This window comes from Petaurus breviceps, unplaced genomic scaffold (genome assembly GCF_028583685.1).
Source record: "Petaurus breviceps papuanus isolate PSGF00001 unplaced genomic scaffold, PetGlider_PUasm1.0 171, whole genome shotgun sequence".
In the NCBI taxonomy this organism is placed as follows: domain Eukaryota; kingdom Metazoa; phylum Chordata; class Mammalia; order Diprotodontia; family Petauridae; genus Petaurus; species Petaurus breviceps.
The window spans coordinates 11,568,899-11,640,987 of NW_027185754.1; the positions used below are offsets into that span (position 1 = coordinate 11,568,899).

Consider the following 72,089-nt stretch of genomic DNA (forward strand, 5'->3'; position numbering starts at 1 on the left):
AGCACATATCCTGAAATAATAGGCCTTGACGATTCAGCTCAAATCCTACTTTCTTCAGGAGGCCTTTTCTAGTGCTCTCCACTGCCATCAGCTAGTCCTTTCCCTGAGATAATCTACTCTCTGTATCTCTTAAATGTACGTAGTTGTTTGAATTTTGTGTCCTCCATAAGAGTGTGAGCCCCTTCAGGGCAGGCACCGTATTTTTTTGCCTTTCTTTATTCCTAGTGCTTGACACAGCACCTGGCAAACAGTTGGTACTTAATAAGAACCAACTTAAATAAGCATTTGCTTGTTAATTGACCTCAGTGATCTGGTTCCCTTGTAACAAAGGGGAAAAACTATAAAACTAAACCACACAGCAAATGCCTGGTTCCATAACCTTATTTCCAGTCCTCCCTCAGAAAGGAGAATGTGAACTCCTTGTCTTTCTTTGTATTCCTAGCACCTAGCCTGGTAAGAAGTACCCTTCTTGTTTGTTTTTTAAAAGGAAAGAAGTGCATTCCCTTTCTCTTCTCCAAAACTAATATTAGTCATTATTAGTGTGTGTTCTCTTTCTGTTCATTTACATTTTGTAGTCATTGTTTATGTTTTCCCATGGTCCTACTTCACTTTATATCACTTTACATGTATTCCAAGGTTTCTCTGTATTCTCCATATTCTTTGTTTCTTATATTTCTTTTTTTTGTGTTAAGTGTCTGAGGCTGCATTTGAACTCAGGTCCTCCTGACTCCAGGGCTAGTGCTCCATTCACTGCACCACCTAGCCGATGGGGTACCTGGGGTCTAGATCAATTTGTGAAATCAACTTGTAAAACCAGTCTGTGAAGTTGTAATTTATCCTTTCCCACCCTTGAGCTCTGCCCCTTCTCCCTATCCCACACTCCACCTAGGCAACACCCTTCGACCCCTTTTGTTCTTACTTAATCTCTTGATTTCTTCCCAGGCCTGGCCAACACCCTCCCTTATCCTTGCCTTTTGTTTCCTTAACTACCTGGCCCAAATCTTATCTAAACTATCTATTCACATGCTCCTCTTGGTCAGCTCTGACCTTTGTCTAAGCATTGAGGCCCCCCCCATCTGGTCAGCCCTGACAATGGCAGCCCTACCCTTTAAAGGTAAAAGCATGTACCCCTCTCTTGCCCGATTCTCAGGGAAGCTTAACAATAAACTTATACAACTCTCACTCCAATTAAGCCTGAGACCTTGAATTCTTTCCAGACAATATTGCAGGTTTTCTGGTCTTGGATAAGATCAGAATATCTGCTGAACCTATTGGGATCCCCTCCCCCATCATAGCCACCCCCTTTACTGAAACTCTTAATTGTCCCAATTAGTTTTTCTGAATCTTTTGAGTTTTCTATGTAACACGTGTTCTGCAAATAGAAATAATTTCATTTCTGCTCATGTTTATGCTTATTTCTTGCCCTATTGCTACCATTCCTAAAACTGTATCCTTGCATTTCTCCTATATTAAAAAAATTTCCAATGTTTCTCTATTATAAATAACAATTTTTACATCATACACTTTCATCATATTAAAAATGACACTTCTGTGCTTATGCTTTCTAAGACTTTTAATACAAGAATGCTATATTTTGCAAAAAAAAAAATTTATGAATCTAGTAATAGAATCATATGGTATAGGCTATTTTTGCTTTTAATATGACCTTTCCTAATCTTTTACCATTCTTATATCTCTGGTATATATCCAACTTGGTCATAGAAATTTTAAAACATATAATGCTCATCTTTTTTCTAGAGTTTTAAAAATATTGCTTGGTGCAATAGAATAGAAGCAAAGAATTTGAGAGTTGACAGGAACCTGAAATGCCAGTTAGTCATGCCCATACATGAAAGAAATCCCATTATAACATACCCAACAAGTGGTGGTCCAACCTTTGCTTAAAGACTTCCAATAAGAGGAAACTCACCATCTTTCAAGACATCCCATTCCTCTTTTACACAGTTATTAGGAAATTTTCCTGATATCAGCTTAATTTGAATTCTTTGAAATTTCAACCTCTTTGCTCCTGATTCTGTTCTGGGGCCAAAGAGAACTACTCTAACCCCTCCTCCATATGACAATCCTTCAAATACTTGAATACAGCTATCATATTTCTCCTCCTCTCCCTATCCCTTTCCCCAAGTTTTCTTCCCCTAAGTCTTCTCTACCCCAGGTTTAAAATGCCCAGTTCTTTCCACAGATCCTCATAACATGGACTCAGGAGTCCTATACAATACTATTTGCCCTTCTGTGGACACTCTCCAGTTTATCAATGTTCTTAAACTGTGGTTTATGAACTGACCACAATATTCCAGATGAGGTTTGACAAGAAAAATATACAGTTTAAATTTTTAATTTTGCTTTTTTCTGATAGCATTATTGCAGCTCTTGCTTTTTAAAAATCACCCAAGACATGGTAAATTTTGTTCCAGTCTCATTGTCTTTGCAAAAATAATTTTATCAACATTATTTTTACATTGTCTATCTAGATTTCTCCATGTATCCCTGTCCCTTTGCCCTTCCCTCTCCCAGGGAACCATCCCTTATAACAGAGCATTGTTGTTTTTTTAAAGAGAAAGAGAAAAAAATTTCAGAAAGACACATAGACAAAAAATCTGACATTACACGCAATGTTCCACACTCCCCGACCCCACACTCTACAAAGGAGGAGCAAGAGGTTGTAACAGTGCACCTGCCTTTTTATAACTCCTTCCACACTGTTCTCATCATTTGTCTTCTTTACCAGTTTCCAGCCTCTCATTTTCATTGTCTTTTAGATGTTTCTTTTATGAAGCAAATGGTTTCCTTATCCACTCTGTCATTCTCTTTTATGTTATCAGATTGCTTAATCTATACATATTTAAGATTAGACTTGCTCTCCTCTATTTCATGTTGATTTTTATCCTTTTCTGATTTCATCAGCATTTCGTCCTTGAAACTAGTTTTGCTTAGACTCATTTGATGCTATTCTTTTCTTATAAACTTCTTCACAGTTTACCTGCCTTATCCCAGTTTCCATGAATTCCCTTAAATAGTTCATTTATATTTCTATTTCTTATTTGTTTGCCTTCTTCTTTGGCCCTGCCTATTCCCCCAATCAAATAAATGTAAAGTTTAAAATAATCCCTTTCCCCTGCCCCTAACATTTTATCATAAGTAATATACTTTTGGAACATACTTTTCCAAGAAGTTTATGTTATCTTAAAAAAAATAAAAACTTTTCAGTTACACATTTTTCTCTCTCTCACCTCTTACCTCCAAATTAAAAAAATGAAGGGAAAAAAAATCTTATCATATGCATAGTCCAGCAAGACAAATTCCCACAATGGCCATGTCCAAAAACTTATGTTTTATTCTGCATCTTGAGTCCATCATTTCTCTGAAGCATACTTTTATCATTTTGGTCCATTAGAATTGTGGTTGATGGCTGCACTGATCCGAGTTCCCCCATCTTTTAAAGTTGTCTTTACAATGTTATTGTACAAAATGTTCTCATTGTTCTCACTTCACTCTGTACCAGTTCAAACAGGTATTCCAAGATGTCTCTGAAACTCATTATTTTGACATGGCAATAATATTCCATTATTTTTTACATTACCATATACTATGTTACCATATTACCAATTGATGCCCACCCACTTAGTTTTCAGTTCTCAGCCTCTACAAAAAGAGCTGCTATAAATATTTATTAATGTATGGGTCCTTTTCCTCTTTGATCTCTGAGATATATGCCTAAAAGTCGTATTACTGAAGACAAAAAGTATGCATAGAGTAGTGACTCTGGGGCATGGTCCTAAATTGTTTTCCAGAATGGCTAGACCAATTAATTCATAGCTCCACCAACAGTACATTTATGTGCCCATTTTCCCCCAACCCCTCCACCATTTGTCATTTCCCTTTTTTCTATTTTATTTTATTTTAAATTTATGGAATAAAACAAGCATTTCCATAATAAAAAGATGAATGCACATGAAACTCCAAATCAGTTGTGTACAATTTGCTGTTCCTTTTAAGTATATAATAAAGTTATTATGTAAATTTATTTTCCTTTTTTCTTCTCCCCCCCACCCTAGAGATGGCTACCATTAGAAACAAATAGATATATAAAAGTAAAATTATTCTATACATGCTTCTATTTATCAATTCTTTCTCTGCATGCAGATAGCATCTTTATATGTCCTTTGTAGTTAATTTGGGTATTTATAATAGTCAAAATAACTTATTTTCTAAAAGTCATTCTTAATATTGCTGTTAATGTATACAATGTTCTCTTAGTTCTATTCATTTCACTCATTACTTCATGCAAGTCTTTCCATGTTTTTCTAAGCTCATTGAGCTCATCGTTTCCTATAACCCCATGATATTCCATCACAATCATATGCCACAACTTGTTAGCTATTTCCCAATTGATGGGAATCCTTACAATTTCCAGTTCTTTGCCCCCACAAAGAGAGCTGCTATAAACGTCTTAGAACATATAGGTTATTTTTCTTTTTCTGTAATCATCTTTGGAAACAGACTTAGTAGTGGTATCACTGGGTCAAAGGGTGTAGGTAGTTTAATAACTCTTTGGACATAATTTCATATTGCTCTCCAAAATGGTTGGATCAGTTCAAAATTCCATCAATGAGTGTCCCAATTTTTCCACATCCCCTCTCTTCCACATTCCACATTTGTCAATTTCCCCTTCAATCGTTTTAGCCAGTCTTGTAGGTATAAATGTTATCTCAAGGGTGTTTTAATTCGCATTTCTCTAATCAATGATTTAGAGCATTTTTTCATGTGACTATAAATTGCGTTGATTTCTTCATTGGAAAACTGCCTATTCATATCTTTTACCATTTATCAATTGGGGAATGACTCATATTCTTAAAGAAACTCAAAGTTCTTTATATATTTTAGTTATGAGACCTCTCTCTGATAAACTGTCTATAAAAATTTCCCCCAATTTTCTGCTTTCCTTCTAATCTTGGCTACATTTATTTGTACAAAAAAATTTTTTAATATAAGTGAAATTATCCATTTTATACCTCTTTGCTCTCTATATTTTGTTTATTCAAAAACTGTTTGCCTATCCATACATTGGATAAATAATATGCTTCATGTTCTCATCATTCCCCTTTTTTTCCCTACAACTTTAGCAATCTTATGGATATCAAATCAAGCCAACAAACCAATAAGCATTTACTAAGCACCTACTATGTGCCAGGCATTGTATAAAGTACTAGAGGTTAAAAAAAGAAAGCCAAAAAAAAGGGTGTGTATGTAAAAAAAAAAAAAAGTCAGTCCCACCTCTCCAAGAGCTCACAGTCTAAAGAGATAAACAACAAACAAACAACTGTATACAAACAAAATGTAGACAAAATTGGAATTAATTTCAAGGGGAAGGGAGTTTGGTTTAGGGTTTAGGGAGATTGGTAGAGACTTCTTGTAGAAGGTAGGATCTTAGCTAGTACCTGAGGCTATAAGGTAGAGATGACTAGATAAAGAATTCCAGGCATGGAGAACAGCTAGTGAAAGTTCAAAAAGTCTGGAAACTTGGGGTTTTGTATACAAAACATCAAGAAAGCCACTAAATAATTGGGTATTTGGAGGGGAATAAAGTATAAAAAGACTGGAAAAGTATTAAAAGGGACAGGTTATGAAGGTCTGTAAAAGACAGGATTTCCTATTCTACCTTAGAGAGACATTAGTGTTTAGTGAATAGGGGAGTATCACGCAGTCAGACTTGTGCTTTTTTTTTTTTTGGTCTTTATTAATTTGTTCATTTACTTTTAGTTTACAAGATTCAGTTCCACAGTTCTTTGAGTTTCAAATTTTCTTCCCCTCCTTCCCCTCCTTCCCCTCCCCACCCCCATGGTGGCATTCAATCAGGTATAGAAACTGCAGATACTTTCAACATTAGACATTAGTCAATTTATAAAGAAGGACTGTATCAGATGGAATGAACAATGGTAAAGAGGAGACAAAACCAAACAAGAAAAAAAAAGAGAGCAGGTAATTTGCTTCAATCTGCATTTAAACTCTGTTCTTTCTAGTTATTTCTCTGAATGTAGACATCTCTCTCCATCATGAGTCTTTTGGAGTTGACTTATAGCCCTGCATTGATGAGAAGAGTCCAGTCTATCAAAGTTGGTAGTCACACATACATTGTGTCTGTAATTGTGTACAAATTTCTCCTGGTTCTGTTCTTCTCACTCAGCATCAATTCATATAGGCCCCTCCAGGTAAATATGAAGTCCATCTGCTTCTCGTTTCTTATGGCACAATAGTATTCCATTACATTCATATAGCATAACTTGTTTAGCCATTCCCCAATTGATGGGCATCCCCTTAATTTCCAATTCTTTGCCACCACAAAAAGAGCTGCTATAAATATTTTTGTACTTATGGGTCTTCTTCCTGCTTCTATGATCTCTTTGGGATATAACCCTAGAAGTGGTATTGCTGGGCCAAAGGATATGAAATTACTTATAGCCCAGATTATATATATTATATAGTTCCAGATTGCTCTCCAAAATGGTTGAATCGGTTCACAACTCTACCAGCAATGCATTAGTGTTCCAATTTTTCCACATCCTCTCCAGCATTTATTATTTTCCTGTTTTGTCATCTTAGCCAATCTGGCCAGTGAGATGTGGTACCTCAGAGTTGTTTTGATTTGCATTTCTCCAATCAATAGTGACTTAGAGCATTTTTTCATATGCTTATAGATATCTTTAATTTCTTCCTCTGAGAACTGCCTATTCTTATCCTTTGGCCATTTATCAATTGGGGACAGACTTGTGCTTTAGAAAGAACAATTTAACAGGGAAATGGAGGATGGTATGGTGTGGGGAGAGACAAGGCATGGAGACCAACCAAAAGGTCATTGCAACAGTCCAGGCATGAGTTCGATGAGGGCTTATAGCAGGGTGGTAGTAGTATCAGAGATTGAGATAAATCTAAGAGGTGTTACAATGGTAGAAATTATAGGATTTGGCAATTGATTGATTGTTGGCAGTGAGAATAAGAAGTCAAAGGTGACACCTAGGTTATAAGCCTGGGTAATTGGGAAGATGATAATGTCCTGCTGATACAGTGGATGAAAGACCAGGCCTGGAATCAGGACGATTCATCTTGCCAAGTTCAAATCTGGCCTCAGATATTTACTAAATGTATGACAATGGGCAAACTTAACTCTGCTTGCATAACTTCTTCATCTGTATAATGGCTGGAAATGGAAATGGCAAACCACTCTAATATCTTCACCAAGAAAACCCCATATGGGATCAGGAAGAGTCATACACAATTGAAAAATTTAAATGTCTTCAAGAGTAATAAGAAAGTTATGAAGAGGACAGGGTTTGGAGGAAAATACATTAAGGTCTGTTTAGGACATGTTAAGTTTGTGGTATCTACTAGATATCTAATTTGAGATGTTCAATAAGGTGGTTAGAGAAGTGAGAGTGGAAGTCAGGAGAGAAGTCTGAGGTAGAAGCTTAACTATTTTCATTTGTATTTCTCTCATTGTGATTTGAGGGGAAAAATTTCCTGTGCCTTGATAATTTGGATTTTTCTTTTAAAAGTTGTTGTCTTTTGAACATTTTTCATTTGGGAAATGGCTCTTATTCTCATAATTTGAATCTCAATCTTATATATCTTGGATATGAAATCTTTATCAGAGAAATTTGCTACAAAAATTTTTTAATCAATTAAATGTTTCCCTTCTAATCTTAATTTCATTGGTGTTGTTTATACAAAAACTCTTAATTTTATATTCTATAATCCTTCATCACTTTTTTGTTTATGATCCCCTCCCTAATTCATAGATCTGAAATATTTCTTTCTTGGTCTAATTTATGTGACCTTTATATCTAAGTTATGTGTCCATTTGGAACTTATCTTGACACATGGTATGAATTACTATTCTAAATCTAATATATGCCAGACTGCTATCCAGTTTTCCCAGCAATTTTGGTTGAAAGTTTATTCCTTACAGATCTGGAATCTTTTGCATTTCTCAAAAACAAGTCTACTAGGTTTGCTTCTATGTGTTATATACCTAAATTGTTCCACTCTTCAACCAATTTTTTAATCTGTACCAAACCATTTTAATGATTCCTGCTTCATAGCATAGTTTTAGATCTGGTATTGCTAGGCTCTCTTTCCACTTTTTATGATTTCCCTTGAGACTCTTGGCTTTTTATTCCTTCATATGAATGTCATTTTTTTTCTAGCTCTACAAATTTAATTCTTTGGTACTTTGATTGGCATGGCACTGAACAAGCAAATTAATTTGGATAGTAAGTATATTGGCTTGGCCTACCCATGAGTAAGGAATATTTCTCCAATTATATATTTCTATAAAGAATTTTATGGAATTTCTTGAAGCTGTATACATATAGTTTACAGATGTTTTGGATAGTAGACTCTGAAGTATTTGCTATATCTTATAACCATTCTATCTCTTCCTACTGGGATTTGTTAGTAATATTGATGACTTATATGGATTTATTCTGTAACTTACAACTTTGATGATGTTATTTCATTTTTAGGTGACTGTATAGGGTTCTCTAAGGAAACGTCTGCTTCAAAAATTGGTAATTGATTCTTATTTGCTTGTTTATTCTCTAATTTCCTTTTATTACTGTAGCATTTCTAAAACTGTATCAATTCTCTTCAATTCACTAAATATTAAATGCCTATTATGTGGCAGGCATTGTGCTAAGCTATGGGGATACAAATATGAAAAAGATAGTCCCTTGCCCTCAAGCAGCTTACAACCTAATAGGGGAAAACACACAAAAATAGGCCAAAAGGGGGATAGTAGTGGCACTAGGGGATACCCAAATCAGGAATATCTTGTTCTGTAGAGTTGAAACCAGCCATAGCTGCAGATCCAAAGTGGAGTGAGTTGAAAGTATAATTTCTGCCCTCAATAAAGGAAGGCTTTGGGAAGAATATAGCCTTGTAACAGCATCCTTGTAATACTATCCTTGTAACAGCAAGCACCCTAGCATCCCCAGGATGGTTGCCAACACAGGTTCTTAGATCTGCTTTTCTAAAGGAAAGCAACTCAAAATGGGTTAACAATCTTGCTTTAATCAATCAAACATATCATTTACCTAGTTCAGGGGGAAAAGTCAGCACCCCAAACTTCAGACAGGTTACAAGCAGAAGTTACAAGACAGAAAAACATTTCAGCAGACAGGCCTCCAACTGTCCAACCATTACATCTACATTTAGTCACAGTTATCAGAGAGGGAAGCATCTGGGTTTTTCAAAGCCGGGGGGCTCTCAACGGCTACCCAGAGTCTCATCTGGTCAAATCACACAACACTTCTCAAAGTGAGCCCCAAAACAAAGCCTTACAACAGGGTGTATATAGCCTTCTCCTGGCTCAGAGAATGTAACAACCCTCTTGACCCACTGCCCAATCACAAAGTATCTCCTGAAAAACAAGCTTTCAGGTGCACTTAAGCCTATCAAAGGGCCTAGGATAAGGGAACATCTTAAATTTACATTTCCTTTACATTCCCATTACAACCCTCCAATCAGAGGCAAGAAAACACTGGAGGAAGTGGTGTCCAGGCTTGAACTAGTTGCATTGTGATGAGATTAGAAGTAAGATTATTTTGGGAGGAGCCCCTTTGAGACAAATAATAGTTGTAATAATGAACATTCTTGCTTTATAATTGAGTTTATTGGAAAGACCTTTAGTTTATTCCATTATATTTTATATAGATGCTAATTACCATATTAAGGTGTCTAACAGAAATGGGCATCATATTTTCTCAAAAATTTTTATCTGTTAATATTTTTAAACTTTGACATTAGTTTTAATACTGTTCCTAACACTACATTCCTGGTATAGATCTAATATGGTCATAGTATATAATCTTGGTGTTATAGCTTCATTGCTAATATCTTTCAAAAATTTTGTGTTAATGTTCATTAGGAATATTAATCTACAGTTTTTTTATATTTTGACTCTTCTTGATTTAGGTATCAAGAACATATTTGTATCATACAAGGAATGTGGTAGAATCTCTTCTGTTCCTATTTTTGTAAACAGTTTATGTATAATTGGAATTAAATGTTCTTTGAATGTTTGATAAAATTAATTTGTAGATCCATCTGGTCCTGAATTTTTTTCAAATTTGGGAGTTCATTTATGACTTGTCCATTATCTTTTTCTGACATTAGGCTATTTAAATTTTCATTTTATTCACCTAAGCCTATGATATTTTTGTAAACAGCCATTTAAGTTGCTGGCTTTATTGGCATATAGTTAGGCAAAATATATTACTTTTCCCTTTTTTAATTAAATTTTATTTTTAGATTTGCATTCTGATTTCATTTCTTCCAGGAATTATAACTGACCTCATAGACAAGCTGCTTTTCCTCTGAGGCTTTGCTGATAGATATTTTCTTCTTCTGACTTTATATCTTTGGCATCCCTAGCTCCATAAAATTTCTTTAATGTGGATGTCTTGTTTGCTCATTCTTCCAGACATTTCTCAAATTGGGACTTTGTGTTAAGGCCTGTTTTTATTTATTTCTTAAGGGAACTCTGGGTCTTCATTTAACCTTCATTTCTAATACCCTGCTACTACTTTCTTCAGGTACTAAGTGCTATGTTCTTCAAAGATCTCTGAGGGGCTCAAGCTCCTGACCCTAGTTTGTGTCTTAAGTGATAAAACTTCAGATAACTCCTAGTTGGAGATGCAGTAGATTGATGCTTGCTTCAACTCCTTTCAGTTAGTGATAAGTACTGCAGGCTCACTCTTAGTCTGATCTCTTTGCCCTGGTTACTCGGTTATAGGCTACAGCTTGAGTCTGTGTGCTGAATCTGCAAACTCAATCCAATGCCAGAGACATGTTTGCATGCCAGAATCAGTTTCTGCTGTATCTTAGACATGTTCTTGCCTTGATATGCAGCTGTAAAACATTCTATGACCCAGCTCCAGGGGTCAGAGTGAAAGAGCTTCTAGATGGCATCTAATCTTGGTCCTTGCATAGTACACAGCCTCAAACTACCACACTGCTTTTCCTAGAACAGAGCCTTGTAGTCCTAATCCAAGTCCCTATACAGACAGACTCTGAGAGGCTCTTCCCAAGTGACTGCAGACTTTTTTTAATCTATGATGAGTTGGAATGGAAAAATTACTCACGTTTTTTTTTTTTTGAGAGGGGAAGGAAGGGCAATTGGGGTAAAGTGACTTGCCCAAGGTCACACAGCTAGTTTTGTGTAAAGTGTCTGAGGACAAATTTGAACTCAGGTCCTCCTGACTCCAGGGCCAGTGCTCTATTCACTGTACCACCTAGCTGCCTCCACATTTTTCCTTAGGTTTCCCAAACACTACTTGGTCTGATGCTCTTCCACAATCTTTGTTAGAATAGTTTTAGAAGATTGGGCTGTACTGTTTCCTTCTACTCTTTATTCTTTATCAATCTCCCTTTCTCCTTATTCTATCCTCTTCTAGTCTATTCTAAATTCTACTCTCCCATTCAGGGATTATATTCTTATATGTTTTTTCTTTATTATGTCCTTTGATTTCTGCCCCCCTCAACTATCTCACATCTATATTGGTGCATTTATAGGTCTCTCTTCATCTTCTGTTTCTCTTATGTATTATTTTTGTTTTGTTTGTTTTTGGTAGGACTTTCTAGTGTTTGCCACTCTATCTCAACTTTCCCATCATCACCATCCATTCCTAAGATGAAAATGACCTATTTCTAGATCTATGACCCCCACCATTACCTGAGCAGCTGGTGTTCTCAAGTATCTATACATTATGTCTCTTAGAGAAGGAAAATTAAGCAAAACCACCCAGAAAAAGGGAATTATGAAGATTTCTTAAAGATTGTGGTACAAAAAGAAGAATCTCCAGAATAGTTGAAAAAAATAAAACTTTTAAAAGTATTAAAATAACCTATCAGATTGGCTAACATCACAGAAAAAATAACCTATCAGATTGGCTAAAATTAATGGAAAAAGACAAATGTTAGAGGAGATGTGGAAAAAATGGGTATACTAAAGCACATTGGTGGAGTTGTGAACTGGTCCAATCAGTCTGGAAAACAATTTAAAACTATGCCCAGAGAGCTATAAAACTAAACATACCCTTTGACCCAGCAATATCACTACTAGGTTTATATCCCAAAGAGATCAAAGAAAAAGGGAAAGGAGATAGATAGATAGATAGATAGATAGATAGATAGATAGATAGATAGATAGATAGATAGATAGATAGAGGTATACACACACAGAGAAAGAGCAGCTTTGTTGTAATAAAAAACTGGAAATTGAAGGGATGCCCATCAACTGGGGAATGGATGAACAAATTATGGTATGTAACTGATACACTTATTGTACTATAAGAAATGTGTAGCAGAACAGTTTCAGAAAAACCTGGGAAGACATATATGACAAAGTGAAGAGAGAAGATCCAGGACAACACAGTAACAGTAATATTGTAACAATTAACTTTGATAGACTTAGCTACTCTGATCAATAAAATGATCCAAAACAACTTGAAAAGATTCATGATGAAAAATACTATCCACCTCTAGAAAACTGATGAACTCTGAGTGCAAATTAAAGAATATTATTTTTCACTTTATTTTTCTTGCTTTTTTTTTTTTGCAACATGGCTAGTATAGAAATGTGTTTTACATGATTTCACATGTATAATGTATATCATATTCCTTGCCTTTCCAATGGGTAGAGGAAGATTTGGAGGAAGGGAGAGAATTTGGGAACTCAAAATTGTTTAAATGTTTGAAACTTGTGCCTTCACTTTGCACAAAATAAACACTTTCATGCCATAGAGAGCAGAATTTTCTTGGAAAAAAAAAAGTAAAAAGCATTAAGATGGACATTTGGCTAAAACTCAAAGCAGAAATAATGAAGGCAAACAACAAAGTAGACAGTATAAAGTATACAATGAAGAGTGTTTCCAAGCTAGTAGAGTGTCTGAAAAAGAGAATGACAGATTTGGAACTCAAAATATAGAAATGTAAGCACAGGGGTAGAGCCAAAATGTTGGCATAGCAAAAATTAGCACTAAACTCCTTCAACTCCAAAAAGATCTAGAAAATGAACCAGACTGAGCCCTAGTCAGGAAATCAAAGGAAAAAATCACAGTGAGTCATTGGACTAGAGAAACAGAAGTCTGTGGACACTAAGGACAGGTTATGACTAGGGGTTTACTGCACAGATCATTCTAGTATACAAGAAATGAAAGATCAAATCTGTGTACTAAGAAAAGAAGAGGTCCCAGAACCATACAGAGGAACTCCAAACTTGTCCAGGACATAGGAACAGGTGCCAACTGGCAACTCTATCATTCCCTATTCTGTTCCAGGTCAGAGATCCAGGGCTGACTGAGGAGACCTGGGCCTGGAGATGGCATTCCAGGGTGAGGAGCAGTCATGGACCCTAGACTATATAATGAGCAAAGAAAAGTTCAGAAGCAAACAGGAGCTATGTAGCTCTAAAACCAGGAGCTGAGCAGAGGTCTCAGTTCCAGCTTCCTGTCAGTCTTAGACTGGTAGAGGAATAGCTAGAGTAGGAATCCCAGATCAAAGAAGAGCTTGTAATTCTATCACTCTGAATCAGCAGAGCTTTCTAGTTGGCTAAAAGTAGATAAGTCTAGCAATCAGGAGCAAGGCAACAGGATTGTTATGCAGACTAAAATCCAGGTCAGGAACTTGAAGAGTTCAGATAAAGAGGGCACTAATTAGACTTTGCCCTAAAACCACTTCGGGAGCACTGAAAGTTTATGGATTCCCAGTCTGAGTTATCTCTGAAATAGTAAAAATAACCCAACACTCAACAGCCCAAGAAAGTAGCAGAAGAACCTAAGTGAACAAATCCTCATCTCAGACATTCCCCCCAGATGTGTGCAGAGCCTAGTTCTAACATAAAGTATGAAGCTAGGAAGCTGGAAGAATGAACAAGGAAAAAAAAAGGATCCCAACATAATGCTATTATGATGATAGTAATGCTCAAGACACAAACCCGGAAGAAGAAAATGACTCCAAAACATCTATAAGCAAAGCCTCAAATTAAAACACAGCTTAGGTACAACTTCAAGTAGAATTACTGGGAGAGATGAAGCCAGAGGGTTTTTTGAGAGATAAAAATTATTTTAAAGGAGTTGTAGCTATGGAAGAAATATTTGGAAAGAGAATTAAGAGCTAGGAACAAGAAGTATAAAACCTGATCTAAGAAAAAAACTACATAAAATTAGAATTAACCAAATATGAGTTAATGACTCCACAAGATAACAAGAAATACTAAAGCAAATTCAAAATTCTGAAAAATAGAATAAAGTGTAAAGTATTTCATAGCAAAAACAACAGACCTGGAAAAATGATTTAGGACAGAAAATAAATGCCATGACACCCCACCCCCAAAAAACACCTTACATAATATTTAAAGAAATCATAAAAGAAAGATTCAACCAGTTGCCTCCTAAAAGAAAAAATAAAACTTCCAGGAATTCCCAGTTATAGACCAAACTCAAAGTTTCTGGGTCCAAGAAAAAAATATTGCAATATAAAAAAGAAAGAATGAAAGTACCGAGGGGCCAGTCAGGATCACACAGGATTTAGTGACTACCACCAAAAGAAGCAGAGAACTTATTTCGGAATACAAAATATTTCGGAAGACAAAAGTAGGCAAAAGATATAGGCTTATAACCAACAACTCACCCTTCAAAACTGTTTATAATCCTAGAAGGTTGGAGGTAGGTTTGGGAGTGAGGAAGAATAGACCCCTCAGGAAAAAGAGGAATTTTAAGCATTCCTGATGAACAGAGCTATGTAGAAACTTTGAAATACAAACACTGGAATCAAGAGAAACAAAAAGAGTGAACACTATCAAACAATTACAAGGGACTAAACAACAATAAACTGTTTACATTCCAATATAGGAAGATGACAATCAATGTATTCCCCTTATAACTTTATAATCATTAGGGGTCATAGAGGAAATATGATGAAAGAGAGGGCCTGGAACGTTTTGACCAGTTAAAAGAAGAATGAAGAGTGAGAAAAAGAGGAATACACTGGGGGAGGGAAGAAAGAAGAGGAAGGATAAGAAAAATTATCTCACATAATTGGGATGTGCTGGTAGAAGTCCCTAGAAACAAGGAGGAAGGGGGGGAAATGTGACACCTGAACCTCACTCTCAACTGAACTGGTCAGAGGAAGGAATGATTACATACACAAAATTGGGTTCAACAAGAAATAGTACACAAAGGTAAGAAGGGAAAGGGGAATAAGTGGCAAGGTAGATTAAGGGATTAGTCAGAAGGAAGACTAACTCTAAGGAGAGCAGATTTTATTTATTTATTTATTTAATATTCACTTTTGTAAATTTTGAGTTCCAAATCCTTTTCTTCCCTCCGCCCCTCCCCCATCTCATTGAGAAGGCAAGTAATACATGTGAAGTCGTGCAAAATGTATGAAGACAAACAGCTTCCCTAACTGAATATTGAACCTAGGCCCCAGCAGGGAAAGTGCCAAATCTTAACCACTAGACCAACAGAGTCTAGGGAGAGTCTAGGGAATGTAGCTTTTGAAGAGGATCTTAAAAGAAAAGAAAGTCTATGAACCTATTATTAGGCTCTGAGTAAATGAAAGAGAAGAGGGGCAAGGAAACAGAAGTAAATTACATCAAACCTAGAACACTGATGCTAATGGCTCCCTATCACCTCCATTATCAAATACAAAAGCCCTTCATAATCTAAGCTCTCTCCTACCTTTCTAATTTTATACATTACTCCTTACCACATACTCTTCAATCCAGTGGGTAAAGCAAGGAAGTCCATTATCACCATTACCATTCAATATAGGACTAGAAATGTTTGGAGTCTATGGGATGTTAAGGGAAGACTAACACCTCTGGTGTCAGGGCCGCTTTCCACCTTTGTTGTCCACTTACCACTTACCTGTGGCTCCAAGAAGTTGCAGCATTGCAGCAGCCACACTCCATTAAAACTGTCTTGGCAGATAGACTAAACCAGGTTGAGGGTAACCAACGAGCCTCAAACCCATCAATGAGTTAGGGGGGTGTCTACCCCAAGATGTAAAGACTTTCCCAGCAGAATAGGTACATGTGAACAATTTAGTCCAGTGGGTCATGAGGTTGGCAGAAACAGGTGTTGTGGAGTGCTTAGAGCTTGGTTAAACATCAAAGATGCTAAAGTCATACACTGCATGCCAAGCCATTGCCAGTTGTCTTGAATTTTGTTTTGCCATCACATTTGCAATTGCATTGCCACAAGTCTGTCCAATGACTTTAGAAGAGGGAATGAGGCCAATGACTTTGTACAACTCTGTCTCACAAATCCAATTTATGAGCAAGTCAAAAGATATCACCCATACCATTTTACCATTTTTACCTACCTTGAAGTCCTGTGGTGACAGGCCAAGTGACAAAGCAGAAGGTGTAGATACACTGGGAGCTGTAGTCACAATACTGCACACAGGCAACCCAAGACATAGGGTCATCTTCTCACTGGACTGAAGCAGCAATGGCATTCAGCAGCCCCTGGGTGTCTGAGGAGTCTTTTTTAAGGATCACACAGTTCACCTCCATATAAAAGGAAGGGGCCAGAAAAGGTCTAAAAATTTTCTGCTTCACCTAATCTAAACCTGGACTGCTTACCACAGCAGGCAGGGATCCTGGAGTTGAAACAAAAAAATGTACAAAGATTTTGCAAAGATGATTTCACTTATCATCAGTACATAGAATGTCTGTGTACTTATGGACAACATGAAATCCAATATACCTGAAAGACAAGTAGCTCTTGCTGCAAGATAATTGAGCAGGTATCACATCCAAATAGCAGCTCAGAACAAAACAAGGCTGGCAAATAAAGGCCAGTTTAACAAAGTCAGAGTTTGATATACGTTTTTCTGAGCTGGCAGCATAGATGTGGAGTACCATGAAGCTGGTGTGGGTTTTGCAATCAAAACTAATTTTGTCAACAAGCTTGTTTGTCTCCCCAAAGGAGTGAATGACAGGCTTGTGGCAATGCAATTGCACTTACAGGAGAGCCCACCATGACAAATCCTAATGAGGTCAAAGAAAAATTTTATGAAGACATGGAGACCCTCCTCATCAATGTGCCAGAAGAGGACAAGCTTGTAATTCTGGGTGACTTTAAGGCCAGAGTAGGCACAGACTATCAGACGTGACAGGGAGTCCTTGGGAGGAATGGAATTAGGAAAAACAAGTCACTATTACAGACTTGTCTCATGACCTTTTCATCACCAACACTGTCTTCCATTTACCTAAATACAATAAAACTTCATTGTTGTACCCTCTCAATAAACATTGACATTTAATAGACTCCAGGAATTTCTAGAAAAGAACTACCCAGAATTTCTAAACATATAAAATGAAATTATATTTGAAAGAATTCATAGATCACCTCGAGAAGAAAAACCCAAAACTCATGGATAGGTTTAGATAATATAATGAAAATGAAAATATATAATAAAAATATATAATAAAAATGAAAATAAAAACTACCTAAAGTAGTTTTATTTATTCATGAATTATGAATTTACTTATTCAGTGCTATACCAAAGAAACTACCAAAGCATTACTTGATAAAACTAAAAAAAAAACCAACAACAAAATTCATCTGATGAAACAAAAAGTCAAGAGCGTCAAAGGAATTAATAAAGAAAAGTGGGAAGGGAGTTTAGTAGTATCAGATTTAAAACTGCACTACATAGAAGTAATCATTGAAGTAATTTGGTACTGGCTAAGAGACAGAGAAATCAAGAGGCTGATCAGTGTAACAGATTAGATAGAAAATACATGGAAACAAATTAGTCTTGTGTTTAATAAAACAAAAATGTCACCCACTGGGATAATGGCTCAGTATTTGGTTTTGTTTGTTTTTTTTAATGTTAAGACATCTAACACTATTTATTAAGATAAGCTCCAAATGGATATGTGACTTTGACATAGAAGGTGAGACCATAAAGAAATTAGAGGAACATGAAAAAAATTATCTGTTAGATCTATGGATAGGGGAAGAGTTCATGACCAAACAAACAAGATAGAGAGAATGACAAAAGGTAAATAAAATAAGCACTTTTGATTGCATAAAATTTTAAAGTTTTTTTGTCCACAAACAAAGCCAATACAGTTAAAATTAGAAAAGCAGACAAATGAGAAGAAATCTTTCTTTGCAGCAAGTTTCTGTGATAAAGGTCCTTTATCTTAGAGAAATAGATGACAGAGAAACATCTCTAAGATATTCTAAAATATATAGGGAACTGATTCAAATTTATACAAGCCATTACCCAAAAGATAAAATGATTAAAGAATACGAACAGGCAATTTTCAGAAAAAGAAATCAAAGCTACCAATAGCCATATTTTTAAATGCTTTAAATCAGCAACAATTAGAGAAATTAAAATAACTCTAAGGTTTCACCTTACAACCAAAAGATTGAAACTGATCAAAAAATAAAGAAAGAAAAATTTGAATGCTGGAAGAACTATGGAAAAACAGGTACACCAATGCACCACGGGTCAATGGGTTCAGTCATTCCAGAAAACAATTTGGAACTATGCACAAAAAACTACGATTCTTTCATGCCACAATACCACTACTAGGTCTGTACTCCAAAGAGATCAAAGAAAGAGGAAAAGGGTCTATCTGTACAAAAATATTTATAGCAATTCTATGTGTGATGGCAAAGAAAATTAGAAACTAAAGGAATGTCCATAAAATGTAGAATGGCTCAACAAGCATAATATTTGAATGTGATGGAATACTATTATGCCACAACAAATGATGAAGAGGATGATTTGAGAAATTAGGAAGCCTTGAAAGAACTGATGAAGAATGAAGTGAGAAAAACTGGAAGGATAATTTATATTATAACAACATTCTAAAGGCAATTAACTTTGGAAGACTTAGGAACTCTGATCATTACAACTAACTCTAATTCTAGAGGATCCATGATTTAACAGGGTACCCCTACCTCCTAATAGATAGATATGTGATGGACTCAAGAGCACATATTGAGACATAATTACTTTTGGACATGGTCAATACAGAGATTTGTTTTGCTTGACTACATATTTTGTAACAGTGGTTTTGGTTTCTTATTTTCTCAATTGGGCATGGGAGGTGGTAGAAAGGATGTAAGGTGGATCTTCATTTGAGAAAATAAAATTCAATTAAAAAAAAAGAAATTTAAGAACATTGGCAGAAGATAAGCAAAAGATACAAATGCTGAAAAAAATAGATTAATTCTATGAAAGCCAAACTAAATGACCTTAAAGATAGGAGAGTTCTAGAGAAAAGCCCCTAGTGAATTCAAGAAGCATTTATTAAACATTAACTATGTTCCAAGCACTATGCAATATGCATAAATACTAGCAAAAAGATAAACAGCCTCTACCCTCAAGGAGTTTACTACATTCTGATGGGGGAAGACAATAAATAAAAGGGAACTGAAAAGAGGGTGAAGTAGTGATCCATGTTTGCAATGTCTATATTGTGAAGCATTGCCAGTCTGGGCCCTTCTTCAAAGTAGAGGTTCCAGAAAGAACTCACCAATGAGTTGGAGGAGCAGTAAGGGAAGGCAGATAAAGTATGTTTAGCAAAGTTAGGACAGTAAAGTATGTTGGATAGACTCCCTCTGGATGATTCATGGGAAGACATGGATGTGATCCACAAATGAAAAGGCATATCTCACAATCTGCATTGTTGAAGGTAATATTCACATTTGAGCATGGGTCTATCAGAGAAGTACCTTAGAAAGCAGAGTCTTGGCATAATGGAGTAGGGAAAGAATCAAAGCACTGAGAGCTAAAAAGGTAAACAGGGACAATTTAATCTACACCTCTCATTTTGCAGAAGAGGAAAATTAGAATAACTTTGATAGTAGCATTATGGAGTCTGGAAATATAGGAAGCTTTTGGCAAGGAACCACACTAGAGGAGCTCTTAGGTGCCAGAATGAAAAAAAAATGGGGATACTGCACACTAGTGGGAAAGGGTGATAAAAGACAAACTACATATTTCACAATTTTGCTAAGGGCTAGTTAATTTAGGCTAAATCTAAGGGGTATAGAGAAAGGCAGACTGTGAGGACATAATAACACTTCATTAATGTCCTTAGGGATATGATAAAGCAATTCCTACTACTATGTGGAAAATGAAGCATAAGAAACCCAAATCACTTGCTTTGGAGTCACAGGACATGGGTTCTAATCCCAATACTATTACTTAGCACTTTTGTGACAAATGGGTCTGGATTCCTCATCTGTTAAATGAGTGGGTGTAATGGTAATGGATCGAAGGTCTTCCCTGCCCCTTGATAGGCTTAAGTGAGTCTGGGAACCTTCCCTGATTTAAAAATATACTGTGTCCCCTGGGGTGGCTAGGTGGCACAGTGAAGAGAACACTGGCCCTGGAGTCAGAAGGACCTGAGTTCAAATCCAGCTCAGACACCTGACACACTTACTAGCCATGTGACTTTGGGCAAGTCACTTAACCCCAACTCAACTCCAAAAAAAGGCAATCAAAAAAAATTCTTTTAAAATTATACTCTGCCCCCTAATAAGCTGAATGTGGTCACATGGAGCCTGTGGTGGGAGGCTTGTTTTTCAGGAACGCCCACATCTTGTTACTTTGTGATTGGGCAGTGGGTCAAGAGGGTTGTGACATTCTCTAATCCAGGAGAGGGCTATATATATACCCTGATGTGAGGTTTTGCTTTGGGGCTCACTTTGGGAAGAGTTGTACGATTTGGTCAGATGAGACTCTGGGCAGCCATTGAGCCCCCTGGCTTTGAAAACCCAGATGTTGGTGCTTCCCTCTCTGGTAACTAACTAGGTATGGAAGCCCTGCCTGCTGGTATGTTTCTCTGTCTGCATGTTTTTGTCTGCTTGTAACCTCTGTTTGTATTCTCTGAAGTTCAGGGTGCTGTCTTTTTCCCTGGAAATAGGCAAATGATATATGTTTGATTAAAGTAAGATTGTTAACCCATTTTGAGTTGCTTTCCTTTAGAAAAGCAGATCTAAGAACCTGTGCTAGCAGCCATCCTGGGTATGTTAGGGTGCTTGCTGCTACAGTGGATTTGGGACCAGATGATTTCTAAGATCCATGTATAAATCTATGCCCCTAAGTATATATGGCCAAAAATAAATGTACAATTTTCCTAGTTGTTCAAGTAAATAATCAGGGTATTCCAAGGCACATATAGCCAGAATTAGATATAATTCTCTAGTTGTTCAAGTAGATGAAGAGAGCCCAGTCTTGCTCTCTCAGTTTATGTCAGAAAAAAAAAAAAACTACTAATGCAATTAAATTTAAATGATTCAAGTTTCAATAAGTATTTGCTAAGTACCTCCTATTGTTCTATCCAGTAAGTGCTAAGACTTGAGAGAAGCACAAAGAACACTTTAGTTTGGTAACAGAACATTTTAGAGTGCAATGTTCTTCTCAAAAGACACTGCAAGCTTACTGCTACAATAATTTCAATGTGTCACACATAGAACAGAATGACTTTTCTGTGTATCATAGGACAATACTTATCTTTCTTCTTTTTTTTTTAAGCAATTGGGGTTAAGTAACTTGCTCAAGGTTACCCGGCCAGTTATTTCTAGGTGTGGTGCTGTGTCTGAGCCCAGGATTCGATCTCCAGGTCATCCCAACACTGGAACCGGTGCTCTTACTCGCTGAGCCACCTGGCCGCCCAATACTTATCTTTCTTAATGAAGAAAAGACTGAGGCTACTTAGGAAAGAAATTTCCCGGACTCCTTTCCTATTATTTTTTTTTTTCAGTAGGACCTGAGAATTATGCTTCTTTAGTAGAGGAAATTTGCCAGCTGAAGTCATAACTAAAGTAATGTCTTCATTACTGTAACCTAGAACCTGTAATTCAAAACTGCTATTCTTACGTTTTCAAGGTATCTTTCTCTAAATCATAAGGCTAATAATCTAAATCTCAGATGGCAAAAACTTACATTGATGAATATTAACTCTAGATAGTTGTTTCCTGTGAGCACAGTAAATAAACTCCAATGGCTCCCTATTTCCTTTAGGATCAAACAGTCTCCTCCAGTTAGCTTTTGAAGCAATTTACAACCTGGCCCCAATATATGTTTCCAACTCTATGACTTCCACTGTCCTGCTCTACAATCCAGCCAAGTTGACCTCCTTGATGCTCCTCACATAATATTCTATTTCCAGTCTCTATTTTTGTGCTGCATAGCTCCCATAACCTGGAATGTACTCCCTCACCTTTGCCTCTTAGAATCCCTTGTTTCCTTAAAGACTCAGCTCAAGCAATACCTACATGAAACCTTTTTTGATCACCCCTGTTCCAAGTGCCCTCTCCTAAAAAACTTGTTTTATATTTATCTTGTATATACTACATTATGTGAATGTTGTCTCTTGATAGATTATCAGTGCCTTGAAAACAGGGTCGGTCCATTTTTGTCTTTGTATCTATCCTCAGAGCCTAAGGGCAGCTAGCTGGGAGAGTAGATAGAGTGCTCTGCCTACAGTCAGGAAGACCTGAGTTCAAATCTGTAATGTAATGCCAAGCAAAGGCAACTTCCCAAGGTTCATAATACCAGCATAGGTGCTCTCCATTTTATTCAGTGACAAATTAAGAACAGAGAAGATCAAAATATGACATCATTCAAAATACAGCATTTACTAAGTGTGATTAAATAATCTCCAAGTACTACCCCACCCCAGGACCTTCCAATCATTCAATCAATTACAAAGTCCCTGTTCTAAATACTACTCCACCCCTAGGCTGTACCTTCAATTTAGTCCATCACAAAGCCCCTCTTCTCAAATGGAGATTAGTTTCCAATCATAAGTACATTCATTTGTTCAATCATAGAACACAAAAAGGTCAAAAGTTCCCCACCCCTGGATCACAATTGAATCTACCCCAGAGTTACAACAAGTTTAAGCACAGAACTTAATACCCAAATGGAGGTCTTTTCTTCATCTTGACACAGAGGCAAGTTCTCAGCAATCTTTGTTCCTGGGGAGACAAAGCTTAGCAAGGCCACAAGATACATTGCCAGTCTCTTCATTAATTCATCCTCTGTCTGCAGAACAGTCCTAGGACCCCTGAAAACATTAGCAAAACCCTCTTCCAGGATTTCTGTAAACATACAACAAGAAAATCCTTCTTCAGGGCTTCTGAACCAACAGCAAGGTTCCCAGACCCCTGCAACAACAGCACTGTCCTTCACCAGTGGACAGCATTCACTCTCTGTCTGCAGGACAGTCTCAGGAGCTCTGAACCAAAAGAAAGGTTCCCAGACCCCTGCAACAACAGCACTGTCCTTCACCAGTGGACAAATCTGGCAAAACAACATCAAAACAGACAAAGTACCAGCATATCAGCCATGTCTCCTCAGTCCTTGGCAGCTCTGGGGGCAGGTCTCAAAAGTCCAGGGCAATTCAAAGTGGCCCTCAGCAATCCTCTAAGTCTTTCTCTGCCTCCAAAGGTGCTGCTTCCAGAAAGTTCTTCTGCCTCTCTCTCATGTCTCTCCAAATCTATGTCACCAGCTCCTCCCAGTTCAGCCCTCTCTTTTCAAGTGAACAAGTCCATCCCACAAGTGGGATCCACAAGCTCTGGGTTTTAACACAATCAATTTGAAAACCAAGCCAATATAGGGGGATCTTTAAATTCCATTACTATTACAGTTGGCATTGCCAAAGTAACTTCTGTTGCAATGCTAGTTTAGTGTGGCCAAGAGAGAAAAGAAGTATATTGTTCTGTCTTTTCCCATTCAGTGTAGAAGATACAGCCTTGGATCAATTGTCTTGCCATACTCAAGACAAAACCTTTGGGATCCTCTTATATACTGCATTTTTAAAAATCTTAATTGAAATAATATTATGAAAACTTCATATATTGCTTTAAGATTTGCAAAACTTTACACATAAATTATCTCATTTGAGAAATGTAAATATATAAATCACTAGATATTAGCATAGGATTTTAAAAGTACCAGTTAATTAACTAGCTGTTACATAAATAGGTGGTTTTATCATAGATAGGTAGAGGAAAAGAAAAAGGGAAGAGACAGCACACACAGCTAGGCATCAAGGTGAATAGAGCCCCTGGACCTAGAATCAGGAAAACCTAAGTTCAAAGGAAAACCTAAGTTCAAATCTACCTCCTGGAGATTTATCAGCTGTGTGATACTAGATAAGTTTCCTTGTTCTTATCTCAGAATTGTTGCTGAAATTCAAAAGGCTGTATTTCCAGTCCAGGACTAAGTGGGAGTAGGTATATAGAATTCCTTTAAGGAACTAAATGTTTCAATACTAAATGCTTCAGAACTAAACTTAGAAGCAAACATTTTGCAAATGTTGCAATATCCTTCCTTTTCCTTCCCATTCCCATCCCCTAAATAAATACATAAATGAAGCAACAAAATCAACCTGGCAGAAATTTAAAATGACTCTAAACTTGAACTTTAAATCACTTGCAGAACTATCTGTCCTAAGCTGCACTGTGACTCAGCATTTTACAATGCCAGAAACAAGTGAGATAAAGGCCTTTCTTTTTAATTGCATGGGCTAAATTTGGAGCTAAAGAGCATGAGATACCTAAAGACAAAAAGTAGATAGTTGAAAAAGTTTAGTGGTTAGAGAACAAATGACTTTGACTTGGTACATGGTAACCAACAGGTAACAGGGGATCTAACTGAAGTGAAATTAGTGTCTATAATTCAAAGGAGAAGTTGGCCTCAATTTCCTAAAACAGACATTGCTGGCATATTATTCACAAATAACCAAACAGGCTACAATGAAACAAAGGAGAAAACTATATTACCTGTAATCATCCTGAAGTTATGAACCTGTTTTAGAGTTAGTAAACCAGCAATTTAAAAGTTGAGAAAGTAATTTCCTCTCTTTCTTAATGCAAGTAAAACTGAGTCAATATACAGTTGGGTGGGGGATGTCTTTCAAAAACTGAACAAAACTAAGTCCAATAGGAAAAAAAATCATCTCTATTCAATCTGAAAGACAATGAGAAAGAGACAGAAACTAATTTTGCTGGGAAGTTCTGAGAACAAGACATCAAGAGGAAGAAATATTGGGTAAGGTGTCGCGGAGGGAGATGAGAAAAGGAAGATCAGAAGACGTGGAGCTTAAGTGTGGAAGGGGAAAAGAAGGTGTCCGGGGTGAGAAAGGACTGAGGAAAACCCCAACTAGATAAAGAAATAGGGACATCCCATAGGGCAAGAGGTGAACAAAATAGAAGCATCGTGGGTGGAGAAGGGGCAGCAAACAACCAAAAGCAGTCCATTAAAAAAATTAAAATGAACAAGAAGTGTTTAACGATTTGAGAGACAGCAAGGAGGTAGGAGAGTAAAAGAGGAGGCATGGACTAGTGAGTAAAGGGCTGCCTCTGGAATCAGGAAGACCTAGGTTCAAGTCCTGACTGTCACACGAATTGTGGGACCAAGACAACTAACTCTTGGACTACAAGTTATAGGAGAGTTTCCATTGCTAATCAGTGATGCCCCCACGTGACAAAATCACAGGTCTGGACTGAAGGGCATCCCTGAGAGACCTTCCAGCCGTAATAAAACCACAAAAAAGGATCCCATTAGGGGTCAAACACTGCCCTGCCCTGAGCCTCAGCTTCCCTATCTATAGAGAGGTCAGTCAGCTCTAGACGGTTTCCAAAGTCCCCCGCAGCTCCCATGATGCGTGACAAGAGAGGATTTCCAAGTTTGAGGGGAGATCTGAAGTCACTGTCAAGTTTTTCCCAGTATTTTCCCCGCACGATGAAAAAACAAACAAAAACCGAGAAACCTCCGAGATGTTTTCGGCTTCTATCCCAGTGGAGCCAGTGCCCCAACATTAGCCGGCTTTCCCTCCCCACCCCCCGCAGCTAGCCGGGTAACTGCCGGTCCCAACCATCTCCTAAATGGGAGGAGCTCGGCTGCGCCGCTGCGTCCGGCACCAAGGGGGCGGAGCCGGCTACCGACGTTATACGTAGGGTCAGAGTTCAGCCCCTCCTCTTCTTCCCTCCTCCTCCTCTCGCTTCTCCTTCTCCTCAGCCGCCGCCGCTGCCGCCTCTCGAGGGCCCGGGTTCGCCGCCGCTTTCTGCCGTCTCCCGCCCTCTGCCCCGCGATGGCGAATGTGGCCGATACGAAGCTCTACGACATCCTCGGGGTCCCTCCAGGCGCCAGCGAGAACGAGCTGAAGAAGGTAGCGGCATGCGCGGCCGGTGCGGCGCGGGGCCGGCCGGCCGGCGGGCGGGCGACGCGGGGCCGGGACTCGGGCTCCGGCCCATGCTCGGGGCATGTTTAAAGCTGGGCAGCCCCGGCGGGGAGAGCGGCCAGGCGGCGCGAGGGGGTGTACACCGTCCGGAGCTTGAGGCCGCGCCGGGGCCTGCCGGGGAAAGCGGAGCAGGCCTGGCTGGGGCCCACATGCGGCGTCCGGGCCTCGGCCTCCAGGCGGCTCCCTTCCTCCTCCGGCTTCCTGCCGCCGCCGCACCGGTGCCTCCCCCCACCCCCACACACCTCCCCCCTCTTCCGATCCTGCTCATCCCGCTGACCTTGGGAGCAGCGATGCCGGGCGGAAATGGAGGCCGGGGCTCCCCAGGGAGCCGTCCTGGGGCCTCCCACTCCATTTTTCAGGCTGTACCTTCCCCTAAACAAGGAACACCCCCGAGGGCCAGGCACTGAAACCTCCGCCCAGTGGCCGGCCCGAGAGCCGCCTCACCTCCCTCGAAACCCGGTGCCGAGGTCATCACCCCTGGAAGAACAGGTTGAACCAATGCACATGGATGCATCCTCAGCCCAGCCTTTACCCCCTCCTTACTAAAGGAGCCACAGATAAAAGGGGTGTGTTTATTGGGACGAGGGAGAAGCCTAGTTGGGAAAGGATCTTTCCACTGTGTCATCAGTGGCTAAAGCTTTTTCCCCTTTTCCGGGCCCTCTCTACTGATGATCCTAAGGGCTGAGGACTTCAGGTCTGGTGCTAGGAAAAGGCTCCCGCCATCACCTGGCCCCGAGCTCCTGCTGACATTTGGAGCAGCTGTGATTGATGTGAGAAATGTTTTCATGGTTGATGTTGCTGCTTCGTAACATGCAATGCCTCATCGCCACGGGTGACTAAACAGGGGCGTAGCACATGGGCATGTTGGGGTGCATTGTTGTGAAGGCTGGTCATTCAAATTGTTGGTTCTACTGGTATGAAACTAGCACTTGGTCTGAAGTATAAACACTTGAAGCCTCACTAAAAAAAGAAATGGAAGACCTTATTACTTCCTTGTAGTATTGCAGTCTTTCATCTGAGCATTTCAGAGCACCTAAGATACTTAATCCTCTCCGATTCCTTGGGACGAGGTATCAAAATCTGTGGGCTCGCTGAAATGGAATTGCCCTAGGCAATGAGGCCTGAGGACTGCTGGGAGTAAAATCTCTGAAAACGGGCTTCCTGTCACCTTACCGGAAGTGGCTTACTATTATATAATTCATTTCTCTGCGTGAAGGCTTTAGTTAAATATATAGTTTAGCGTGTACTTCCAATTCTACCAAGCCAAAGATCACAATATGATTTAATTACCCAGAGCATTCCTGTATGAAAATGAGTTGTAAGCTTATTTAAGCAGTTTCGTTTTGCCCTGTTGGGGGAGGGGGGAAAGACACTTTGAACATCTACTTGAGTTTATTTACAATCCCGTTTTGAATATTCATTAACTACTAGCATTTATGTAAATTATTGGAAACTTTTTTCCCTTGATTCTTTTCAATAAAGCACTCAGGACTAAGTGAGAGACTGAAACAATGTTCCATTATATTTTCTTGTATTTGTATCTCATTTTTTAACTCTTCAACTGTAATTTTAACTGGGGATGTTTTGGTTACATAAGCAAAATTATTTTGAAACTGAAATTATTAAATAAGTATCCTAGTGGAAAAGATATATATTTAAAATATAATCTTAGTGGATTTTTTTACTTCAAATTCTTCCTCAAAAAAGTGCAAGTTGAAATAGTCTTAACTACTCTTGTGAATAACTTTTTATTGTCCTTTCTCAAAGGCTTATAGAAAGTTGGCCAAGGAATACCACCCTGATAAGAATCCAAACGCAGGGGACAAAGTAAGTTTCAGATATTTGGGATTTTGTCTTTATCTTCCAAGGTGTTTATTTTTTAAACTTAGATTGGTTATGCTTCTTTTCAAAAGAAATATTTTCTTATTTATGCTAACAAAATCAGGTCTTGTTGGCATGAAGAGCAATGTAAATTGTGTAATAACACTTTTTAAAAAGGGCTGAAGGAGATAAGACTAGAAACAATTAATCTAAAAAATTGTAGCTTCTATTTCTTTAGACATTAAGGCTGTTTGGACCCTATTGTGTACATGACTCTTGGATTTCCCCTCATCTTCATAAAGTGAATGTGGGTATTTACAGTCTATATAAGGAGGCACACAAAATAATAGCTAATATAAAATAATGCATTTAAGTACATAAGAATTGCAAGCAAGGAATTATATTGGGTCTGAGTTGAGGTGAAGGTAATTACTGAAGGGAAGGGATTATGAAGTTTTTCTTAAAGAGTTGATATTTGCTGTGGACAGTAAAGGATTGGTCAGTAATTCAGTAGCTAGGGAAAGAATTCCTAAAATGAGAAACAACACAATCAAAAAGTACAAAAAGAGGCATCATAGTGTAATGGAAATTCTTAATGTGTTACCTTAAGTGAATCACTTAAGTTTTCTGGACCTTAGTTTCCTCATGTAAAATAACAGGCTTGGATTAGATGACTTAGATTATTTCCAGTTCTGCATACTATAAATTTTCATTAACAATATTTGGATACACTGCAGCAGGTTTTTAATTAAGAGGTTGATTGCTATACCACTTCTGTCAGTGTGTGGTTAGACAGTAATATAAACAGATTTTAATGTTAGCCAAAGCAAAATGTAATCGAGAGACTCATTTTGCTGCAGTGAGAAAAGCAAAATGAAAATATTTTTAGCATTAATCCTTATTACCATGAATAATGGTAATAAAGTTGGTTGTATTTTTTTCTTCTAAAAGACTGAGAAAACAGATATAATACAGAGAGCCCTGAAAAAAAACTTACAGGGCCCACCTTCTAGTCCTGTTTCTATGACCAAATAGAAGAACTCTAAGGTCCCTTCTAGCACTAAAATTCATTTTTATTTTTATTTTATTTGTAGTTCAAAGAAATAAGTTTTGCATATGAAGTTTTATCAAACCCTGAGAAACGGGAGTTATATGATCGATATGGAGAGCAAGGCCTTCGAGAAGGTAGTGGTGGAGGCAGTGGCATGGATGATATTTTTTCTCACATTTTTGGTGGAGGATTGTTCAGTTTTATGGGTAATCAAAATAGAAGTCGAAATGGTAGAAGAAGAGGCGAGGACATGATGCATCCACTCAAGTGAGTATTTTTTTTATAACCCAGTTATTATAATCTAATATACTCATTGAATAAAAATCATTTCTATAGAAGTATTATTATCAGAAAAAATATTTTGTGTCTGTGGGGCCCCTCCATGAAATAGATTTTATTATACAAGTTACCTGGCTGTACTTCAGTTCACATTTTGATCTGTGTTTAGTCTTTTTCACTTTGTTGGAAGGTGCTTTTGTGGAGTGCTTCTGAGGCTGCTTGTTATATGATCTAAATCTTCAAGGCTGTTTTGTTGAAGTAATTAAATGTTTTAACTCTGGTTAGAGACCATCAAGTTGAGTGACTCGTGTGAGGGTTGGTTTTTGTTTACAAGTAAAATCACAGATTATTTGATCCTTAGTATAAGTCCCTACATTGGTTTCTGGTGGAGTATGTTGGCTTTTAGCCTATACTAACCTGCCAGCATATGATTAGTTTCTGACCTTGATCTTACACTTGGAACCTGGAGGTCCTCTAAGATTTGAAATGGCTGTTTCACATTATGTAACATAGAAGGTTTTATTACCTGTTAAATGTTATATGGACTAACAGTAACTTTGGAGAAATTCTAAGTTTCAAAAAATTGGGTACTCTTAATTATCAGTGTTTCCAGTACCTCGCTTTTACATTTGAAGAAAAAGTGGAATCCTATATGAACTTAATCACTTTTTGTCTATTCTCTTCAAAAAATACTTGGATTTAAAGGACATATTTTTCTTTTTTTAATCTTGTGAAAATCATATGAAAATTTTTGTGTTCTATCCCAGTGAGGTAAGAATTTAGTCCATAGTGGTTTTGTTTAAATTTCATTCTTATCTCAGTCAAGATACTTTTTCCCAAAAATGATTGAAAATACTGTATCTCTTGGTTTTAAGCTTCTCTTGCATTTTCTTAGATCAAACTTTTATATCTATACAGCTTCCAAGTGTGAGACTAGGATTTCTTTGTACTATCTTGAATATTGCCTCAGCTAGTTGTGGATATTAAGGTAATTTGGAGTATTTTGGGGGGTTTTCCAAGTGATTGAAAATACTGTACCTTTTGGTTTTATGGTTCCCTTGCATTTTCTTAGAATAAACCTTGTATCTGCATAGTTCCAAGTTTGACTAGGATTTCTTTGTACTGCCTTAGATGTTTCGTTTTCTTTGTTAGTTGTAATATTAAGGTCATTTGTAGACATGGATTTGTAACATGGTTACAGTACATTTCTTTACCATGTTTTAAATTTACCTTTAAACCATTAGATAACTTTCAAATACAAAATATTGTCTGAGCTGTAGGTGTCAATAAATGGAAATGTTGTCACTCCTTGTTTTATCCAGAAATACCTATAGACTCCTTTACATGCCAGGAGAACATATTGATAGTTTTGAACCAAACAGAGTAAATCATTTAGGACCAATCTGACTCCTCCACTAAAGTCCTACATTTTTCAGTGGGGTTTGTGGTGGTGATACATTCTGGGCTCTCCAAGTAGAGTACAACTCTAGCAGGTTCTGTCAGGCTAGAAAGTTTTCTAGCATGGGCTCTGACTCCATTGTGAGAACCAGCCTATCCCATCACTAAATTGACTGCAGAGGGATTAATTTTTCTACCTTAAAAACTGACAGTCCACCCAAAGATTGTAAAGCGTAACAAGACATAGCTGGTAAGGATGAATCTTATGTGTTACAGGTTTGCTTTTACTAAATGCTTGTCCATTTTTAATTGTTTTTTAAATATTTCATTGTATATAGACTAGTTGGAGTGTGGAATTTTAGGGTTTCTTTTGTTGAAGATATCTGCTATAATCTTCTAAGACTTCTTCCATTACTTGAGTGAAAAACATTTAAGTCTTTACTTTATGCCAACCACTATGCTAATTGCTGAGAATAAAAATAATGTAGAAGACTGTCTCTGCCCTCAAGGAATTTACAATCTAATGAGAAGTGGTAGCAAAGGAATGGTGTTTTGGTTTGAAAAGCCATAGGGATGTGAGGAGTCGATTGATTCCATTACTTTTTCCAGAAGCAATGAAAGTATTGATTTGATTTCTACTCCCCAAGCAAGAAGAGGACAATGGTTATAAATGCATATAGGAAGAAAGATGGTGAAGGTGGAGGACTGGAAATGTGGTCTGGGGCTACATAGGTTACAGTGAACTATTTGAGTTTGCCCTCATTGACTCACCTATCAGAATATCTCAAACATAGGATGGGTGACCTAAAGTTGAGTCAGTCTGTTTTGGTTCCAGTGATAGTACAGTATTTGCAGTGTGCTCAGATTGCAATTTGAGAAGGTATGCCTTTTCCTCTACTGTGCTTTTATTGAAAAGGGTTGGAAAACAGGAAATGGAATAAATTGCCATCTTTTTGTTTTAATCAGGAGGGTGACTCTCATTGTATCTATCCTCTATACTACAGACTAAGGCTCCCATATCTGAATGTCTTTCAAGGGCCCCCTCCCTCTCCACCCACCTCTTCCCTAAACCATAGTGGAATTTTCTTTCTGTCAACAGTCTTATCAGTGCATTTAGAGGAACAGAAACCAGAGAGCTTGGCTTTATACTCTGATATATGGGAAGTCCTACTTACTATATTCCACTGGTAATAAAAAAAAATCAGCTTCATATTCTAGCCACAAAAATAAAATATCAATTACATTGGTTTTAAAAGGATTACTTAGTAATTCTTTGTTGTAAAAAGTTTTAGTGGAATTGGATATGAAAAGACATCTTAGTGCTTTATGCTGATTCAGCAATGCTGGAAGTTGAACACAATTTTATTTTTATATTTTCAGGGTATCTTTAGAAGATCTTTATAATGGCAAGACCACCAAACTGCAACTTAGCAAAAATGTTCTTTGTAGTGCATGCAGTGGGTAAGTGTATATTTTTATTTTGTCTTATTAGGAAGATTTCTTCAATTTTAATAACCCATCAAAATCCTATACCATAGGTGGTTTGGTTTTTTTTTTTTAAGTCTCATTAAGAAATTTGCTTCATCTTTAGCCAAGGTGGCAAGACAGGAGCTGTTCAGAAATGTAGTGCTTGTCGGGGTCGAGGTGTACGAATAATGATAAGACAGCTGGCTCCTGGGATGGTACAGCAGATGCAGTCTGTGTGCTCCGATTGTAATGGAGAAGGTATGCCAACATTTCTTTTCCTTTTGTTGAAAAGGGTTGGAAACAGCAAATGGAATTAGTTGCTTTGTTTTTTTTTATTTCTCAGTGTTTTTATTCACCTATTTGTGTATAAATATAAAACAGCTTAATATTAACAAGAAGAATGGATAGTAGTATAATCCATTCTTCATCAGCAAAATAAATGACAGTATTGTCATGTGTTCTAAACTGGTTTGAGATGTTTCATCTCCAATAAGATAGATGATAAACAGTTCTATTTCCTTCTTGAAGTACAAATCCTAGAATAATTTCACTCTTCCTTTTCATTTTAAAGGTTATTTGAATGGAGTGGGTGACAACAAATTGATTCAGTTAACATTTAGATAAGTGGAGGATTTAAAATTAGTTTTTACTTCCATGAAGAATAGATTTTAGCAGTGGAGACAAAGTAATACTTTCTAACTAAAATACTTAGGGTTACAAGATGAAATATGCTTACCCACTTCCTGAAGGAAGAGAGGTGATAAACTCAGTCTTGACTGAAGCATTAATTTTGTATACATGGCCGGGTAGAATTTGTTTTGGTTGCTTATTCATGTTTGTAACAAAGGTTGCTTTTTTCCCCAGGGTTGGGGGGAGGGGGAAGAAGGGAGGAGATAAAGTGGATTTTTCTTCATTGAAAAAAAAAAATTAAAAGTATTTAGGGTTACTGATTTGTCCATAAAAAATCCCATAAAGGTAGGTCGCTACTTTATTTCTTAAGTGGTGAGATAAGGGTCCTTAAGCCATAGAGAACTGAAGATTTTCTATTTCATATATATATATCATAGTATTATAATAACCATCAGAATAAGTAACTCAGTCCTCAGTGGTAGGCAGTAGTCTTTTTTGCTTTTTGGAGGGGGAATGGTAGGGCAGTTGGGGTTAAGTGACTTGCCCAAGGTCACATGGCTAGTTTTATGTTAAGTGTCTGAGGCCGAATTTGAACTCAGGTCCTCCTGATTCCAGGGCTGGTGCTCTCTTCATTTCACCACCTAGCCTGGGTACCCCACCCTGTCTTTCTCTTTGATAGCCATAATGGCACCCTTTTTTAATACAGAATGTATGTGTTAAAATGAAACTCCAAGCAAAGGTTGGTGGTTTGTTTGGTTTTTTTTAACCAACAAAAATATGACTTATTTATATAAATATGTTTTTAAATACTATAATATTTCTCCTTCATAAACTCAGCAATTTTTTTCCCTTTCAATCTTTCTAGGAGAAGTAATTAATGAGAAAGATCGTTGTAAAAAATGTGAAGGAAAGAAGGTCATAAAAGAAGTGAAGATTCTTGAAGTCCATGTAGATAAAGGCATGAAACATGGACAAAGAATTACATTTACTGGAGAAGCAGACCAGGCCCCAGGAGTGGAACCAGGAGATATTGTTCTTTTGCTACAAGAGAAAGAGCATGAGGTAATTTCTTTAATTGATATAACTAGATTTGTGACATTGGGCACTTCAGTTTTCTCTCTAACGAGTTGTGTTGCCTGTGGCAGCCAGATTACTTTGGTTGAGCCTAAGGGGAAATTGACAAATGGTTCCTATTGGGGAAAGTGTGGAGGATGGTTTTGGTTTGAGATATTCTCAGCACCTCAATTTAGCTGTCATCATTAATGGCTGCCATTAGTGCTAGATAAGTAAGTGTTTAATAAATTTATATTGAATTATGGGTGCAGTATAAATTAAATAAGTGTTTTATGTTCATTTAGCAGTTATTTTTTTTTTTTTTGCCTTTTGGAGGGCAGTTGGGGTTAAGCAACTTGCCCAAGGTTACATGGCCAGTTTTTTTGTGTGGGTGTTAAGTGTCTGAGGCCAGAACCGAACTCAGGTCCTCCTGACTCCGGGGCCAGCACTTTACTCACTGTGCCACCTAGCTGCCCCTTTTAGTTATTTAGCAGTTATTAAGTTAGTCATTAAAAAATGAAACCCTGGTGTCACATCTTACATCCATATCTAGTTTGAGTGAGTCTTATTTGCATTGTTAGACTAAAACAAACATAATGGTAAGTAGGAGGAAAGTTAATACTGACAGATTGTTCACCATAGAATTTTTGCTTGGTAAGGAGATTAACCAAATCTTTCATGTAGAAAACAAAAGAGAGGGTTGTGATAAAGGTTACCCTGAATTTTTACTTAGGAGGATGATAAAGCAAATTGCACTGTTTTAACATTCAAAACCAATGAAAAGAAATCGAGCAGTTGGGCAAAATTGGGAATGTTTATTTCAACTTCACCCTCTATGGAAATCAGAATACACTGAATTAAGTTTATCTATTTTTAGTTTGACATTCATTTCCACAAGCCCCCCCCCCCCCTTTTTTTAAGGAAAGGAAAGGCAATTGGGGTTAAGTGACTTGCCCAAGGTTACACAGCTAGTGTCAAGTATCTTGAGGCTGGATAGGGCTAGTGCTCTATTCACTGCGCCACCTAGCTGCCCCTGTAGTTACTTTCAACAGAATCACTGCGTTGAAAGTATGCACAATTTTGAAATTATTTCATATTGCTGTTCAGAGTTTTTACATCAGTCTCACCAACCAATTAGTGTGCCTTTCTCCTCGTCATCGCATTAAGATGTTACCCTTTTTTTCTCTAGTTTTGCCATTCTGGTAAATAGTCCCCTTTGTAAATTGTGTTTTATGTCCTTTGACCACTGCTACATTAGGAATTTTCTGTTAAGTCTTGTAAATGTATCTGATGTAGATGCATTATTTTCTGTGTCTGGCTCATAACAAGTCAAGCAGGCATTTTTTTTCTTTTTGGAGGGCAGTTGGGGTTAAATGATTTGCCCAGGGTCACACGGTAGTTTTTGTGTTAAGTGTCTGAGGCCGGATTTGAACTCAGGTCCTCCTGACTCCCGGGCCAGTGCTCTATTCACTGCACCACCTAGCCGCCCCAAAGCAGGCATTTATTATGTACCAGGAAATTCTGAAAATACAAAGAAAGGCAAAAATAATCCCTGTCTTCAAGAATCATCCATTCCAAAGAGGGAGAGACAAGACCAAGACCAAATGTAGATGATTACATACATACAAACTATATATAGACTAAATCTTAAGTTAATCTCAGAGGGGTGGGCAGTATCAGCTGGTAGGGGGGATGGAGAAAGACTAGCTGAAGAAAGTGAGATTTGAGCTGAATCTTGAAGGAGAAGAGGAAAACTGAGACAGAGATATAGTGGGCATTGGACAGCCAGGCAGTGGCAGAGAGGTGGAATATATTTTGAGGGCACAGCAAGTAGGCCATTGTAAATTCATGGAGAGAATTAAAAGTGTAAGACAAACTGGAAAGGTAAACTGGTAGGAAGGGATTCAGTTATGAAGAACTTTGGCAAACACAGAATTTTATATTTGATTCTAGAAGTAGTAGAGAGCCACTGGACTTTGAATACAGGGGAATGACATGATGAGACCTACCTGTGTTTTAAGAAAACCATCTTAGCAGTTGAATGGAAGATGGATTGGGTTAATAACAGACTTAAGGCCAGGAAACCTATTGAAAAGCTATTGCAGTAATTCAGATGAACAATGATAAGGACCTCATCTAGAGATAGTTGTGTAAGTGAACCAGAGGGGACATGCAAGAAACATTGTGAAAGTAGAAAAAATATCTGGCAGTTGTTTAGGTGTGTGGGATGAGTGAGAGTGGAGTCAAGGGTGACACCAAGCTTTCAGTCCTGGGTGTAGGGAAAATGCTAGTGCCCTCAAAAGTAATATCTTAAGTTCAGAAAAGGGGAGGAATTGGGGGTAGAAAGATCTGTTTTAGACATTATGAAATTGAGATGTCTTTGGACACCCAGTTTGAGATGTCCAAAAAGCAGTTAGTGATGGTAGATTGTAGCTCAAGAGAGGCTAGGGCTAAATAGGTAGATGTGAGAATCATCTGCATAGAGGTAATAACTGAACTCAGGGGAACTGATGAGATCACCAAGTGAAATAGTAAAAAGAGAAAAGGGCCTGCTTACCTTACCTTTACCTCACTACTTACCAGAAGTAGTGAGGGCCTCCAGGGTTGGAATGATGTGTTGTAGAAGAAACAAAACTTGAATATTTTTAGAAATTATTTACTGTTTTTAAAAGTGTAGTTTTTGATAGTATTTGTTTTTCATGCAAATAAGAAGCATGGCTTCCCTATCATTTTCAAATAATTACTGTTGAGAGGAAAATTTGGCTTATCAGACAATGCCTTTAGTAGCCACGTTGACTTAGATATACTGTCACTTAGGACAAACCTCTCCTAGCACTCTTTTTTAGCACCACCACGATTCCCTGCCAAGTCTGCTGTCAAAACAACAGCTAATACAGTCTAGGAGATTTAAAATTTTTTTTTCAAAATCTGATATTTTGTTGTATCTGTAAATACTGTGTTAGGTATTTAGCTTTCCCCTTGGTTCATATAGCAGGCTATGCTTTGACCAAAGGTTCCCTCCTTTAAGAAGAAAGTTTTTCAGAAATACCATATGCTTACTTCTCCAGTTTGTCCTAACAGGATAAAATGAAATAAACAACCTTCTTTTTCAGAAGGCACATACTAATAAAATCCAGGTTTAAGGTACTTCCTTTTTTTATATACTTTCACATAAAGTTCAAAAGCTAAAACTTAAGTACAGGCAAAAATAAAGTTTCTCACACCAGAACTCCCATATTGTATGTTGCTCAGATTTGAAATTTGTTGATACTTTATGTAGTGCCAAACATTATTCCTCCTACACACACCAGAAGCTCAGAGTGGTTTCTACATTAGCATTGATCAACCCAAACTGTACTAAAATAGCTAAATTTTCTACTTGAAACCAACAGCTCCTCTAGGATGAGGGAGGTAAAGGGATATATGAAGTAAGGTAGATTGCACATTCACTGGATTAGCATTGTACTTGTTCTTTATATCTCCTTTCTCCAGCTTGCATAATTCATACACACAAGCCTCCCATTTGATTGGAGGGGACAGGGCAATATGTACTCTATTTTGGAATTTTAAAGCAGAAAACAATGATTATTGAGTCCAACTCCTTTATTTTATAAAGAAGAAATCAGAGGCCCATCATGGGAAAGAGGATTGCCCAAGGTTATACATTACATTATACAGGCAATAGCAGAACCACATCTCTAGAATCTGGATCTCCTTTATCCCTGTCCATTCACTACCTTTTTCTTCTCCAATTTAAATCTTTCCCAAAGCATTAGCATTCAAGATAATTTCTTTCTAGCCAGTTTATTATATTCTGTGCTTATAAGCTAAAAAATAAAGCAGTATTGTTTTCTAATGTGTTTCATATTATACCTTTGACATGAGAAGCAGTATAAAATAGTATATAAAGAGCTGGCATGAAGACCTGAATTCAAGTTCCATCAAGTTCAAAATAACCATACTGTTTTTATGTCTCTAATCAGGTTGTTTAACTCTTAGTACCCCTTATAATTCTTCAGACTAAGTAAGATTTGAAGAGGAGGAGTTGATCAACATTGGTATTTGTTGTATATCTATATCAATATTATAGATTAACTAGACCATTTATAAAAACTTTAGTTCAGAATTCCAAACAGTGTTATGAATTGGGTTTTGGTAGCCTAACATATATAGCATTTTAAGGTTTGTAGAGTGCTTTATGTATCATTTCATCCTTACAGTTCCCCCCCCCTTTTTTTTTGAGGGTGAAGGCAGGGCAATTGGGGTTAAGTGACTTGACCAAGGTCACACAGCTAGTAAGTGTTAAATGTCTGAGGTCTGGTTTGAACTCAGGTCCTCCTGACTCCAGGGCCTGTACTCTATGCCACCTAGCTGCCCTGATCCTTATAATTCTTTTTTTAGGTAAGTGCTATTAGTCTCATTTTACAAGGTAAGGAAAATAGACTGAGTTTAAATGACTTGTTCATAGTCACAGAGCTAATAAGTGTCTGAGGCAGAATTTGAGCTGAGGTTTTCCTGATTTAAAGTTAACAATGCATGTGCTCCCAAGCAGCTTGTATACCTTGAAATTTTCAGTCAGCATGATATAATATATTGGTGATTTAGATAAAGTTAATATCCTGTATTCCTTGACAATAGACTGGGCCCCTAATGTTCTGCATGTTTTTTTTAGTTTTCAACTAAATTTTTCTTAAAAAAAAAAAACAAAACTAAAATTTCCCAAAGATTGAGTTACAGATTTTCTTACCATCTCTCCCAACCCCCCTACCCCAAGATGCAAGCATACTGAATACCTCTTCCCCAAATCTGCCTTCTCTCCCCCCCCTTACTTTCTTGTAGGACAAGATGGATTTCTATACCCCATTGCCTGTATATCTTATTTCTTGGTTGCATTCCACATGTGTATTATTGCAGTGACCTCCTTGTTGCCCTTTCTGCTTTTTTCTCCCTTCGATCTGTATTGCATCATGCCACCAGATGAATCTTCCTAATACACGAATTTATTCTATCACTTCTGCTCAGAAACCTTTTGCTCCCCATTTCCGACCACTTCAGGACTAAACTCTTCCATCAGATTTTCATAGGTCTACATAAATCATACCTTCTCTATATTATCTCTCCTACCCTCTTCTCTCTTCTGTAACACATACAATATGTTTTTGTTTTTTTTAAGCAATCGGGGTTAAGTAACTTGCTTAAGGTTACATGGCCAGTTATTTCTGGGTGTGGTGCTGAGTATCTGAGCCCGGATTTGATCCCCAGGTCATCCTGACACTGGAGCCGGTACTCTTACTCACTGTGCTACCTGGCCGCCCCTGCAATATGTTCTTAATAAATATCTCCAGACACTTCTTGCCTTATCTTGCCATGGCTTTTCTTCACATTATCTAAAATGTCCTCTTCCAGTCCCAGTCTTTCCACGATCTGTTTCAGGTCCAGTTCTTATTTCCCAACTCCCACACAGGATTGGGAGTTCTTTTAAGGCGGGGCAATGTGTCATACCCTGTCCTTAATAATCTCCACCGTGACTTGAACACAAAGCTGGACACATGGGTATTGAACAAGTCCCTAGGTCAGGGAAGCTGAGAACTGGCATAGCTGTCCTGCTATTAAAAAAAGTAAATGATAACAAATATAGCCCTTCATTTCACTACCTTGCTTCAGAACTGTTAACTTCTGCCTTCAAGACATGAATGAACCATTTCTCGTTAGAGTTTAATTAGGATGCACTGAGCAATGCTAAGCTCAATTTGGATTCTAGTATAAGAATTTAAGAATATAAGAATATTAACTAATAAAAGTACCTGCTTCAAGTCTTGCTTCCTTCTCTCTGAGAACAACAGGTAAAGAGGCACTGGGTTTTTCATATACTGAACTCTATGTTAATCAAACATAATCAAAGTTTTTTTTTCTAGTAGTCCCATCCTTTGTATGTTTCAATATACATGCTAGCCCGTGATTCTACATACAGTTAATAGTCAAATTGTTCTCCGTTTTTCAATCCATAGGTGTTCCAGAGAGATGGAAATGATTTACATATGACACACAAGATAGGACTTGTTGAAGCACTATGTGGATTTCAGTTCACATTTAAGCACCTAGATGCCCGTCAAATTGTGGTGAAATATCCACCTGGCAAAGTAATTGAACCAGGTATTTTGTTTTAAAGACCTAATTAGATATAATCCTAGTTTTGGTATGTTAATAACAATGTATAGTTTCATCATTTTAAAAACTAAGCACATATGTCTGGAGCATGTTAAACTCTTTTGAGTAACATACTAATTTGTAGTTTTCTTTTTGGGTTCCCAAATATAAAGGCTGTGTCCGTGTAGTTCGAGGAGAAGGAATGCCACAGTATCGTAATCCCTTTGAAAAGGGTGATCTTTACATAAAGTTTGATGTACAGTTTCCTGAAAACAACTGGATTAGCCCAGAGAAACTTTCTGTAAGTGTTTTATCAACTAATTTAAATAGCGATCTGGTATTTATATCATTAATGATGCAGGGTTATTTTTTTTTTGGAGTTGCTAAATCCATGATGCCAAGATTATGAAAATCTCTGGTTCTCTTCACATGATTTGCTTATAAAATTAATGTATTTGGGTGTTTGCATTCCTGCTTGGTGGAGGTTTATACTGGTAATACTCCATAATGGTATAGTCCATTCAGGATCAGTAGTCAGTCCCTTTCCATTCAGCCCTTTAAGAAGGCATTTCCATCTAGATTATGTCCAAAGGGAGACTGAAGCTGTCACTTTGAAGAACCTAACAGTTCTTTTTTTTTTAAAGGAACTTGAAGACCTCCTTCCAGCCAGACCTGAAGTTCCTAGTGTGATTGGTGATACAGAAGAGGTAGATCTTCAGGAGTTTGATAGCACTCGAGGCTCTGCAGGTGGTCAGAGGAGGGAGGCTTATAATGACAGCTCCGATGAGGAAAGTAGCCATCATGGACCTGGAGTACAGTGTGCCCACCAGTAAACATTGCTTTAAAAAAGAAGAAAAAGAAAAGTTGCACAAAAGGAAATACTTTCCAGTTTTGCCTGATTTGTTTTCAGCAATCTAGCTGGATTGTCTAAGCAATCCAGATGAACTGATGGACATCTATTGCTGTATGTGTAACTTTTAAATTGGTTATAGTATCTACAGAGAGTGTATAATTTAAACTAACCACAAAGCTTTACATCTTCATTTTGACTGTTCTGTAGCAGAATAAAGCACTTGAAAGGAAAAGATTCCCTTTCACATGGGTTCTAAGTTTCAGTACTGGTATCCGTGCTTGATTTTTACAGTTGTGTAGATTTTGTTTCCTATTTTAAATTCAACTCCTACATTGTAAAGTTTGTGTACAATTTGTCCTGAGGCTTTGTATTTGGCTGCACTTGCATAAGCTGCTACAAATAGAATAAAGAATTTCATAGCCTGTATCTATCATTTAGATGCATGGTCAATGGGCTTTGCACACAATGGGTTTGGAGCTGAGTGGGAACAATGGAAAAACTACATTGGAAATGGTTGTAAAGTTTTGGGAGGTTTTCATTTTGTTTTGTTTTGGTTTGTTTTTTTTTTTTTACCATCTTGTGAAAGTTTCTGAACTGAGTAATAAAAATAGTTGGTGGAAATTATTCCCATGTGTCACATTTTTAGAGGGATGCACACACATTGAGAGGAAAAAAATATCTTGTTCTGCTTCTTAAACAGCCCTTTAAAAAACCCATTGGTGTAAAAGTTTTTGTGCTCTAAGCACCTGCCCATTTTGCAGTTATAAATGACAAAAGTCGGAATTTGGTAGAAACAGGCTTTATTGATATAAAAAATGAGACTTTGTAGTGTGTGTCAGCCAAGAATATCTAAGTTATATAACCACTAAGTCTTGATCCTCCCAGCAATGCTGGCCAGGCTAATGCCTTTCTATACTCCCTTTTTATAGGGCTCAACTAAGGTTACAGCAAATCAGTAGTAGAACCATGTCTATATAGAACCTATTACAGTGCTGTATTCATAAGTGTTAAGTAAGTTAATAATGATCTGTCTTCCACTTTCAGTTGAGTATTCGAAACTGGGGGAGCAATGATTGTTACTAGTATTTTAGAAAAGTAAGAAGGTTAAACTGGTATAAGAAAAATTGGGTAAAACTATATAATATGAAGGTATAAAAAAATGTTTTGAAGTTATTGTTTCTGTTCTTTCTACCCTTTGATCTTTCCTTTACTCCCAAGTAAATGTTCATTGAACACACTGATTTGAGGGGGAAAAGGTAGAAGTCAAATTATCACATAGTTTAATAGCTTCTGTAAATGGGACACATAGGAAAGGAGGTGAAACAAAGCCAAACTATTGAATTATGTGTTAGGCCATCCATTAGCCTGGCTAACCAACACTTTGGATTCATTAATTCCAAGGTCTAACAAAATCTGAAGGAGTAAAAATTTCAGGGAAATATTCCTGACAATAATCAGGGCCTGTGAGACTTAAGTTATTACCCAACAACCTCCACTGTACCAAAAAAATAATAATAAAACCAGCCTTGGCTAGAAATAAACAAAATTTTTGTATCCAAGGTTACTTCCCCACAAGCACTGAACAAAAGAAATACAGTGACTTAATATTAAAGTTTGTGGCCTTTCCAATAAAGGTTTATAAAACAGTGTTTCAGTGTAATCTTTCTTTCAGTCTCCCAGCCAGGTAAAGATATAAGTAGCATGAAAGACTAAGAACATCTTAAGAATTGGAAGATAATAGAATATTTTAAGCATATGAGTTTCTTTAAAAGATCTGCATTTTTATCAGGACATGAATTATACAGACAGCAGCCTGCCTCCTCAGATGGTTTCTGGGAATTGCTTAGTCAGTCTATGTCCCAGCTAAACTAGATTACCAGTTTTTCCCAAGTCTTGCCTCCTTCTAGATAAGTACATTCCTGTTGGCCATCTACCTCAGAGCTACAGAATACTGGTCTCCACCTAATGACATCTTTATTTTCTCTCAGTACCCAGGTCAGGTGCTACCTTCTTCATTTAAGCCTTTGTTCATCCAGGCCCTACTAAAGTGATCTCAATTCAGTTCAGGAAGCATTAGTTTGTAAACTATAAACCAGGCATATAAAGATGAAATAATCCCTACCTTCCAAGAGTTTACATTCTTAAGTTTGTAGTTCACCTACATCTCTCTTTCTCAAACCTAACAGTATATTTTGCTCAGATCCTATTCTACTTTGTATTATAACAGGAAAGTGCACTGGATTTGTAATTGGAGCACCTGAGTTCAAATCCTAACCACTATTTAATCCCTGTGGGATGTTGGACATATCAGTTAACCTTTTTTAGTCTCTTTTTATGAGGAATTTGGACCAGAAGTAGGGGTAAGGTCCCTTCTAGCTCTATGTTCCTACATTGTTTCCATCTTTGGTTCACAGTGCTTTACCCATATTGGACACTAATAAATTTTTCCTGAATTGAAAGCACCTGTCAGAGTTTATATTTTGCTAGCATAACCTTTAAGATTACAGAATGCAGTATGATGTTCTTGCCATGATAAGGTGTCAGGAAGACTCTTAGATAGTGAATCAAATGGCACGAGTCACTGAAAATTTAGATAAAACAACATAGCTTTGATTCATAGTATATTACTATTATCCAATTAGACTCTGACCCTTGGAAAAAAGAGACTTCTGAAATAAAATTACAAATTCAAAAGGAGTAGTCTACAAAAAGTTCTGGAAAAGTGGAATTAATCAATTCTAGATGACACGGTGCATGCTATTCAAACTAAATCTGTCAGGCCAAGTTGCCACTGACGTCTGACCTCTGGGCCTAGCTAATTCTCTGCCAATTGTTTAGAGCCTCTCTGTAAGCATCTTCATTCCCATCTCTTCATTTGCTTGGTGGTACATGAACTTGGGAGCCCTTATTTAAAGGATAGGTTGCTAATTCAAAGAAACCTCAAGTTCCTTGGCTTGCTAACTGATCATTCCTAGGAAGGCCTTATATTGTAGGGAAGTGCTTCACACCTCTCATCTAGAATGGAAATTTTAGGGAACTGAAATAGCAATTGACCTAATTAAATCCTCTGCATTCTCATTAAAAATAACTTGAACTTCAAGGGAATATACTGCTTCATTTCTTTGTGTTTCAATCATGTCTGACTCTTCATGACCCCATTTGGGGTTTTCTTGGCAAAGATACTGGAGTGGTTTGCCATTTTCTTCTCCAACTCATTTTGCATATGTGAAACTGAGGCAGACAGAGTTAAAGACTTGCCCAGGGTCACATAGCTAGTAAGTGTCTGAGAAGAGATTTGAACTCAAGCAGATGTGTCTTCCTGACTCCAGGCCCAGTACTATCCACTGCACAACCTAGCTGCCCTTGCTTTACTTAGTTTATATTAATATAAAATATACTTTAAATATTTAGTGCTAGGGACCATGAATATTGTTTATAAGAAGGTGAGGACAATAGCAGGATATATGATCATTTCAAGTGGGAAAGACTTTAGTAATAAATTGGGTGGAATTCTGAAGCCTAGGTAATATGAAACAGGCTTCCAGAGAGTACAATGTGTATTTCTGTTTGTTTTTATCATCCAAAAGTTCAATTAAGCTTCAGTCAGAAAGAGATAATTATTTAAGTAAGTTTGGAGAAGAAATGTAGTGCTTACTCTAAACAGAAAATGCTTCCTGAAAAAGAGTTTTGACAACACTGTGGTAAGCATTCTCAAGCTCTATTGCTTATTTTAGGTATGAAGTTTACAAAAGAGAAGCCGTTCTCATTATTTGGTTTTATACACAAAACCAGGGCTTTAAGAGACTAATGACAAATAATGATACCTGGCTAAGAATGCCTCAGGCCTCGAGAGTCAAAAATTAAGAGATGAGGCCAGAGAAGCAAAAATACTGCAGAAAAACATTGGCATCCTATTGGTAGGGGTCTAAATTAAAACCTAACAAGTTAGGTTGGTTGCTGTAGATAGCTTTTGATTTTTAAAACCCAAATTTATGAAACAACTTTAGAGATACAACCACAGAAATACAAACTAAGTCGGTCCAGAGTCTGAAGAACATTATACCATTCATGAAAGACAGCTGCTAGTAAATTTTTAAATAAAACCCAACAAAAACATTGATCTCAACCACATACCTCCAGTTCCTAAGACATACTACATAAACGCATCCTTATGACTTAAGAAATTAATGTGCATATTCTATAGTAGTGGTTCAGTAAGCAGCTGCACAGCCCCTTGAAGGGAACTTGGAGGCCATCTAATCTGACAAACATCTCTCAGATGTAGGAATCCCTCCTTTGTCTTACATAGTCATCCAGCCTCCACTTGAACACATCCAGTGACTGGGGAACTTGCTTCCTGACTAGGCAACCCATTCCACTTTTGTATAGCTCTAAGTGTTGAGAAATTCTGTCTAATACTGAGTTGAAACCTACCTCTATAACTTCTCCCCATTGGTCCTAGTGTTAGGAGACATGCAGAATGAGTCTAACCCCACTCACGTATGACAAATTCTACAAATATTTAAAGATACCAGTTCCTGCCTAAATCTTCTCCAGATCCAGATCCTCAGTTCCTTCAGCTGTTCTTGATAACATCATGAGAATATCTGCAAACAAAAGATTACCCTTTTATTTTCAGTGTGAGAGATTTGAAAGTGAGCCAGTCAAGTGTGTTACGGTCTGATTTAAAAATCAGATATATACGGAAGTTTCCTAGGACATTAAGAAGCTAAGTTACAGATAAGTGGAATAATTTGCTACAGTCGAGGGAGTTTTCCATACCAGAAAGTCTCCACACCAATGAAATCATAGATCCCTTATCCTGTCCCTCTGCCCCCCAGAATTCCCCTAGATAACAAGAGTATTTCCCCATGATATAGAATGAGAGTTAAGAAAGGAACCCCCCCCCCAGAAGATATTGCCTTAACAAAAGGTGAAAGACCAATGGTGCCACATGTTTTCCATTTACTCCAATAGAAGTTAGTTGCTAGTTAGTTACACAACTTCAATATGTAAGCATATCAAGGAATTTGTTTAGTGACTAGCAATTGATCAGAGAAAATTTGCTATAGATCAGTAATTTCAGGGGACCTGTGGGGGGGGGGGGGGGGGGGGGGGGGGAGGGAGTAGGAAATGGGAGTGTCCCAAGCTCCCCCTGAACACTGCCCAGGACAACCAGGCCTCACATACCGACATGACCTATCTGCCCATTGGCCAATGGGATATTAATGAATGGAAAGGTTTCAATGAGGGCTGGAAAGTTTCTTTTCTGGGAAGAACAAGACTCCCTTTGGTCAGCTGGAAAGGATCTTGGAGGAGTTGCCTCCCAAAGAACTTCATGGGCAAATTCTACCTCCTCTAGCTCAATGCCCTCCCTCGACAATCAAAAAGAAAAACATCATTAAGCACTGTGGGTAGGGTTTAGAGCAATTTGGAACTATGCCCAAAGTGGCTAGAAATCTGTGCATGTCCCTTGACCCAGCAATACCACTACTAAGTCTGTATCCCAAAGAAATTTTTTTTAAAGGGGAGAGGGGGGAGAAGGACCTATTTGTACAAAAATATTTAGAGCAGCTCTTTTTGTGGTGGCTAAGAATTGGAAATTGAGGAATGGCTAAACAAGTTGTGGTATATGATTGTAATGGAATACTATTGTGCTATAAGAAATGATGAGCAGGCAGATTTCAGAAAAACGTGGAAAGACTTACATGAACTGATACAGAGTGAAGTAAGCAGAACCAGGAGAACATCATACACAATAATAGCAATATTGTAAATGATTGACTATAAATGACTTAGCTATTCTCAGCAATATAATAATCCAAGATAAGCCCAAAGGACTCATGATGAAAAATACTATCTGCCTCCAGAGAAAGAACTAATGGAATCTGAATACAGACCGAAGCATACTATTTTTTTTCCTCGGGGTGGGGGTCAAATTTTCTTCCATAAAATGACTAATATAGAAATAAGTTACACATGATTGCACATGTATAACCTATATAAGATTGCTTACCATCTCAGGAAGTGAGGAGAAAAGGAGGGAGAGGTAGAGAATTTGGAACTCAAATTTTTTTCAAATATTAAAAGTTGTTTTTACATGTAATTTGGGGGAAAAAATAGTATTTTTAAGATATTATTAAGCACCTCCTATGTGTCAGACACAGTGCTACAATGACCAAGACAAGAGGGTCCATACCAGGGAGCCTACAGGAAACTAACATCAGGAATTAAAGTGAAGGAAATGCATTCAGTTGGGCAGTTGAGAATAGTACTGCAAACTCAGTTCTCTGCAAGTGAATTATCTATAGCAAACTAGCAATTTAATTGAAGCAAAGCACATTTAGAAATGAAAAAGCCACAATCAAACACAAAAGAAATAACTGGGGGGAAAAAAGAGAGTCAAGAGAAAAAGAACATCACCCAGAGAAAGATTGTTTGAGGAAGCTGGGGTATCATCTTAGAGGTACCTGACCCTGACCCAATTGGAGACTGGCATGGCAAAGGCAGACCTAGCAGCAAAGCATCACCTGCCTGGTAATCTCCAGGTCAGTTTGGACATTACCCAGTCTTCTCTATTTCATCTCATTTTGGAGGGGACGCAACTATCCAAAGTGTACAACGTAAGTGGGGAAGCTCTGACTTGTCATTACTTAAGTCAGCTGTCTGGGAACAGTCAAAAAAAATCATAAATACAAGTACCCAAATTCCAAGACCAAAAATGCAATCTGACAGTCCCTTAGAAACTGGAAAGAGAATAGAGCAAGGAAGACAGACCTAAAGTCAAGAAAAGCAGGTTATTGTAATCCTAGCTTTATCAACTAGGGTTGCCGTGTGATGTTTTATAGAATCATAAACCTTAAGCAAAGAGGGCCTTAAAGATTAGCTAGTCCTGAACCTACCTGACCCATGAATCCCCTCTGCAACATAGGCTAAACTATAGCCTCTGAGTGCACAGTACAGCTCCTTCACTATGACACAGAAAGCCCATAAAGTAGGATGGTATTCTTGTCCCTAAATTCTTGATGATATATAATATTCTACTATACTGCTAGTTTTTTTTTTTTAAAGCAATTGGGATTAAGTAACTTGCTCAAGGTTACATGGCCAGTTATTTCTGGGTGTGGTGCTAAGTATAAGAGCCCACATTCAATCCCAGGTCATCCCGACTCTGGGGCCGGTGCTCTTACTTGCTGTGCTACCTGGCCACCCTTATACTGCTAGTTTTAACACGGAGGCTGGCACACAATGTAGACAGGGTCATCTTGTAGCTCTGGAGAGAATTGCTAGCTTAACCTTGCAAACCCTAAATTAGCAGTAAGAAGAAACAAAAAAAAACAATAAACACTAACTAATTTTGTTTAAAATATGTATGGCCTTTTGCAAACCTTAAAACACTATATAAATACTGTTATTATTATTTGACTCTAAATATTCTGCCTCTAACTAAGAGAGAGTATAAGAAGCAAAGGAATACAACAAAATGGACTGGTAAATTGCCAACACTCCCAACTACAAGGTTGCTTTTTCCCCTCATCCTCTTAACAAAGCTCTGAGTTTGAATTAGCAACAAAAAAATAAAATAGTATTTGGAGAAGCTGCCGATACGGTTTCATTCTCCAATTCCTATAGCGAAAACAGAACTGGGTCCTGTAATAGCAAGCATTCCAAACCTATTTTTCATCGCAACCTTAAACCCATACAGATGTCTTCCCTCTCACCTAGACAAAGAACTATTCTTCTGGGCTTCTTGGAAGACAGCACAAATGACTTCCTCTTGACTTTTCAAAAAGCAATGGGAAAGTAGAGATTGGACTGAGAAAAAAATCTCCAATTTACAAGAGTAACTCAGTTCTGGCTGGGGACTGAGCATATGTATCTAGCTTCAGTTTCCTGGAGAAGATATTCTGGAGATGTGATTAAATAAACTCATCTTCAATGTCAGGATTACTTTTTGATGCTCAAGGGGGAAGGAATAATGAATGTTTCGTGTGACTTGTAACACTTAAGGAAGGGTTTTTTTTTTTAATAATTTTAATTTTTAAAATAATTTCAATATGATTAATATGATTGTACATATATAACCTATATCAAACTATATGCTGTCTTGGTGCAGGGAAAGGAGGGGGAGAAATTTAGAACTCAAAACCTTATAAAAGTGAAGGTTGAAAACAAAAAAATAAATTTTTAAAAATAATTTCAAAATGTTTACATTTTTATACTGAATTTAGTTTCACATCAAAAGAAATTATGACCCCAATCTTTCTTTTCTCTTTTCTAAAACCATAGCACTCTCTCTCATTGATCCTCCTGTTCCATAATCTTACTGTCTTAATTTAGAAGTATAGTCTATGGCCATGAAACATACTCATGGATTAAACTTGTCATGACCCTGAACTCCTTAACAAACCCTGCCCTCAAGAAACTTAGAATTGAAACAGAAACTTGTCCCAAACTATGTCTTAGCACCTGCTAAGCTCTTAATCAGTGGTTTGACCACTACATAAAGAGAATTTAAGAAACCATATGAAAAGGGGTGATCTGATCAAAACCCAACAAGGTAACTTTTAAAAAGGATCTTTACTTATGAACAGGAACATGGCTTCAAAGGACCCTTTGCCCTAAGTGGTCAGTCCTGTTTTGGTGAATCCTGAGAAGTTATTCTGTTCTAGACATTTACCTTCAAAAGAGACAATCTTAAACTATAATACTTGTACATTCAACTTCATTTCCAAACCTCTATGGAAGCAAGAAATGAAGTCAGCACAAGAAAAAGAGAACAAGAAATATTCCTCCAAAGATGCCCATGTTTGTAGCCAGTGACTCATTAGACCTTCCCAGGGCTGACCACCAAAACTAAACATGATTGAAAGTTTTTACTGCCAATCAAATCCTGGTCTTCCAGTTTCTCATCCTGCCCAAATACATACTTTGTTGTCTCTTCTTTCACTTTCTTCAACTCACCATCAGTCTGTCCACCACAGATGACAAACCCCAGATGGGAAGAAACTCAGGAGTTTTGGTTTGCAGGAGATTACACCAGGTAGGAAAATGCACACCAACGCACTCAAGATTTTGTTGTTGTTCAGTTGTATCAGTGTAATGGAAATGCAAATTTAAAGATCTTCCCTGCCCCTAGGCTAAAGTGCACCTGGAGCCTGGGGTGGGAGGCTTGTTTTTCAGTTGATACTTTTTGATTGGCCAGTGGGTCCAAAAGGTTGTTACATTCTCTGAGCCAGGAGAAGGCTATATAAGCCCTGATGTGTAGCTTTGTTTTTGGGGCTCACTTTGAGAAGTGTTCTGTGATTTGATATGGATTCTGGGAAGCCATTGTCCTGAGCCCCTGGGCTTTGAAAAAACCCAGATGTTGACTGGGTATGGATGTAATGGTTGGACAGTTTGAAATCTGTCTACTAGATCTGTTTGTCTTGATAATTCTGCCTGTATATTCTGAAGTTTGGGGTGCTGACCTTTTTCCCCTGAACAAGGTAAACAATATATGTCTGACTGATTAAAGTAAGCTTGTTAACCCATTTTGAGTTGCTTTCCTTTATCAAAGCAGATCCAAGAACCTGTGGTGGCAGCGACCCTGGGGAGGCTTGGGGTGCTTGCTGCTACAATCAGTCACGTCTGAGTCTTTGTGACCCAATGTGGGATTTTCTTGGCAAAGATACTGGAGTCGTTTGCCATTTCCTTCTCCTGCTCATTTTATGGGTGAGGAAATTAAGGCAAACAGGGTTAAGTGACTTGCTCAGGGTCACACAGCCAGTCAGTGTCTGAGGTCAGATTTGATCTCAGGTTTTCCTGATTTCAGGCCTGTCATCTATTCACAGCCACCAATATCTATTCTTTGGGCTAAGGCAATTTCTAATATATCCCAGGAACTCCTGAATTTACATTAACATTCACCACCCTAGTTTGGGTTTCTTTCCTCCTCACTGAGTCCTCTGCCCTCCCCAATCCAGCTTTTCTCTCCAAGGCTGGAGTATCAGGGGCTAGATTTGGGGGATTTTGGGGGGGACACTCTATAACCATGTATCCTCCACGTGTAACATGCAATTTGGACCTATGAGACCAGAGCTCTCGTTCTAGATCCAGACAGTGAAGTATCAGGATCTACCTTCAAGTTAAGGGTCAAGACTGACACGGGAGCTACTTAGTGTCAGCTGGGTCATCTACCCAGCCCCACTTTCCCTGTTAATCAGATGAAGACAGTGGACTTAACTAAGGATCTGGGAGATCTAGTTAGGCTCTTGATACTCTGTCATAGTCTGCTCAGGGCTATGGCCAAGGAGCTTTCCTCTTGCCCTGCCTCAGAGATGTCAGTGTCATCAAAGAGCAGCCACACAGTCTGATGGAAAGAACCCTGGGTTTGTAGCAACAAACTTGGATGTTCATCCCTGCCCTGCCACTAGCTGAATGACAGACCGTCTAATTACATCTCTGCACCTGGATTTCCTCATCCCTATCATGTAGATAATACTTGTTCCTTCCTATCATGAAGATCAATGAGGAAGTAAATATGTGGGGGGAAAAAAACTTTTGGTTTTGTTTTGGATCTATAACTTCACTGATATAGGAGAAAACTCCCCCTGTCAGTGCATATCAGTAACTGCTCTGAAACCTAAACAGAGCTGTTTGAGGCTCTTAGAAGTTTAGAGACTTGTCCAGGGTCACAGAATCGGTATATGTCAAAGATGGGACTTGAACACAAGTCTTGCTTACTCTGAATCTACTCCTTTATCCACTACATAACACTGCCTCTCCTGAAAAATTTCATCTTTTCAAAATATTATGCTTGGGGGCAGCTAGGTGGCACAGTGAATAGAACACTGGCCCTGGAGTCAGGAGGACCTGAGTTCAAGTCTGGCTTCAGACACTTGACACTTAATTAGCTGTGTGACCTTCAGCAAGTCACTTAACCCCAACTGCCTTGCCTTCCCCCTCTCAACAAAAAAAAGGAAAAAGAAAAAATACTATGTTAACACAATGAATTGTTAATATTAAGGGGTCCTAACTTCTTAACTGGCCTAGTAGAGAGATGGCCTCTCTTATTATATACTCTCTTTTGTGTATTCTACAGACAGTACCAGGTAAATGGGACAGCTCCATTAGCATCAAATTCCCCCCTTTTCCTGTTAGGGGCTTCTCACCAGAAGACCATGGGGTCATGTCAGCAGCAAACTTTATGAATCTACTTCCACAAAATTCCATAGAATCAGACCTATAGAACACAAGTTCCAGAAGAGACAAGGTCATCTAATTTGACACCTTCATTTTACAGTTGGAGAAACTGAGGCACAAAAAAGGAGAAGTTCCTTGCCCAAAGTTACAGAGTCAGTGGCAAAACTGGGACTATAAGTCACGTCTCCTGACTTTCTGATCAAAAATAGTTTTGTTTTTATCACCCTACCTCCTTTCATTCATAGAAATGAGTGAAGTCTCTGGCCCAGACTGTGTGTGAGTGTGTGAGTGTGTGTGTGTGTGTGTGTGTGTGAGTGAGTGTGAGTGTGTGTGTGTTTCATGTAGAGTGCTGAAGCCTTGTCCTTCCTTTATTAGACTGTGGACTTTCTGAGGGCAGTGACAATCTTTTCCCTTTCCTTGCATCCCCAGTGATTAGCACAGCACCTGGCACAAAATAGACTCTTAAATATTTATAGAATGAATGATAGAGGAATGATAGAGAAATCTTTAGTCAGAGAAACTGGTTCCTGAGCTTCTGACCAACCTATCTTTCCTCTTCTCCATTTTCCTAAGCAGTCAAGCCAAAGCAAAGATAACAATCAAAAGCATGACCCATGAAAACCAAGAAATTTATTAAAGGGGTGGAAGTTGTGATTCCAAGGGAAGGAGAAGGAAAGAAGAAAAAAGGAGAGCCAGTTCTCAGGCCTAATGTATCTATTTAATCACCATTCCCTCTCATCTCTCCCATCAAAACAGCTTGTTGGCCACTTCAGATAGAATGGTGAGCCTGGAGTCAGGAAGATCTGAGTTCAAATTAGACCTCAGATATTTACCAGCTGTATGACCATGAGCAAAAGCATTTAATGGCTATCTGCTTCAGTTTCCTCAGCTGTAAAATGGGGGTGATGATAGTAGTACCTACTTCCCAAGTTTGTTGTGAGAATTAACTGAAACATATTGCCTCTTTTTGTAACCCCCAGCTAATAGCACAGTGCTGGGTACAGTAGTCTGACACGTAGGTGCTTAATAAATGTTTATTGACTGATATTTTTAAAACGCTTAACAATGTCTAGCAAAGAGAAGGCACTTAATAAATACCTGTTTCCGTCCTTTCTTCCCCACCTCAGAAGGAATGAGAGTAAGGGAAGGGAAAAAAAGGAGAAGTACAGGAGGAAGACAGGGGTGTTGTGAGAAAAGGAACAGAAAAAGAAACGGGGGAAGGAGGAAGAAAAAGGGCGAGTGGGGAGCAAGAAAAACTAGAAAACGCAGAGAAGGAAAGTGCTCGCTCAGGCTCCAGCTGAATTCACTGTATCTGACACAATACCTAGTCACGCTTCACAATCCCCTACTCCCTAATTCAGGCCAACCCCCGCCCTCCGAACACACCCTGGAGCCTGAAATCCCCGGGCCCTCCAGGGGCGGCCCCCCATAATTTCCCGGCTCCTAACGGCTGGGCCTGGGTCTCCCCAAGCTCCCACCACCACCCACGGGGGGCTTGTCCAGGGACACTCCAGGGCAGTCGGTCCCGCGAACCTCACCTTGACCATCAAACTCTTCCAGGAAAAGTTCGATTTTGTGTCACCAGCCCCACTGGCGGTGGTGCTGCTGCTGCTGCTGCTGCTGCTGGCCCGGCCCCAGTTATAGCTGTGGCCGGGTCGTGGCCCCGGGAGCGGGCCATCCAATCCAGTTCCACCCGAATCCCCGCTTCGCTTAACGATGCAATCCATTTGCTCTGAAGCTTTCTGGAGGAGGCCTCTAGAGGGGCGATCCACCGCCCGCACTCCGGTTTACTGCCAAGGGCTGGGTTCTAGCGCTCTGAGGCCCCGCCTCCTGCCTCGGAATTGGAGCAGAGGCCTCTCTGACCCCTCCTCCAACCCCATCCCACCCCTCCAAACCCCTAGGACCAAGGACCTAGTCGGGGGGCCTGACGGACGGGAGCAGTTCTTAGGCTGGAATCGTGATGGGGTGGGGGAGTTCATCATCAAGTTCATCATCAGAGTGCCAAAGCAAGAATAATCAGTGTTAGCATTTACACAGAGGTTTGCAAAGCACCGACAAATATGTTGTTATATCTTCAAGAACCCTATGAGGTAGGTGCTAGTATTATTCTCATTTTACATGTGGGGAAATGGAGGCTTCGGGGCTGTCATTTGCCCAGGGTCCCACAGCTAGCAGATCTCTGAAGTAGGATTTAAACCCAGGTCCTCCTTAATCTAAGTCGTCTACACCACTGATGATTCCAGAATGAGCCATAGGACAGAGCTGATGGCATCCCTCATTTCTTATCCTCTCCAGTCTGACATCATTCATTTCTTTAAGTGAATTTCGTCAGGGTAAGTCAGTCATTGCCACCTGTTAGAGTTTGCAGGGTAGCATCCAGAAACACTGGTTCTCTTCAAAATGTTCCATCTCTGAGAATCAACTTGTGTAGGGCTAGGACGCTGACCTTGGCAGTTACTTAACTTGTCTTACCTTCCCTTTCCTCATCTGTAAAATCAGTGGTATGATTCCGTAGCTTTTAAAGGTCCCTTCAAGCTCTATGAGTGTATGAAGTATAACTAGGCCTGGCCAAAGCTCTGTGAATAATCTTCTCTCACTTTGTATAACAGAAGGGGTACTGGACTTGGAGTGAGATGACCTGAGTTGAGTCCCTGGTTCCCAACTTCTTGACTTTGTCACTAAGGTTGTTACTTCCTCTCTTTGAGACTCAGTTTCCTCTTTTGTACAACTTCCCACAATTGACATTGGCAGGTTGGATTCCCCCCCCCCAGAAGACAACTACCCCAGGTTCAAGGTACTGTATATCTATATGCTCCTAAAACTATATTTGATGAGCCCCCATTGATGTGTCTACCTCCAATAGCCAGAGGACACAGTTCAAAGCAAATTCGTTTACTGGAATAGCTTAGTAGCAAAACATTTTTCCCATAAACCCACAAGCATACACAACATCATTAGAAAGAGTAGACACACAAAGAGGTTATAAGTAGATTTGCTACTGTCTCAGGGAGGGGGAAGGAGAAGGAGGGAGGAATGGAAAGGAAAGGAAAGGAAAGGAACTCAAAACTTTTTTTTATTGTTTAGAAATTGTTTTAACATGTAATTGGGGAAAAAATAAAATATCGTATTAAAAAAAATAAGTAGAGCAGTGGCTAGGTGGTGCAGTAAATAGAGCACCGGCCCTGGAGTCAGGAGGACCTGAGTTCAAATGTGACCTCAGACACTTAACACAAAAAAAAACTAGCCGTGTGACCTTGGGCAAGTTGCTTAACCCCAACTGCCCTCCAAAAGGCAAAAAGAAAAAAAAAGTAGAGAGAAACACATGTAGGAACCATATATGGCCAGGGTGCATATGAGATGTGACTAGTGTCTTCAATATTGTAGCACCAAAGAAGTCTTTGCCCTGTTCCCATTGACCTTGGTCTTATAGTCTCTGTGAGCTACTATTCTTCTGGCCACTGTTCTAATGATCTGCTTTGTGGGGCACACAGTACTGATTCTGGAGGCAGTTGGTGGTGCATTGGTTAGAGTCCTGGGCCTAGAATCAGGAATATCTGAGTTCAAATGTGGCCTCAGACACTAGCTTTGTGACCCTGGGCAAGCATCAGGCTCAACAGAGAACCTGCTCTGGGGTCTGTCTGCCCACTTTCTCCTGAGCAGTAGGGTCCCAGGCTTGGGCCTTAGGCTCTCTCTCCTCTTTCCAACCCACACTGAATTCTTGAGCTAGACTCTTCCAACCATCTCTGCACATATAAGGTTAGGATTCAGGAAGCAGTGTCCTTGAATTCCCCTCGTAGGTTGCAGTAAGTACTTGTCTCCTATACTTAGGTGCCTCTGGTGTGAGATGCCAATAATGTGGATAGGAAAGAAATATCCCCTCACCCTCTTGCCCCCTCCTTGCCACATTTTCCAAGAAGCATAAGGGGAAAAAAAAAAAACATTTTCTCAGGGACGATGACTGAAGGAAGCGAATAAGCATTTATTAGCACCTTTAAAATTTGTGCCAGGCACTGTGCTAAGTGCCTTTAAAAAAAAATACTGTTTATCTCATTTGATCCTCACAACAATTCTTCAGGGTAGATGCTATTACTATCACCATTTTACAGGTGAGGAAACTGAGGCAGGCAGACTTTAAATGACTTGCCCAGGGTCACACAGTTAATAAGTATCTGAGTCCAGATTTGAACACGTCTTCTTGACTCCAGCCCCAGCACTTTACCACCAGCCACCTCCGAAGCTTGAATAGGGGCAGAAGCTACTCTTGTTTTTAAACTCTGTTGCTCCCACTCTTGGCTTCTGTCTCATTCTCAGTGAGAGGGCAAAGAAAGCAGTATCAGGCAGTCCATTGTCTTTGCCAGTCCTCAGCTGCTTTTCTTGACCCTTTCATGTTCAAACGCCTGCTCAAGGTCTGAATAGGACAGATCCTTACAACTTTCAAAGAAAAGCACTTCAGAACTGGAAAAGGACAAGCCCTGACATCTCATTGTCTCTGTTACCTGCTCCTTACGTCTGGTCCTTCCATCAAGTGGATTGGGGGGATCAATTACTTATTATTTATACTTTGCAAGCTTTCCTTTCTCTACACACTTATACACACTGGCTTTAGAGTTGAAAGACCTGAGAGAGCTAATGTAATTCTTCCATTTTACAGAGGAAGAAAATGCAGCCTAGAGAGGCCTCTTTTTAAAAGGGTTAGAAAGAATCTTAGGGACCTTTTGAATGAAAATTAATTTATTAATCACAGACTATGAGCACATAGTCTTTGCACTCTGCTAATAGGAAATCTAAACAGGCCCTCCTTATGTGGCATTCATATTCTAATTTGCTGGAGACAACACACATAAGCAGCTCCAGCTCCGGGGAGGCCCAGAGGTCTGTAGGATACATCAGCAGAGCAGACCACAGTGGTAGATCAGCAGAAGGCTGGGTGGTTCTCCATTTTGCTGAAAGGATTGTAGTTGGTGATGCCCTGTTCACCCAAGTGGTGTGAATGGCCATGTCTGATTCTCGGCAGGGAAGGGGACAGTGGGCTCAGGATGGAGGTTGGAGTGAAATGGGGAATCAGTTCCTTTCCTTCGTAGGTGGAAATGGAGCATCTAGTTGAGGGAGAGAAAAGGAAAAGCACTTTGGCAGGAGAGTTGGAAGGAAGGGATCTCCAAGGCACTTGCTTCACTGGTTCCTGGGGCACTGAGTTCTGGAATCATTCAGCCCAATCTGTTCCCATCCCCACTTTGGAAGAGGTGGAAACTGAGGCCAAGAAAAGTGAAATGATTTGGCCAAAGTCACATGGTGAGTTAGCTGGGACCTGCGTCTCCTAACATCTAGTCCAGTATTCTTCCCTTAAGGATGCTAAAAATGAAATTGTAAATAGGACTTCGAAAACTCATGGGATACTGTATTCTCACCAAGCTCTGGGCACAAGAAATGTTTATGTTCCTCTGACATTTCCCCAACAATCACTCAATCAACAAGCATTTATTAAGTGCTACTATGGGCTAGGCACTGTACTAAGTGCTGGGGGGGGGAGGGTTTATAAAAAAACAGTTCTTGTCAAGAAGCTTATATTCTTCCACATACAAGCTGAGGTAGCTGCTCACAGAGAATTGAGATTCAGCCATTCTTGTTTATTTGCTATTACAACTCTGGATACCAAGTCAGGAAAGCAATAGCACAATGCAGTGGGGAAAGAATTGCAGTTGGAGAACCTGCGTTCAAATCCCAGATCTCCTAGTTGCAGGGTCTCAGTTTCCCCATCTGTAACAGATGTGGTGTAGACTGCATTACTTTTGAAGTCCCTTCCAGTTCTAAATCTGTGATCTGATTTCTTGTCCTAGCTCAGCAATTAACCACAATAGTTCTGTGTCCTGGGCCAGCCTTTTCCCCATTCCTTAAATGAGGCAGGTGTACTGGATGATCTTTAAGGGCCTCCCAGCTCTAACAATCTGAGTCTGGGATTCCTGAGCTGTGCTATTTCTAGGATTTATTACAATGAAGTGAGGTGGGGAGGGGACAGAGACTCAGCTAAGATTTAAATTGAAAAGGATCCTCCCTTCTCCCATCTCTCTAGATTACTCCAACTCAGGAAATTTAAACAGAAATATTCTTGTCACTGTGAGACTGTGGGAGAAACAAGGCTAATTAGATATTGTCACCTAGGATTCTCTAACTGAAAAAACCTTCCCCCCATTCATTTCCACACCCAGAAAAATCACCAGACTCCAGAGCTGGAAGGGATGTATGTCAGCAGCCAACCAAGTCTCATGTGGAATCTAGTGCAGCTCATACTCCAAGAGGAATCCCTGCTGTAACATACTGGACAAGTATTCACCGCTTCTCCTTGAAGATCTCCAAGAAGCGGAAGATGAAATCTACAGAAGGAGCTGCTTGTACTTTTGCATAACTCTCTCGTTTGTCCTTCATTCTACAGGAGGACCAATGACATCAGGAGAGTGATGTCTTGACTTGCAAGTGAATCGGACTTAAGTGAGACAGAGCTGCGCAAAGTCACCAGCCCCTCTCTCCCCCCTCTGGATTCATCAGAGTCCAGGTGATGGGGTTATGGGACCTGGACCCCTGGAAGGAAAAGAACATGGCTTTGGAACCAGAAACCCTAAAAGCCCATGAACTTTCTCACACTGGGGTTTCCCCTGAGCATCCATCCCAGTCTACCTAGATACTCAATAATCCTCTTAACTGCCCTTTTACTCTCTGTGACCACTTAACTCCTTTCACTGTCTACACCTGGCCCACTCCAGGCTACTTGTCACTCCTTAATCCCATTCAGATCTTCATTGTCTTTTTCTGTATAACAGTATCAGTCCTATTGGTAATATAATAGCAAAGATTCTTAGAATCTTGCCTGCTTCTATTGGTGATACAATATGGCAGGTTTACTAGGAATCTTACCCGCCTAACAACTGTTATAATAAAACCACACTATTCTGACTGAAAGAAGGCTCAAGTGGTCAAATTCTTTCTAGGTAGAGCCCCTGTACCCTCTTTAGATTTCAGAGTTCTCAAAACTGCAACACAGTGACAAGATATAGGTCAGGACAACTGATGATGGCCTGGGGTTGCAGTGGGAGAAGCTGGCCTTTTTTAAGCTAAGACTCCCAGGTTTGTTTTTCTTAGGCAACACCCATTCAGTGATTAAAGGTATATAACTGTAGTGGTGAAGTAGATAGATAGCCAGATCTGGAGTCAGGAAAACTCATCTTAATGAGTTTAAATCTGTCCTCAGACACTTACTAGCTGTGTAACCCTGGGTAAGTCACTTAACACTGTTTGCCTCAGTTTCCTCAGTTTCCATCTGTAAAATGAGCTGGAAAAGAAAATGGTAAACCACTCCAGTATCCTTTCCAAGAAAACCCCAAATGGGTCATAGTCAGACACAACTGAAACGACTAAACAATTATTCAGAGCTTTCTTGAGATTAAGCCTAAATTTGCCCCTCTGTGAATGCACCCACTGCTCCTCATGCTGCCCTCCGAGGTCAAGCGGAACAAGTCTGTCCCCTCTTCCAGGTGACAATCTTTCAAATGCTTAAAGACGTTAGGTTCTTGGTGTTTTCTTGTGCTGAACATCCCCAGTTTCTTCAATTGATCCTCATTTGATTTGGATTATGAACTAACTCAAATTAGTCTAGCATTTCATCTGAAATTAACAAACTATTAAGTGCCTATGATGTACTGCAAGATATTATGCCAGGAAAAAAACAGTCAGTGCCTGACCTCAATGTGCTTACAGTTTGGGAGGTGGGGCACAAAGTATATACAAATAATCCATGCGCTTAATCATGTTTTAATTTGGATTATAGTCATGTACGCATATCTTGCTCCTCTTCTAGACTTTTATGATTAAGTACATGGGAAGAATCAGAGTGACATGAATAGGAGGGAACCACCTCTAACCGGGGGTCAGAAGGGAGAGAATCAGGGAAGATTTAATGGAATTGATATCTGAACTGGACATTAAAGGAAGGGAAAGGATTGTATAGTGGAAAGAACACTTGATGTGAAGTCTGGGGGCCTGGGTTCAAATCCCAGTTCTGCTATTTACTATTGTCAACCTGAATTCAAGAGAAAACAGCCAATAGATCAAAACTGAGATCCTTAATCAGGGGGAATGAGTTGCAGCAAGTGCTGGAGTACACGGGAAGGGCCTGGGAACTGGATTTACATAGGGTACTAAGGGAGGGGAATGGCCAAGCTGTGAGTGGGAAGGATTAGGTCATCTCAGTTTCACAAAGTAAGTTGTTTTATGTAACAAGAGAAAGTCCTTAGAGAAAGAAATATCTGGAGGGGAGAGTTTGAGACATTTACAGAATTAGTCTAAGACTGGTAGTGATAATGTCTGGTTAGCCTCAGGCAATTCATGGGTCTAGCAATGGGGACAAGGTCATATTGAGCCTGCTGAGTCTGAGACTATGTGACCTAAGATAAATCCCTTCCCCAGAGTTTCTTTTTATGTAAAATGGGAGCTGTCGGGTGAGGAGTAGCCTATGTGATCTCTCAGATACTTTTGAATTATAAATACCATAATTCCATTAGGATTCCAACTGGTAGGATGAGGCATGGGGGAAAACAGTGAATAAATCCTCAGAGTTTGGAGAGTACAGGACTTCAGAATAGTCCAGTTTTGCAGGAATATAATGAGATAAAAGGATTAGTAAAGAGTAAAGCTTTTGTTGTTTAGTTGATTTTTTCAGTCACATCGGACTCTCTATGACCCCATTTGGAGTTTTCTTGGCAAAGATACTGGAGTGGTTTCCCATTTCCTTCTCCAGTTCATTTTACAGATGAGGAAACTGAGGCAAACAGGGCTAAATAACTTGCTCAGGGTCACACAGCTAGTAAGTGTCTGAGGCCAGACCTGAACCCACAAAGATGAGTCTAAAGTAGCAAAAAATAAAATAGAGTAGCATAATATATGTGTATTTTTTTTGTTGTTGCTCTAAAGTTCCAGGTTAAAAAAAAAAAGAGACAGTAGAGCCCCCAGGATCCTATGAGGATATAACAAACCAGCTCCAAAAAGGAGGTCAAAATAGCACGTAATTTGATGACTCCAAAATATCTCAGTTCTTAAAAGGAAATAAAGTACCAAGCAGGTATATACTTCAAAGTACCAGGAAAACAGAGAAATCTGTGATGAAACTAAAGAGATGCCTATCTATCTATCTGTTGCCCAAGGTTTTCTGTGAAGTCCCCAAACCAAAAGGTCAAAGCCATCTTCTGAGGCCATAGAGTGATTCCAAGACTAGTGTCCTAGCTACTATAACAAGCCTCCTCTTTTAGAGATGGATCAGTTTTAAAAGGGTCAGCTTTCTATGCTGCCTCCCTGCAAATACCACCATATAGCCCGTGGTGACAGCTCTAACACTCACTGCAGCCTGGCCTCACTTATGGCTCATCCTGGAAAGCTCAGCACCCTGGAGACTGCGGGAATAGTAGATAGAGTACAGGGCTTCAAGAAGATTAATATCTGAGTTCAAATTCTTCCTCATGTACTTAGAAAATGTGGACAAAAATCTTTACCTCTTGTTTTTCCTAAGTGGTCATTTCTGCTTCAAGACCTCCAGAGTGATGGGCAATTCACTGCTTCCAAAGGCAACCCATTCCATCCTAAGGCAACTCTTGAATAGCTCTATTAGGAGCCTAAATATGCTCCTTTGAAACTTCTTGTTACTCCCAGTCTTATCTTCTAAGACCAAGCTGAAAAAGTTCATTCTCCCTTCTATATAACAACCCTTCAAATGCTTGAAATACAGCTGGTTGTGCTATAGAGAAACATTCGTTTTTAAAACTCATCAAGCTATACATAAGTATTCGATAAAAACCACAGGGCTTATGGGGAAAATGGGGTTCGGGGAACAACACTAAAAAATTTCATCAGTCGGCTGTGCCGGATCTGAGGCCGCCGCTGCGGGCCGGAGCCGGGGCCTGGGACCGAGCCGGGCCGGGCCATACGCACGGCCTCTGGGCTGGGATGAGCTGCGGCTTTGCCGCCTCAGGGCAGCGCCGGCCGAGCCATGACCAGCACAGTAGTAGCTGTGGGGCTGACCATCGCTGCTGCAGGATTTGCAGGCCGATATGTTTTGCAAACAATGAAGCATATGGAGCCTCAAGTAAAGCAAGCTATTTGAAGTCTGCCAAAATGTGCCTTCAGTGGTGGCTATTACAGAGGTGGATTTGAACCCAAAATGACAAAGCGAGAAGCTGCACTAATATTAGGAGTCAGCCCTACAGCCAATAAAGGGAATATCAGGGATGCTCACTGACGAATCATGCTCTTAAACCACCCAGACAAGGGAGGATCTCCTTATATAGCAGCCAAAATCAATGAAGCTAAAGATTTATTAGAAAGTCAAGCTAAGAAGTAAAATTAATACACAGATAATTTTAAAAATTAAATAATCAATTACTTTATGTATAGGAGTTCTGATGTTTTATAATAACTTCATAAAAGCTTTAATATTTCTTTAAAAAAAAATTTCATCAGTCACAAATTGTTAAAAAGAAATAGGAATGTAGGGGCGGCTAGGTGGTGCAGTGAATAGAGCATCAGCACTGGAGTCAGGAGGACCTGAGTTCAAATTCGTCCTCAGACACTTAACACAAAAACTAGCTGTGTGACCTTGGGCAAGTCACTTAACCCAAAATTACCCTCCAAAAAGCAAAAAAAGAAAAAAGAAGTAGGAATGTAATAAATATGGTAGTGTAGTTTAATACATGTTAAAAGTCCATGTTAAGGGGCAGCTAGGTGGTACAGTGAATAGAGCACCAGCCCTGGACTCAGGAGGACCTTTACTGTGTGACCTTAGGCAAGTCACTTAACTCCCAATTGCCCTGCCTTCCCCCTCCAAAAGGACCAAAAAAAAAGTCCATGTTAATAGTCCTTGACCTCGGGAAAGGTTATGGGTGACAGGGCAGCCTTGGCTGCCTTCAAGGCACATTCTCTCTCCCATCCTCCTCAACCAGGAGGCTGTCCTCCTTATGATCTTCAAAGACCCCCCAGTGTAGTTCTGGAAGCAGAGATTTCAGATACCCTCTGATTCCTCACCAGTCACCATTCTGGAATCCCCCAAGAGGAGGGAGAATTTCTAACATGTCAGATGGGACATTTCCCGCAAACACAAAAAGGAAAAGTGGGAAGCCATTTGGGAAGTTGCCAGGCCACTCAATCTGGAAGTAGATTTGGAGGCCCAAAGCATCACATTCTTGTCTCCAGATGGCTGTGAAGGACATCCTTCAGTAAACCTCTTTTGGTCACATGAGCCTTGTCTGCCCCTTTGTGATAGTAATGGCAATTAAAGATTCCCCTGTATTGGCTTGGTTTTCAAATTGATTGTGTTAAAACCCAGAGCTTGTTAATCCCACCTGTGGGATGGACTTGTTGATGTGAAAAGAAAGTCCTGAACTGGGAGGAGCTGGTGACTTAGATTTGGAGAGATAAGGGAGAGGCCGAAGATCTTTTTGGAAGCAGCACCTCGTGGAGAGAGAGAGAGAGACTGGGAGAATTGCTGGTGGCCGCTTTGAATTGCCCTGGACTTTTGAGACCTGCCCCCTGAGCTGCCAAGGACTGAGGAGACATGGCTGTTTTGCTGGTACTTTGTCTGTCTGTTTTGATGTTATTTTGCCAGATTTGTCCACTGGTGAAAGACAGTCCTTTTGTTGAAGAAGTCCTGGAACCTGGCTGTTCACTAAGAAGCCCTGAGACTGTCCTGCAGACCGAGAGTGAATACTGTCCACTAGTGAAGGACAGTGCTGTTGTTGCAGGGGTCTGGGAACCTTTCTGTTGGTTCAGAAGCCCTGAAGAAGGATTTTCTTGTTGTATGTTTACAGAAATCCTGGGAGAGGGCTTTGCTAATGTGTTCAGGGGTTCTAGGACTGTTCTACAGACAGAGGATGAATTCATGAAGGGACTGGTAATGTATCTTATGGCCTTGCTAAGCCTTGTCTCCCCAGGAACTAAGATTGCTGAGAACTTGCCTCCTGTCAAGATGAAGAAAAGACCTCCATTTGGGTATTAAGTGCTGTGTTTAAACTTGATGTAACTCTGGGGTAGATTCAATTGTGATCCAGGGGTGGGGAACTTTTGACCTTATGTTTGGAAACTAATCTCCATTTGAGAAGTGGTGCTTTGTGGTGGACTTAATTAAGGTATAGCCTAGGGGTGGAGAAGTATTTAGAACAGAGACTTTGTAATTGATTGAATGATTGGAAGGTCCTGGGGTGGGGTAGTCCTTGGAAATTATTTAATCACATTTAGTAAATGCTGTATTTGGAATGATGTCATGTTTTGATCTTCTCTGTTCTTGGTTGGTCACTGAATAAAATGGAGAGCACCTATGCTGGTATTCTGAACCTTGGGAAGTTGCCTTTCCTTGGCATTATATTACACCCTTCAGTGTGAGGATGCTTGAGTTACCCCCAATCCACTTATTGGGAGAGGTATGTTACCAAATGAAGAGACTGAAATGGGTAGGAGAAGCTAATCAAGCCACCTGGAACTCAGAGAGACCTCCTTCCACATGCTGAAGTGAGTGGCCCTTATTGCATAACCATGTTATAGTGACAATCAAAAATCAAATGCACTTCTCCATCTCTTAGAGTCTCCAGTGTTCAGCAAGTTCAGTTCAAGCCATACCACAACAGGACCTTTCCTGTTCCCCCCACCCCCACCAATTACTTTGCATTTGCTTTGTATATATGTTGTATTTACTTGCCCATGTGTTGTTTCCCTCCCAATAGAATGTCAGTTTTTCAAGGACAGGGACTGTTTAATTTTTGTCTCTGTAGCTTGACTCAGTAAATGCCACATTGTAGGGCATTTAATAAATGCTTTTTGATTACATTACTTCTGAAAGATATAATTGCCATGCAAGTGTAAGGCACTAATATACTCACTCATCAGCAGTCTCAAGTGTTTCAAGTAGATGGTTGGTTTTCCCAACTCATAGCCTAGTTCCTAAAAAAGGACACATATGATATTTTGTATAATAGGCCCTCACTGTGGCTAATGGTAATTTCGGGGGCGTGTGGGGATGAGCTCTAAATCTGACATGCTAAGACCTTCATTGTCATATCAAGTCACAACTCTGTTTGCCTCAGTTTTCTCATCTAAAATGAGCCAGAAAAGAAAATGGCAAACCACTCCAGTATCATCACCAAGAAAACCCCAAATGGGGTCACCAAGAGTCAGACACATCTGAAAAACAACTGAACAAGAGAAAAGAAGCAAGCTGCTACATTCATTGCAAGGCAGGCACATTACAGTTTAGATAGTGGTATTACCCAATTTTAGAGAGTCTTCCTAGTTTAAGGGACACAGTATGAGATTTGGAATCAGGAGACCTGGTTTTGAACCTCACCTCAGACACTTAGTAGCTATGTGACATACCTTTCACATTCCAGTGACTCTGAACCCTAGATGTAGATCATTATCCAAACTCCATTCAACACCCCTTACCACTTGTTTCTTCATTCCCATCCCCCTCAAAGTTTCTACCTAACTCCACCCAGCACCTCCACTGTGCCTGCTGGAATGCCTGTTCCATAGGCAACAAACTTTCCTTCATCTTAATCTTTCCCTTTCCTACTCCTACCATCTACTAGCTTTTAGTGAAACACAGCCTCCCTGGATACCCTTTCCAGGATTGACTGCACCTTCACTCTTTCTCCTTGGCTCACTGGTTGAGAGAGTTAGAATATTCCTTCCTCCCCATTGTCCCCTTCCAGTTTCACCCCCTACCTCCCTCACTTAGTAATCTCTCTTTCCTTGAAGTTCATGCTATTCATATCTATCACACAATCAAAATTATGAACTTGCCATCACTCACAAATATACCAACCCTATATTTAAGAATTCCAAAATCCCCTTATCTAAATAATAATCTATTGGCTTTTCACCTCTCCCTCTGCCTTCCCTTACAAAACCCTACTCTCTGTTCACACCACGACCTCAATCCCTTCATCCTTCAGTAATCTCCCAGACCACATGCCCTGCACTAGCCAGTCTCTCCTCATATTGACCCCTTGGTGAAGCAATTCATCTCTACACTGGCCTCCTCTCTTGAAACCCTAACATCCTCATCCTATCATCCATTAAACCCAGCCAAACCTCAGCCTTGGATTACTTCCACCACTCTTGCCTTTGCTATACACATGCTGCTGAACAAAGGTGGGAAAAATAATGCAATCAGTTCTAACTGGTTCTATTACAAATTTATGTTACACAACTTCAACTAGGCCCTGATTGCTGCCAGGCAATCATTCTATGCCTGCCCTTATTAACTCACCAACCCAGTCCACACAGTGAGTCTTCCAAACCTTTTCATCATTCCTCAAACTTCCAATGGCTCCCCCTCTCCCAGCTCTCTTAGGTGAGAACCTTGCCTCATATTTTACAGAAAAAAATGAGGTCATTTGTCATGAACTCCCTCTTCTCCCCTCTTCCTCATTTCCTGTCACTTGGGTGTCTTCTGCCACTTTCTCTTCCTTCGGTCCTGCCTCTCATGATGAAGTGTCTTTATTTCTTACCAACTCCTCTCTTTGTTTAAGCCATCCCATTCCATCCCATCTCCTCCAACACTGTCCTCTTTCATCCCCACTATTTTACTTATTTTCAGTCTCTCCTTCTCTACAAGCTCATTTCCTACTGCCTGCAAACATGCCTGTGTCTCATCCATCTTGAAAGATCTCTCATTTGACTTCTGCTAACTTTTGTCCCATTTCTCTTCTGCAGCTTTGTAGCTAAACTCCTTGAAAAGGTCGTCTACAGTAGGTGCTTCTACTTTCTCTCAGTCTCTTCTTTACCCCTCACTACCCATATTCCAACCTTATCATTCCACTGAAATTACTGTAAATAAGTAAGCAAAGTAACTAATGATCTCTTAGTTGCCAAATCCAATGACTTTCTCAATCTTCATTCTTTTTGATTTCTCAGCAGCCTTTGAAACTGTTGATAGTCCTTGATAGTCTCTTCTCTCTTGGTTTTCCAGATGCTGCTCTCTCCTGGTTCCCTTTTTACTTCTCCAACTGCTCCTTCTCTGTCTCCTTTGTTGAATCCTCCTCCAGATCATGCCCTCTACCCATGGGTATCCCTCAAGTTCTTTTATGGGCCCTTTTCTCTTCTCTCTCTACACTACTTTACTTGGTGATTCCATCAGTTCCCATGGATTTAATTACCATCTCTATTCTGATGATTCTCAAATCTACCTATTCTTCCCCAAACTCTCTTCAGAACTCAAATGACATTGGGTAGGTAAAGCATTTTGCAAATGTGAATCATGAAGTGAACAAGTGACAGGGAACCATTATAGATGAGAAGTTAAATTGAGTCCCAAATGCCATCTAAGTTCATGTGGCCATCTATAAATTGTTTCCCATCTTACCTACAACCTCAGCTTTTAAAACTGGGAAAGGATTTAAGACAGTATCTGCATCACAAGTCAGTGAATAATGCCCTATATAAACATACTGTGTAGTTCCCAAATGTGATCTCATTTGATTCTCACAACAGCTCTGAAGTACGGGTGAACACAGATTACTGGACCCACTTTACAATAAGAAGCCCAGTGACTTGCTCATGGTAACATAATTAATAAACACAATCATAGAATTTAGAACTGGAAGGAGCTGTAGGTAGTCTAGTCCAGGGGTGGGTAACCTGAAGCCTCAAGGTCACCTGTGGCCCTCTAGTGAGACCTTTTGACTGAATCCAAACTTCACAGAACAAATCCCCTTTAAAAAAAGAATTTATTTTGTAAAACTTGGACTGTCAAAAGGCTGCACACAAGGACCTAGAAGGCCACATGTCACCTCAAGGATGCAGGTTCCCCACCCCTGGTATAGTCTAATTTAGGTAATCCAGTCCCCCTTTCATAAAAGGAAAACTGAAATCCTGAGAAATAAATTTAATTAAACTTGAAGTTTCATAAGGGTGAAAAGTGGATGTTTCATTTACAAAGGGGTCCAGAGCCTTAGGACTTACTGGCCTGAGTGGAAGATAACAGACAGGACAAGATTTATGGGGGAGCTAGATAATGTTTTTTTTTGTTCAGCAGCACATGTGTAGCAAAGGCAGGAATGAAGGGAGTGACCCAAGGTGGAGGCTTGGCTGGGTTTAATGGATGATAGGAGGAGGATGCCAGTCAAGAGAGGAGGCCAGTGTAGAGATGAACTGGTTCACCAAGGGGTCAATATGGGGAGAAGAAGAGAGAGTGGCTAGCGAAGAGCATGTGGTCTGGGAGATAACTGAAGGACGGAGGGATTGAACGGTGTGGACAGAGAGTAGGGTCTTGTAAGGGCAGAGGGAGAGGTGAAAAGCCAGTAGATTAAGGGAATTTCAGAATTCTTCAATATAGTAGGGTTGGTACGTTTGTGGGTGATGGCAAGATCCTAATTTTGATTGGGTGACAGATGTGAATAGCATGTACTTTAAGGAAAGAGAGGCTACTGAGTTAAGAAGATAGGGAGTGAAACTGAAAGGGGGCAACCAGTGAGCCAAGGAGAAAGAATAAAGGTGCAGTCAGTCCTGGAAAGGGTGACCAGGGAGACTGTGTCATCAGGGGAAGTCATAGTTCAGTAAAAACTAGTAGGAGTGGGAAAGGAAAAGGGGTTGTTTTGAGGATTAAATGAGATAACATGAATAAACATGCATGCCCTCAGATTTGGGGCCCAACTATCTTTTAAGTTAGAGATGCTTGACCTAGTGACTATGAACTTAAAAAAAATTGACAACAATAGTGATTATTAGGATCCTTTATAGTCCTATGTATTTTACTTTAAAAACATTATTCTGAGATCTACTGGCTTTGCCAGACTACTAAAGGGGTTCATGACATAAAAGTTTGTCTTGTTTTAAGCCATGATCCACTAAAGCAACTCCTACCCCTTGCCATATCTCTATGCATCTGGGGCTACCACACACAGCCTGATGAGGTAAAATCTAAGTCTAGTGGCAGTTGGCTTTCCAGATCTCTCTCCCAACTTTCACAAATTATGTATTGGTTCTCAGTCAAGCTACCTCAGACATCCAACCCCCCCCCCCATACCCCTAGTCCCCATCCCATCCTCCTACAAAACACACATGTATTGTGGGGAAGCAAGGATATGTCAATGTGGGTGTCAGACACTTTCCTCCTTTCTCTACTGCATTCAAAATACTTAATTTGAACATACTTTGATATGCTACAAAGAAGCTATCAACTGTTTCCTCATCATAGTAGGAAGGCAATTTATAAATTCACTTATTTGGGAGAGTTAGGTAGATAGAGTGTCATGTCAGGTCTGGAGTCAGAAAGACTCATCTTCCCGAATTCAAATCCAGCCTCATATATTTACCAACTTTGTGCCCCTGGGCAAGTCACTTACTCCTATTTGCCTCAGTTTTCTAATCTGTAAAATTAGCTGGAGAAGGAAATGGCAAACCACTCCAGTATCTTTGTCAAGAAAATCCTAAACGGAATCATGAATTGAACACAACTGAACAACAAAATTCAAGTATTTGAGAGGCAGTTTGGTTTAAAAGAGACAGCCAGCGTTGTGAAGTTAAGAAAACCTAGGTTTAAGTTGTGTCTCTCAAAGTAATGACTGTGTAACTGAGAAAGTCACCTTAACATTGCCTGAACCCACTCTACATCTGTAAGGTGGGATGAGTATATTGGCATTGAATACTGCCTCAGACACTGGTGGTGAGACCCTGGAAAAGTCCCTTAATTTCCACTTTCTTCTATGTAAAATGAGAAGAGCAGCACCCTCCTGACAGGGTTGTTGTGAAGATTAAATGAGATACCATGCAGAAAGGGCTTTGCAAACCTTAAAAGTGCTACATAAATGTTAGCTATTATTATTGGTTGAGGAAGTTTCTTCACTGGGAGTTCCTTATGCCAATCAAATCACAGGCAACTCAAGAGTGCTGAGCCTAGAATGTGGTTAGGGTGGACAGAGGGTGGGGTTAGAGTCAGGAAAGCCAGGGTTCAAATTCTACCTCAGAGATTTACTTAGCTATGGCACAATGGGCAAGTCACTTAAGCTCTACGTACTTAAGGCAATTAATTCCCTACAAATATATCTAAATCAGGGGTGGGGAACCTGTGACCTGAGGCCTTAAGGCCCTTAACAGGTTGTACTCCTCACTGGCAGAAGGGGTTCACTACATGAGGAAGCCTACACTGATGGAAAAGGGATTTATAATGAAGTGTCTGTTACATGGAAATCCATGCAGAGCAGTTCTTAACATTTTTGGGGTCGTACACCTGGTCCATGTATTTGTGGTGAAGCCTATGGACTCTTTGGAATATTTTTCAAGGCATAAAAGACAATTACAGAAGAAACCAAAAGTTAGTAGAAAGTTGTATTTTTCTCCATCCAAGTTCATGGGCTCCCCAAAAACAGAACCCAGTTAAAACCCCCAATATAGTTTCTTTTTTTCACAACCAGGGCTAAGTGGATTGTCCAGGGTCACCCAGATAGTTAAGTGTTTGAGGCCACATTTTAACTCCGGTCCTCCTGCTTCCAGAACTGGCACCCTATTCACCGTACCACCTAGTTGCCCCTCCCCATGTGGTTTCAACATTCATAGGTTAGCTGTGTTTCAGAAGGTGAAATTCCTTCTAAGACACCGCCCTGGGGGGAGAAAATCTAGCTTAAGTAGATGAAAAAAAAAGCTGAGGAGACCCAGCCTGGCATCTGTATTTAAATAAAATCTCATTAACCTTTTTTAGAACATTAAAACAAAGCCCTGTCTGTTGCATCAGGGGCTTCTGCAACAGACACAGTTAAATACAACCACCTATTTTGTATGTGTTTTATTGTTTTGAAACTTCCAATATAATAACTAACATCATTAAAGACCATATCAGGAGATCCCTGTGAGAACTCAAACTGGAAACATGCAGAATGAAGTCTGTGTTTCTTCTTGATGGCAAGCTGCAAGTTAACAATGGAGATAGCTCAGCTTGCAACTCCAGGGACTTACCTCTGAGAGCAAATTTTTATGTGTGAGGTTGGTTTCGCTGGCTATAATACAGACAGATGTGGTGAACGACACAGTAGAAAACTTACATTTTTGATTAAAAGCTCCACAGGAATCAATGAATGACTAGCTTCCCCCACCCCCACCCCACTGGTGCCAGAAAAACTAAGGCACCAAAACAAAAGGTGCATAAAACTCAAATATCTAAGAGTTCAGTCCTTTCAAATAAGGTTAACCTCCCTAGAATAGCTTTTTTTTTTTAACTGTATTGTGTGTGTCTGTGTGTTCTTAAGTGTAACAAATGTATAGCATCTTTAAAAATCATGTAAACCTTGCAAAGTTTTTAGGGCTGTTGTCTAAAGGAAAATATAAAAATCTATTGGACTTCTTAAGACTAAAATACGAACCCTTCCTCCCTGCCCTCCCCATCCCCCATGAAAAAAGCAATTGTTACAAAAATATAAAAAATATACTAATTTCTCCAACATTAAACCTTTTCTTTCAAATAGAGCATATTTAGTTCTAAGCAGCCAACCAAGTCTCCAACTACTTCTGGACATTTTGCTATCACATATAGCACGTGTAAATGTAAAAATTCTTAAAGAGTAAAAAACCTTGAACTCTTCTCTTTTGATATCTAAGAACTTGGCTACTTTCTTCAGAATGAATCTGATGCTTGTGAATAATGTCCCGAATCAATTTCCCATAGGTTTTCTTCTTGTCCTACCCCTTCTCCCTCCCCCCAGTCCATAGAGACACAGAGAGAAAACTTCATTGAGGAAAAACAGAGTAAGAGCTCACTCCTTCAGCCTACTCCCTGACAATCCCTCTTGGGGGAGTGATGAGTACCTGAGCTCCATCCCAGGTTTCTGTAACTATACATTGAAAAGGGTTAGGGTTAATAAAAGATAACTGTGTTATAT

General features: G+C 39.3%; 2 protein-coding genes and 1 pseudogene across 3 annotated transcripts in view; 2 read left to right on the top strand and 1 right to left on the bottom strand.

The window, feature by feature from the left end:
* The first annotated feature begins 26,007 nt into the window (after positions 1-26,007).
* On the top strand, positions 26,008-42,656 carry DNAJA2 (DnaJ heat shock protein family (Hsp40) member A2). Of its 2 annotated transcripts, none has more exons than XM_069082559.1 (9): positions 26,008-26,236; positions 28,076-28,135; positions 29,224-29,447; positions 32,238-32,318; positions 32,449-32,582; positions 33,820-34,016; positions 40,016-40,160; positions 40,328-40,455; positions 40,799-42,656. In XM_069082559.1, the coding sequence occupies exons 1-9, from the start codon at positions 26,159-26,161 to the stop codon at positions 40,985-40,987; spliced, it is 1,236 nt and encodes a 411-aa protein (XP_068938660.1). In that variant the 5' UTR covers positions 26,008-26,158; the 3' UTR covers positions 40,988-42,656. The 2 variants fall into 2 exon arrangements, with proteins under 2 accessions (XP_068938660.1, XP_068938659.1); XM_069082558.1 differs by lacking the exon at positions 26,008-26,236 and adding an exon at positions 26,962-27,078.
* Positions 42,657-62,102: 19,446 nt separating this feature from the next.
* LOC138157275 (mitochondrial import inner membrane translocase subunit TIM14 pseudogene) lies at positions 62,103-62,665 on the top strand (annotated as a pseudogene).
* An 8,319-nt stretch (positions 62,666-70,984) lies between these two features.
* GPT2 (glutamic--pyruvic transaminase 2) overlaps positions 70,985-72,089 on the bottom strand; it is a 52,650-nt gene continuing 51,545 nt past the window's right edge. The window contains exon 12 of the mRNA XM_069082560.1: positions 70,985-72,089. This exon is cut by the window's right edge and continues 1,658 nt beyond it. The gene's annotated coding sequence lies outside the window, so the exon portion shown is untranslated.

Coding starts and splice junctions, on each gene's coding strand:
- DNAJA2 (XM_069082558.1), top strand. CDS start 26,977: ATGATCCTAAGGGCTGAGGACTTCAGGTCTGGTGCTAGGAAAAGGCTC. Junction 32,319..32,448: donor CTTTGTAGTGCATGCAGTGG/GTAAGTGTATAT, acceptor CTTCATCTTTAG/CCAAGGTGGCAAGACAGGAG. Junction 34,017..40,015: donor TACAAGAGAAAGAGCATGAG/GTAATTTCTTTA, acceptor TTCAATCCATAG/GTGTTCCAGAGAGATGGAAA.